At 40.9% G+C, this 72,089-nt stretch overlaps 1 protein-coding gene across 3 annotated transcripts; it reads right to left on the bottom strand.

Annotated features, from left to right (window-relative positions):
* Positions 1-31,548: 31,548 nt before the first annotated feature.
* On the bottom strand, positions 31,549-70,356 carry DUSP10 (dual specificity phosphatase 10). Of its 3 annotated transcripts, none has more exons than XM_053606968.1 (4): positions 70,163-70,356; positions 67,146-67,999; positions 37,063-37,434; positions 31,549-32,775 (listed from the first exon to the last, which is right to left on the bottom strand). In XM_053606968.1, the coding sequence occupies exons 2-4, from the start codon at positions 67,954-67,956 to the stop codon at positions 32,510-32,512; spliced, it is 1,449 nt and encodes a 482-aa protein (XP_053462943.1). In that variant the 5' UTR covers positions 67,957-67,999; positions 70,163-70,356; the 3' UTR covers positions 31,549-32,509. The 3 variants fall into 3 exon arrangements, with proteins under 3 accessions (XP_053462943.1, XP_053462944.1, XP_053462945.1); XM_053606969.1 differs by lacking the exon at positions 70,163-70,356 and adding an exon at positions 69,901-70,142; XM_053606970.1 differs by lacking the exon at positions 70,163-70,356 and adding an exon at positions 69,209-69,305.
* Positions 70,357-72,089: the final 1,733 nt, after the last annotated feature.

Below are 72,089 nucleotides of genomic sequence, written 5' to 3'. Positions count from 1 at the left end.
GTTTAAATATATCATAAAGTGTCACTATAATAGATTCCAGTCACTTCAGTCCTAGAGTAGTGCCTGGCACACAGTGGCCACTAAGTAAACATTTGTTCAATGAATGAGATTCTCAGACAATCAATAATTAAGGAGGTCAGTTTAAATGTCATTTATTATTTCAAAAGGAAGGTGAGAACACAGAAATGTTTGGAATTCAGCACTCTTTCAATATGTGTTCACATGGATGGCTTGCTAATTTTAAAATACTAATTTAGAAAATAATGCCAAATCACCTTCTCTTTTATTTCCACAACACAAATAATCAGTTGCAACCTGCCTCTGCCATCATTTTCATCTACTGAGTGGAACAACTTTTACGAAGCAGGTTGAATAAACATTCAGCTCCCAACTGGGCAGGGGTCGAGGTCTGACCTCCCCTCCCATCTCTATCCCACCTCACAACTTCAGGTTAAGCCCAAAAGAGCCAAAAAAATGCTGGAAGATTGCATTATTAATGACATCTTCCAGGATTATCAGGAAGCCCAGCCACACCCTCTCAGAGCCTATCCCAAATGCTAATTGCAGCAGCAGCCAGAAGCAGGGCAGCAGGTGTTAAGAGGAAAGCACCAAGAAATTCAGAACAAGACTATAGACCATGAACCTTTCAACTCAGCATTGTCAGCAAACACCCCTCCCTTCCACCTCTACCAGCTGCATAGCACTATGCAGGCAACTGAGTTTCCCTGGAGATTCTGCAGAGGTGTTCTAGCAGTGGGCCCTGCACTATGCCCTTTATTATGTGAAGGGATGACTAAGAGGTAGGCTTCCTTCTGGTGTAGTGGTACAGTTGCCAGTCCTCTCCCAGAACACAGTTCTCCACTGAAATATTCATTCATTCTGCTCTTCCTCAATGTCTCAAACACTTTTGATATAGTCTACATGGCACACAGTGGCATGTTTGATACGTTGAGTCTGGTTTATCCCAAAGGAATTTTATCTTAACATGTTGGATGGGAGGCAACCCAATAACAGAAGGGATACCACGATTTCCTTTCTAGACAGCCTTCTTTATACTGAAGGTGACTGTCTATTGGATATTATGAACTCAGATCCCACTTTTATGCATTTGGTCTATTAGGGAGGGATATATTCATACCTACTTCCCACCCAACCCATACATATGTTCAACCCTTTACACACATACAGATTCTAAATATTATTCAATTTCTTTGTGTTGCAGAAGGTAGCTATTTTTCATGTTTTATAGTAATATAAAAAGAATGGTAGCCCAAGTTCAATTTATAATTTGTTATACCAGTATTACATCTCTGAGAGTATTTCTAAAAGAATTTTAGTGGACACTATGGCTCTTCTCCAGGACATCAGTGATAAATGATTAGGAATTCTTCCTTTCATCCAGAAAAACACTTGAAGCTTTTAGTATTCACATAGTCTCTAATTAAACCTCTTCTTGGGGAAATAAGTTCAAAATGTACTGCTAGTTTTATGAAGGAAGCTGCCTGTAATTATGTTCAAATATATTTCTTAATCATTGAATAATGTTGCCTTATACAAGCAGTTCTCAAAGTGGCCTATTAGGTGCAAACTATGTTTGTAATGACTCTCAGACATTATTTTCCTTTTTCACTATATTGACCTTTGCACTGATGGTTGAAAAATCAAGGGTAGATGAAACTTCTGACGCTTGCTTTAGCACAAGTCAAAAAACTAACATGAGTGTATTAAAGGTCGAGTATCCCTTACCCTAAAGACTTAGGGCCGGAAACGTTTCAGATTTTGAATTTTTTCAGATTTTAGACTATTTGCATTATATTGATTCAGCATCCTTAATCTGAAAATCCCAACTCCAAAATGCTCCAAAGAGCATTTCTTTGAGCTTTGTGTTGGAGCTCAAAAGTTTCCAATCTGGATGTGAGTCCAGAAAAGATAAAAGTTCTACAGTCTGATTCTCACAGTAGGCCCATTAATTCTTGCTATAAAAATGTGAGGTGGCGGAAGATCCTTATACAACCTATTTTTTTTTCTGCTGGTTTTCAAGGAAGTTTTGCAAGTTTTCCATTTGTGACCACCAAAGTTGGGTGACATGTTCTGTATCAGAAACATTAAACCATTGCTCTGGGTGTAACTGTCCTTATATCAGGGATGTTCACAGGAGCCTGGAGGAATGTCCTCAGTGGGGACTGGCAGTCATCACACTCATGGAGCAGAGTGTGAGCGGAGAAAAAACTCAGGGTTTCTCTACCCTGTAACTCTACCTTAGAGTTACTGACTTTGGGGTCTCGCTTAATCTGTTTTCTGCTGCTGTATTAGACTACCACAGACTGGGCAATTCATAAACAATATGCTTGTTTGTCTCACGGTTCCGGAGGCTGGGAAGTCAAGGGCATTGCACTGTCATCTGACAAGGATCGTCCCGTGTCAGACGGCAAGTGAGAACCTGAGCCAGGGAAAGGAAAACAAATCCACCCTTGTTATCAGGACCCCACCCCTGTGATTGATAACTGTCCTACTCCTGTGATAACTAACCCACTCCTATAATAATGGCATTAATCCCTTCAGAAGCACTGATGCCTCACAACCTAATCACCTCTTAATACTGTTCAATTGCAATTAAGTTTCCAACATAGGAGCTTATGAGGGACCCATTCAACCATCAGCAGGGTCAGATACTTCCTTGTTATGGGGAGATGCTCTGTACCTGGTCTGATGTTCAGTGACATCTCCGGCCTTACTGACTGATAACAGCATCCCAGTGTGGTAATCAAAAATGTCCTCTGGGAGTGGAGTTGCCCTTGGTCAAGAACCACTGCTCTCATTGGTTGGTTTGATGAGCATTCCTATTTGAATATTTCTGTTGTGAGCTGTATAGGTGACCTCTTCATGGGCCTATGTTTCTGTAGCTGTATGTGTAACATAATTCTGGTCCCATATGATTTCACAGGGCTGTTGTGAAGTCCCAGTAGAGGCACAAATGAAGAAATACAGTAAAAATGTACTCTGTCCACATTGCTCAGTCCGGGGATGCCTTTCCTTGTTCATGTAAAGAGTCAGAGCTCTGAGGAAAGCACTTTGCGTAGTGACTGATGCAGAGAAATAATACCTAATAAATTACAGCGAATTTGTTGCTTCACTTTTATTGTTGACAAATTATAGAACTGTATATTCCTGTCACTTCTGAAATTTGGACTGTGGCCAAACGCATTCTCAGAAATTCTTTGAAAGAGAAATTATCTGTCTTTATCACGGGCCCTTTGGTGTACTTGGGACTGCCAGAACATTCTCACAAGCTCACCCACTAATGAAGTGAAGGCATCTTTCCACCACCTACTGCTTAATAAAAAACAGCAGAGATTCCATTAAGAAACTAATAAATAAAGTTTTCCTTCTAAAAAAAAAAAGTTTCCAATCTTGGGAGCATTTTGGATTTTCAGATTAGGAATTTTCAACCTGTAGTAGTTACTGTTTTCTTCACTGCTGCCAAACATTCCCAGTTAAGAAAAAAGTACCTGTTTCATCTAAGAATGACTTTGATGAATCGGTAAAAACTATTAATGTTATTAATCTCAGACTTTGCATATACATCTTTAGCATCTATGTGACAAATTGGAAAGTACACACAAAACAATTTTGTTGCATACCAAAATATTACGATCGTTTTAAGGAAGAACTCCAGGAAATTGTTTGAATTGTAAACTAAACTAGCCAATAATTTCATGAAACACTCTATTTACATGAATAATTAACAGACAAATTATTCAGGCTTTATTATTTGTCAGGCATCTTCACAAAAATTAAGTGAGCTTGTCATTAAAGTAACATAAGTGAAAATACTTGTCTGTTGTAAAAATTCGAGATTTCAAGTACAAATAAAAATTTCAGGAAAATTTTATTTGGGTATTAGCTTTTCATACTAACATTTAACTTGACAAATTCTCAATAGCTAAAGATTTCTCTGATGAGATTAGTGATAATGTTAATGAATGTAATTTTCAAATATTGTATAATGAAATATTTTAACATTTGGAAGGGCTTTACAACTCAATGTGGTAGGTAGAATTTTGACCCCACAACTTTTGCCCATGGTATTATGCCATGGTTTTAAAATGTTACATGATAAGAGAGCGTGTAGCCAGGCACAGTCGCTCACATCTGTAATCCTAGCACTCTGGGAGTTGGTGGATTGCCTAAGCTCACAGGTTCGAGACCAGCCTGAGCAAGAGAAAGACCCCGTCTCTAAAAATAGTAGGGTTCTGTGGCAGGGGCCTATAATCCCAGCTACTTGGGAGGCTGAGGCAAAAGAATCACTTAAGCCCAAGAATTGGAGGTTGCTGTTTACTATGACACCACAGCACTGTACTGGGGATAACAAAGTGAGACTTTGTCTCAAAAATAAATAAATAAATAAATAAATAAATAAATAAATAAATAAATAATAAAGGCTTGGCGCCCATAGCTCAGTGAGTAAGACACCAGCTACATACACTGGGGCTGGCGGGTTTCAGCCCGGCCTAGGCCTGCTGAACCACCTGGACAACTGCAACCAAAAAAAAAAAAAAATAGCCAAGCATTGTGGCTGGCGCCTGTAGTCCCAGCTACTTGGAAGGCTGAAGCAAGAGAATCACTTGAGCCCCAGAGTCTGAGGTTGCTTTGAGCTGTGATGCCACAGCACTCTACCAAGGGCTACATAATGAGACTGTGTCTCAAAAATAAATAAATAAATAAATAGAGTGTAAAGATGCAATTATGGTTCCTAACCAGTTGATTTTAAAATACAGAAATTATTTTGAATTATCTGGCTAGGTCAAATGGTAGAAATACTTAACAGGGGAGAGAGGAAACAGAAGCAAAGCAAGAGAAATGTGAAGCATGAGGACTCGATCTGCCTTAATTGGCTGGACGACAGAGGCCCCATATGAAAATGATGGGAAGGGCATGAATTCAGCTGGCATTCTCAATTAACCCGGGAGGAGATTCTTTCCCAAAGCATCTAGTAAACCACACAGCACAAATGAAACATTGATTTCAGCCTTGTAAGAAGAAGAGAATGCAATTGAGTTGTGATGTATCCAGACATTTGACACGTGGAAACTGGGAGAAATGGATATTGCCTTAAGCCACTAAATTGGTGAAAATCTGTTGCAGAAACAATAGAAAACTAATATATACATTGAACTAATATTTCCCCCAATGGCCATATGTTAAAAACACCTGCATGAAGAAAAGGACAAACTAGAATCATGAATGGAAGGCCAACTATGTAAACGTTTTATGTTACAGAGAAGTTTACTGTAGGCTAGAGGTTGTGACTTACAATGGTTGAGTATTTTTCTATTCCATTTAAAGAATATCCTAATTCTGTTACCTATTGTGCAGGAGCTAGAGTTTTGTCTAGAGCCAGACTCTCTTGCAAAATATCCATTTTCATTTCACTCCCAGTAAAACCTTGCTGCTGGGCTCATGATCTCACTTTGGTGTTGAAAACTTGCACCTTTCATCTGGTTGTAAAACTCTTTGGGCCACCTGACTTTAAATCCTACTCACTTCTTATTTCTTAATCCTTTTTATTTATTTAAAATTCATTGCTTGATTTCAAAATTGGCAAGGTATTTTTTTTAATTTACTTTAAGCCTCTTCCCATACTTCTACCCTGTTTCCCCGAAAATAAGACATCCTCTGAAAATAAGACCTATACTTACAGGAAAGATAAGATGTCCCCTGAAAATAAGACCTAGCGCATCTTTGGGAGCACACCTTAAAACAAGACACTGTCTTATTTTCGGGGAAACAGGGTATGTGTTTCAAGTAGAGGATAGATTAGTGAAGGCACTTCCAGAATTTACCCAGACCACCAACTTGAAAGGGAACTAGAATGAAGGTTCTTTGAACTTCTAAGTGCAATCATGTTTGTCAAAATGCTGGTGTGTCTCTTGGAAACTTATCATAAAAATTTAAACTCCTCAGTTTTCTCCTGAGGAGAAATAGTTAAATAATTTAGATCAATGAATTGCCTGAAACCAGGCTTAAATTGTGTGCATTATAAAAATGTATACATACATGAAAACATCACACTGTGTACCATAAATAGGTAAAATTTTTATTTGTCAATTGAATCTTAATAAATCTAGGGGGAAAACCAAATAAAATAAATAAAAATAATAGTTATTCATGGTGGAAGGAAAAATTTTATAGCCTTTTAATTTTATCCCCAACTTTACTACTAATGGAAAAGAGCATATTAATTATCAGGATATGGGCTGTGTGCAGTGGCTTCTACCTGTAATCTGAGCATTCTGGGAGGCCGAGTCAGGGGAATTGCCTGAGTTCAGGAGTTTGAGATGTGCTTGAGCAAGATCGAGACCCCGTCTCTAAAAATAGCTGGGCATTGTGGCAGGCGCCTGTAGTCTCAGCTACTTGGGAGGCTGAGGCAAGAGAATCACTTGAGCCCAAGAGTTTGAGATTGCTGTGAGCCATGAAGCCAGCGCACTCTACCCAGGGCTACAAAGTGAAACTCTGTCTCAAAAAAAAAATACTTATCAGAATTTATTCCAAACATTTTTCTTAGCATTGCCTTGGTCTAATATACCCATAAGCAAAAATATGAATTGTGAAAAAATAAAGTAAAAAATAAAATGCAACCATAGTCATAAGCCAAATTATAGAACATACTTATCTCCAAAGAGGTTTATTGTGATTTATTCAACATACTTAATTATCAAACAATGCCTTTTGTCCTCTAATTATTGTGAGGCTTCCAAGGATCATGTTCAAGACTCAGGAGGCATTTGAGAGCATAACCTTACAAATATATGTACACATGTCATAGATGGACCTCGTAGCTGCCTATCTGATGAAAATATACGTAGTATTTACTCAGCAGCGAAAATGGACACTATAGTCATCCCTCCCCCACCAATGCACAAGATTAGAAAAGAACCTTGGCTATAGTAGAATCCTGTCAAAAATGTATTTGATAAATAAATGATGCGGTGGGGAGAAGAGTATGCTCGCACTACAGTATTGATTGCTCACTGCAATTCTCAATGTAGATCTCCTCAAGTCATAGGCCGGGGGAGCCTTAGTCCTGTGCTCTATGGAGGTCTGGAATACCTACTACCTACTCTGTTTTGCTGGACTTCTAAGGCTTTATGCTATATGAGCAATCTAAAGGTTTGAAATTCCCTCAGTTCCTTGTGTAAAACCCTTAATAGGTGCAGTAAGTATTTGCTAGTCTGCAATGTATATTGTGCAGGCTTAGGAATGAATAAGCTGTCTTGGCTATGTACCTTAAGAGAGTCATGTCTTCTTTAGAGGCTTCAGTGTCCTCATCTGTAATTTTAAATTTCAGAGGCTTTGTCTAGGTGGTATTTTAAGGCCCCTTCCAGCATGAACATTCTCTGATGGGTTTGTGACCTTCTAGCCAGTAGCAGGTGATTGGGCTACATTTTCAGCGATATGGCTGTTTCCAAGTAGCAAACGGTTATTAAAAATATAAATGCCTCTCTTAGTTCATTCGTAATGAGTCTCTAAAATCAGCAAGTGATTTATTATGTCTATTTATTTTAAGCAGCCAGGGTCTATATTAGTACTAGCCTTCCTTTACAGAGAGTCCTTTATTCTAAAGTACATTATCTTCAGAATTACCCTCAAACATTCTTTCACTCAGCAATGAAATACAACTTTTCAGTAGGGCAAAAACCCCACCTATACTCATGCATGCACCTGTGTGGCTGAATGAGCACTGAAACACAAACCTGCTGTTTTGAGGGATGAATTCCTAGTAGAGGAAATGAGGCAAGGAAAGACCCTCAGAGGGGTTTAGAATCCTGAACCCCTCACCTCACTGGGCACTTTTAGCTGCGTGGTCTTATCATATCACTTCACCTCCTGTTTCTCATGAGTGAAATGGAGGGTTTCTTTAGTGATTTTCTAACCTAGGCTGTGCCACATGATTACCTATAGAGCCTTTTAAATCCAGAATCCTGGGCCCCATCTAATACAACTAAATCAATACTTCTAATCATGGGGCCCTTTAAAAATCACATCATTAAAAATCTTTCCAGTGACTCCCGGCCTCACATACACCAGTGTTTGGGGCCAAGCAGGCTTGGAATCAGGTCCCTCTCAGTCCTGATTTTCTAGTGTTCTATTAAGGCATCCTTTGAAATAATTTTTCCTACTTCATCTCCTAATGATCTGTGATAAGATCTCTATTGGCAGTGATGAGTCACTCTGAGGATTAACAACCAAACAACAAAGGAAGAAACCTTTATCTTCAGGGTTGTGGTAATCTAGTCTATCAGTGAATTTATTCAACAAATACTTATGCCGACTAAGCCACAGGAATTGAATTGAAAACCAAGAAATGAAACTAACATTTTACAACCACCTAATCTTTGATAAACCAAACAAGAACATACCTTGGGGGAAAGACTCCCTATTCAATAAATGGTGTTGGGAGAACTGGATGTCTACATGTAAAAGACTGAAACTGGACCCACACCTTTCCCCACTCACAAAAATTGATTCAAGATGGATAAAGGACTTAAACTTAAGGCATGAAACAATAAAAATCCTCCAAGAAAGCATAGGAAAAACACTGGAAGATATTGGCCTGGGGAAAGACTTCATGAAGAAGACTGCCATGGCAATTGCAACAACAACAAAAATAAACAAATGGGACTTCATTAAACTGAAAAGCTTCTGTACAGCTAAGGAGACAATAACCAAAGCAAAGAGACAACCTACACAATGGGAAAGGATATTTGCATATTTTCAATCAGACAAAAGCTTGATAACTAGGATCTATAGAGAACTCAAATTAATCCACATGAAAAAAACCAACAATCCCTTATATCAATGGGCAAGAGACATGAATTGAACTTTCTCTAAAGACGACAGACGAATGGCTAACAAACACATGAAAAAATGTTCATCATCTCTATATATTAGAGAAATGCAAATCAAAACAACCCTCAGATATCATCTAACCCCAGTGAGAATGGCCCACATCACAAAATCTCAAAACTGCAGATGCTGGCGTGGATGTGGAGAGAAGGGAACACTTTTACACTGCTGGTGGGACTGCAAACTAGTACAACCTTTCTGGAAGGAAGTATGGGGAAACCTCAAAGCACTCAAGCTAGACCTCCCATTTGATCCTGCAATCCCATTACTGGGCATCTACCCAGAAGGAAAGAAATCCTTTTATCATAAGGACACTTGTACTAGACTGTTTATTGCAGCTCAATTTACAATCGCCAAAATGTGGAAACAGCCTAAATGCCCACCAACCCAGGAATGGATTAACAAGCTGTGGTATATGTATACCATGGAATACTATTCAGCCATTAAAAAAAATGGAGACTTTACATCCTTCGTATTAACCTGGATGGACGTGGAAGACATTATTCTTAGTAAAGCATCACAAGAATGGAGAAGCATGAATCCTATGTACTCAATTTTGATATGAGGACAATTAATGACAATTATGGTTATGGGGAGGGAACAGAAAGAGGGAAGGAGGGAGGTGGGTGGGGCCTTGGTGTGTGTGAACACTTTATGGGGGCAAGACATGATTGCAAGAGGGACTTTACCTAACAATTGCAATCAGTGTAACCTGGCTTATTGTACCCTCAATGAATCCCCAACAATAAAAAAAAAAAAAAATACTTATGGACAATCTACTATGTGTAAGGAAATATAGCAGCTGCTAGGGATAAACACAAACAAAACTCACAGACCTTACATTCGTGGAGGGATATGGATACATAAAGAGGCTGTCATTAATATAAAGCAGCATAATGAGGCTATTAAAAGAAGCACAGAATGTGATGGGGAATGTTGGAGGGGCTACAATACAGATTTTGGAAGACCTGCTTTCTGGTGGAAAAGACACTTAAGCCAAAACCTGAGAGGTGACGAGAGAAGAGAGAAGAGCACTCCGAGTGGAGGGAGCATTCAGGTAAATGCAAGGAGCTCCATGCCAAGAGAGGGCAGGCACTGAAGAGAGTGGACAGAGTAGGAAAGGAGCTGGAAGTGAGCACTAGAGACAACACTGGGAGCCCGCATCACTATCCCGGTACATGTCAGAACCAGTCTGCAATGTGCCCCTGTGCACCAAGCTGATCTCACAGGTGTGACCCACAGCCTTTCCCAGGAGTACTCTCCCATCTTACAGGCAATCAGCGTATCACAGGTATGATGAGGTGACACCATCTCTTTACCTGTTCTCTTCCCCTGGACACACCATTCATCAGAGTTTTTTCTCAGGTTAGCATGAGTGTACATAAATTAGGTTACATTATTTGTATCTGTAACATCAAGTCTAAAGCCTGAGTTTCATTCGATCTGGACCTCTAGCGAAAGCTCCTGGGAGTAGAGTGGAGGGATGGGACTTCTCAGCTCAAGTTCAGACTGAAGTGGCAGGTTCAGAGTTAGCGCATTTCCTGAGCTGAGAAGAAGGCCCAAGTGAGGGTTCCCGGAGTGTGCCAAAGGGTGGGGGCCAGGGAGCCCCAATGGCAGTGCCCCCATCCTCTCCAACCGCAATTGCCATTTTGACTTGTCAGAAGACATACAGATTTCTATCCTCCATGAGGCCCCTTTATTTTTTTACTTGTATAATTTTATTATGATATAGTTTCAAATTTATAGGAAAAGATTACAAGTACTTCTACATATTCTTCACCCAGATTCATGATGTATTAAAGTTTTGCCTCTATGTGTTACTGCCCTAATTTATATATATATTTGTATGTATTATTTTCTGAACCATTTGAGAGCAGTTACATGCATCATACATCTTTACTACATTTCCATGTGTATTTCCCCAGAATAGTCACACAAAATCACAGTGCAATTATCAACATTTAAAATAATTAACATTACAACAAAACCATTCTCATCCAGAATCCATATTCAAATTTTGTCACCTGTCCTCAAAAGTGTTCTTTATTGCTATTTTTCTAATGAAAGATCTAACCCAGGATTGTATGTTATCTTTAGCTGTCATATTGCTTCACTTTGCTTTAGTTGTTAGGGGTTCTCCATGTACAATGTATTTCATGTCATCTGCCTTTTAACTGAGACTGAAAAGGAAAGCAGGGACCAAACCATGCAGAAGTGATGGAAATTTGGGACTTGCTTCCAAGAACAGTATCAAATTTGTTACTCAAGGCATCTCTGTTTTTGTCAGTCTTTAACCCATTTAGTTAAGTGACTTTGGAAAATCTGATGAAAAATATGGATACCTCAAACTGCGGTTGAGAAATGTTTAAGCACCTTGCCCAAAGTCACAGACATTCAAACCTTGATCTATTTGATTCCAAAGACTCTTTCCATGGTATTATATTGACCATAATTAAGCCATTCTATTTCTCTAACAAGAACTCTCAAGAAAGAAATTATCCAAGAAAATATCTGGTTTGTTACCCCAGATCTGTCATTTGTGAAGTGTATGATCTAGGAGTGCTCACAAACTTATGTTTTGAGCCTCACTTTCCTCTTTTTAAAATGAGAATAATACCCGTGATTGTGAACCTCACAAAATTGCTATGAGGGTCTAACACAGTGATTTTTAGGGGGGGTTTCTGGAGGTAGAGAAGTGAATTTTAGAAAACTATTTCAATTTCATTTTTTGATCTAATTGCTTATGTATATACCACATAGTTTGTCATTAACAAGACTGAAATACCAGATACTTCTTATTTCAATCTTCTTGCCTGAAAAGCTTTGAGAGAAAGAGATTACCTGACTTTTTTATTGGCCTGCAGTAATTTTCAACTGGTTTGCCAGGAGAGGATCTTAGGTATGCCATGAAAAATTTTAAAGATCATTAATTAAATTATTTTTGAAACAAGTTCAAAGCACAGTAAGTATATTCCTTTTTCTTTACTCTTTCTTGAGCAACATAATTTAAATGTGCCAAAGAAGTTTAACTATAGGTTCAAGTGTGTCGTGAAATAAAAAAACGTTGAAAAACACTGATCTAACAGAATGAGTGTGTAAAGGAAAATAATCTTTGTAAATTGTAAAGCTAGAAATGTAAATTAATGTACCAGTGGCCCATTCAATGCTAAAGGGTAAATGACTGAAGTCAGACTGTACACTAAGTAGAGACAGAAAGGACAGAGCAAAAACTAAGCAGCATAAAATATTCACACCTAAAGGAAAAGGGGAACACAAACAGGCTGAGGACATTGAAAGAGCATGTTTCAACTGCTTCCTCACTTTTCTAAACCAATCCTACCCAGACCAAAGTGGTATTCTGGATGTTTCCATATCTCGCTTCTACCGTTCTTATATATTTACTCAAGATCTCAGAATCTGCAGACCGCTCCTCACCCCCAAACACACACACACACACACACTCCTGCATCCCTGGGGAGGAGATCCTTCCCTCTCCAAATGTGTACAAAAACCAACAAGCCTAAAGCCGGCTGTGGGCTGGCTGAGATCAGGGCTATTCTGGGGCAGCCAGTTTGTGTGCTGATAGGGGAGGATTAATGAGACAGTCTCTGCACATCCATTGCAATTAGAAACAACACTGGAACTATTCCGGGGCTATTTCTATGCAGGGGACTTGAACTGCTCATCAGCTCTGCTCACTTGGAGACCTGTGGGTAATTAGGGCTGTGTTAAATATAGGAGAATCATCCCAGAGCAGCCCCGTCCGTGCTGGAGCCCTGGGCTCGGAGGATGTGTATGCCCTCAGCTACTGCTCCAACGGCATTGAAAGGCAGATTTAGCGTTAGCCTGGAAGATTGGGGTGTTGCTTAACTAAAGCTAAAAATGCCCTGCCCTTTTAGCTCCACACGGGCTGTCAGCTACAATTTAGAAGTGAAAACCATATCAGCCCCAGGAAAGCATTCTGACATTTATGGGCTCCATTTGCCAAGCCACAGGATTGCCACCAGCCATTAAAAAGGACAGTTGAGCTTAAGGTGAGAGCATGGAAGGAGTGCAGTGTCTCTGTAAACCTTACATTTGAACAAGAACAAAAAAAAAAAACACAAACAGTGGGTAAGGACAGACGCCATGGCGTGTAATTACAACATTCTTGCCTCCAAACAGTTGTGTGGACTCTGGGTCATCATGAAGCACTTTTCTGTCCTCCTGAACAGGCCCTCTTAAGTGATAAGCTCTCAGCACTCCAGGTTTCAAAATGCTTTGCAGCTATTAAGTTATTGTCTCATGATATTTCTAGGGGGTGCTGAGAAAGAACAGGGTTTATTAGCTCCACTTTACAGATTCTATCATCTCTATATTCTAGAAATAGAGTGGTATGGAGAGCCCACAATAGGTCCCAAAGAGAACCATCCTGAGTTCCTGTGGCCACTACTCTTCATAGGACTGTCCTCTGTGAAACATGGGCTCTGAAGCCTGCTACTCAAAGCAAGGTCCTTGGATTGGCAGCCTTGGGACTCCCTGAAACTGTGGTAGATTGTGGCAGAATCTCAGGCCCCATCTACTGCACCAGAACCTGCCTTTTAACAAGGTACCCAGGGATCTGGATGAACATTAAATACTCTCTAGGAAGCTTTGTATCTAGGAGGGGAGTTAAATAAAAAGCAGACTTTCCAAATATGCTTGGCTAGTTTGAGGATTCTATGAAGCCATTGTTGCAATATCCTAGCTATTTGTTGTTTGCTTATTTGTTGGTTGGTTCGTTTGGGTTTCCTAATGCCTGAGGAATAGAAAATTTGACAACTTCTCAGGCTCCCAGGATAGATGCATTTATTTGAAGGTGAAACTTCTTAAGATAAAGTTTTGGGCCAAATCTTCATCCTTAAGCATCTCCACTCCATCAAGTCTCATAAGGGATGCAGGTTCACAGGTTCCAGACTGAGAAGGCCTGTCCCCTGACTGATTGGGGATGTCCAGATGAGTTTGTAGTTGCCTGATGCTGTAGTGGCATGCCCTGCACTTATCGTAGCTCTGGGACTAACATCCTGAAGATGAAGCTGTGGCAGGTACATTCCAGGAGCTCTGCACCTTCTCTCCACTTCACACATTTTCTATTCATGCAAAGTCAAGCAGGCCCTGAAAAAAGCCTCTGGGATGGTAGCTGAGACCATTCTTAGCAGATCCATGGGAATCAAGTTTTGGTGGCAGCTTCCTCCAGATAGGAAAGAAAATTGCTGAATTTCCATATATTTGGGCGGCTGTTGGCCTGGAAGGTCATCATCAGAGTTTGAAGGCACTAGACTCAGGAGGCAGGCACTCAGACCACGGCAGACCAGCTGTAGAAATAGGCCCAGAGTCTCCAGTTCTGCAAAGTCATTCGGATTGTCTTTTTTGAGTTCTTTATATTTTTCTAACTCATGTGCTTCCATCAAACCACCCAAGTGACATCCTCTTTTAGCTACAAAGTACCTAGAGGTGGCAGACACTGCACAACCCTGGAGACACAGGCAATTTTATAATCATCCCCATCTGAAGTTGACTGACATTAACTAGCACAGGCAGCAAAGAGGGACACAGACGGTGGCATCTCTGAGAGCTCTAAGTCTACCCAGATTACCAAGAAGGATTGTTACCATAAGGTAAGAGGCTGCATTTTTCCAAACCTGGATGGTAAACATGGGCCATCTTTGCGTCTCACATGGTCACTCAAGTTCTATGGTTGTCAGGAGCTCCTAATGTCCCCACATCAAGCACTAGACCATGTATTCCACCACCAGCTGTCATGACACATGGAAGGGAGTTTCAGAAGAGGAGTGTCACACTGGCTTTACTTACTTATTCTTTAATAATTATCTTCTCACCCATGGAAGCAAAATAAGTGTCATTTTCCCGACAACCTTCTTTATTCATTTATTTCATTAACAGAGGCCCAAGGTAAGTATTGTAAATATTCTGAGTATAGCTGTAAATAGGCAGATGTGGTTCCTGCCTAAGGGAACTCTGCTTGGTGAGGGAGGTGGACATTAAACAAGCAATTAGATCATAACTTGTCATAACTGCATAATTAAAATTATGTCATATGACAAAGAAAACATGCTGAAAGCTATATATACAGTGGTGGCAAACCAGCTGACTAAAAAACAAGACCCAATTTATACCATTTGCTTTTTTCAAGATGTGAGTATGTCCATGACTGATTTCATGCTGCCAACAATTGCTGTCACCAGCTCACACAGTTCTAGAATATCCAACAGTCATCTGACATTAGCTGGTGTGAACCAACTTCAGCACACCACCAAACCACACAGAATATTACAGAGATCACCAACTTCAGCCCACCACCAGATCACACAGAATATTATAGGGAACACCAACTTCAGCACACTACCAGGTCACATATAATATTATAGAGATCACCAACTTTAGCACACCACCAAGGTCACATAAAATATTATAGAGATCACCAACTTCAGCATACCACTAGGTCACGTAAAATATTATAGACATCACAAACTTCAGCATACCACCAGGTCACATAAAATATTACAGAGATCACCAACTTCAGCACACCACCAAATCACACAGAATATTACAGAGATCACCAACTTCATCACACCACCAGGTCACATAAAATATTATAGAGATCACCATCTTCAGCACACCACCAAATCACACAGAATATTACAGAGATCACCGACTTCAGCATACCACCAGGTCACATAAAATATAGAGATCACCAACTTCAGCACACCACCAAATCACACAGAATATTACAGAGATCACCAACTTCATCACACCACCAGGTCACATAAAATATTATAGAGATCACCATCTTCAGCACACCACCAAATCACACAGAATATTATGGAGATCACCAACTTCAGCACACCACCAGGTCACATAAAATATTATAGAGATCACCATCTTCAGCACACCACCAATTCACACATAATATTATAGACAGCACCAACTTCAGCACACCACCAGGTCACACAGAATATTATAGAGATCACCAACTTCAGCACACCACCAAATCACACAGAATATTACAGAGATCACCAACTTCAGCACACCACCAGGTCACATAAAATATTATAGAGATCACCATCTTCAGCACACCACCAAATCACACAGAATATTATGGAGATCACCAACTTCAGCACACCACCAGGTCACATAAAATATTATAGAGATCACCAACTTCAGCACACCACCAGGTCACATAAAATATTACAGAGATCACCATCTTCAGCACACCACCAAATCACACAGAATATTATGGAGATCACCAACTTCAGCACACCACTAGGTCACAAAATATTATAGAGATCACCAACTTCAGCACACCACCAGGTCACATAAAATATTACAGAGATCACCATCTTCAGCACACCACCAAATCACACAGAATATTATGGAGATCACCAACTTCAGCACACCACCAGGTCACATAAAATATTATAGAGATCACCAACTTCAGCACACCACCAGGTCACAAAGAATGTTACAGAGAGTTCAAATACCTCTCTATAACATTCTATGTGAGCCGGTGGTGTGCTAAAGTTGGTTCACACCAGCTAATGAGAACTGATTGTTAGATATTTCACAATTGTGTGCACTGGTGATGGCAACTGTTGGCAGTTTGAAATCAACCATGGACATATTTACATCGCAAAAAAGGCAAATGCAAACACCGTCAACCCATGAACGTATTAACAAATTATGGTATATGTATACCATGGAATATTATTCAGCCACATGAAAAAATGGAGAATTTATATCTTTTATGTTTACCTGATAGAGTTGGAATACCTTCTTTTTAAAGTATCTGAAGAATGGGGGGAAAAAAGTATCCGATGTACACAATACTATTATGAAACCAATATATAAACACACAGTCATATGAATGACAAACCACAATTACAGTCTAGCAAGGGGAGGGGTGAAGAGGGAGAGGAGAGGGGAAATGGGAAGGCAATTGGTGGGAGGAGAGAAGGCATTAGGTGGGCTCTCACCTGATGTGCACAATGCAAGGGTATATTTCAAAATAACTAAGAGTAAATTTTAAATGTCTTACATGGCTATGTTAATTAGTTCAATTTAAGCATTCCACATTGTATATCAAATCATCACATTGTACCCCATAAATGATACAGTTATGATTTTAATTAAAAATTAATAAAAAATAATATTATAGAGAAAGACTAAACTGAATTATGAGGGACAGAGCTCTTCTGATGAAGTGAAATTTAAACTGAGCTCTACAGCATCATTAATAGTCTGTGAGGGAAAGAGTGAGAGCAGAATACTCAACAAGCGGAAGGGAAGCTTATGCAAAACCTAAGGTAGAAAGGAACACGGTGTTTGATGTAAAGGGAGAGCAATGTGGTATAGCTTAGTGCGCCTCCAGACCAGATGCGAGAGAATTATCACAATCATCCTCATTTGAGACATATGGGCACTGAGCTGCAGGCAAAGTGAATAACCAAGTAAATTTCTCAGGGTCACACAACTGCTAAGTAGCCGAATGTGTATCTGAATCTTGGCAATCTTCCCCTAGAGCAGCATTTTTCAACCTTTTTTTATCTCACAGCACACTTGACACATTAGTTAAACTTCCACTACACACTTAAATTATGTTGATCAAAAGAAGAAAAGATAAAAACAAGAATATACTTACTGTGCTTTGAACTTATTTTGGAAATAATTTAATTAAAGGTCTTAAAATTTTTGCAGCACACCCCAGGTCCTCTCATAGCACACCAGTGTGCCGCAGCAGGAAAGCTGAAAGTCACTGCCCTGGAGGATGCCGTGTCATTAATACTTCCTGCTGCCTTTCAGTTGAGACTGAAAAGGAAGGCGAGGGAAATTGGGGACTTGCTTCCAAGAGCAGTATCAAATTTGTTTCTCAAGGCATCTCTCCAGGGCTGTCGGTCTCTAACTCATTTGATTAAGTAACCTTTAAAAAATCTGATGAAAGGTATAGATACCCTCATCACAAGAAGTGTGCTCAAACACATGCGTACATTTATAGATGGATTCTGAAAAGGGCGTCTGCTCAGGGGTAAGCATACTTTCCAGAAGACGCATTTTAATCTGTTTTCTTTTAAGGAATAATAGAGTTTAACTGATAAACCTTTGTAATCTGAGCTTGAGTATGTTATGAGACTATTTATAATATTCTTAGTGATCCAAAGAAAAGGCCAAAGATTCCACAAGGGAAAAAAATCTCTGCTCTGCTTCCTGCCCTCCGCCTTGTCTCCTGCTACTCTCTGTCTTTGATACTTCTATGAATCTAGTTCGTGCTCTCTGCTTGGCATCTTATAAGAAATTTTTGAACTTCTCTTGCTATTTTAGGAACAGAAAAATCCATCTTTTACCGGAGCCCTGGAGCCATGCCATTTCTATTACCTCCAGCAAGAGTACTGGGCTATGGGCAGGGAAGGTTGATTTTCTTCCCAACTTGCGCCCTGACAACTTTATTCGATTTCCCTATCCACAATGTGGAAATCGGTTAGTGCCTACGGTTAGTGCTTTCCTTAAAGACTCATATCCTTGTACTGCTTATGTCAAAATATGCTATAAAAATATCCGTATAGATGTCAATAATTCAGTTCCTAATAAGTCTACTTTGCATGTATTGAATTACATTTTAGAGGAAAACTCTAGTATGACTATACTTTTCATAAATGTTTTTGATTTTAAAGGAAATGTTCAGAAACATGTTCCGAGACCTTTAAAAGAAAGTACCACTTAAATGCAGAGCATTAAAACCATAACAATTATTATTTTGCTGATGTTTGACTTTTCTTTGATCCTGACATTATCCCTCCCCTGACTTCCAACCAGCTATTTTCTTCCTACCACTCACAACAATGAGAGACAGCTTTAAGTTAGCTAAAGACAAAAAAATGAGATCTTTGAGGTACTGTCTGCCATGACAGCTCTAGGAAGTAGAGGATAGCTTTTTGACACCATTTCACATAAATGCAATGGTTCGTGGAAACTCACACCAGCTTATAAGGGCTGATGTGTAAATATTCTGGATTTGGGGGGCCTGACAATTGATTTAGATGGCAAAAAACAATATGATGAAAATTCTCTGATCACTCAGTAATAAAATACCGACCACTACCAAAAGCAAGACACCAAACTAGAGGCTGTAGGAAAAACAAAGAGCTTTTATTAAGAAGACTATACCCACTTTTCATACAGTCTATTCAGACTATGGATTTGCCTATATTCTATATACTACAGAATATAATATATACTATATACTACGGTCTTCTTAATAAATATGTGCCTTGGTTTGGGCCACTGAAAGATAGAAATGAAACAGATGTGTGTTGAATGAACAAATAAGTGGATAAATGTTAAGGTGCAGTACTCCCTGACACGGGAAAGAGAAAATTTCATGAGAATTTCAGGCATGTATGTCTGGATTAAGAGAAAAGAAATGTCTTTCTGATGACTGTCTTGTAGGAAGCAAGAACTAAAGGATGAATAACTATGTTTTCTTCTTAGGCCTTTTTCTCTACCTTTCTATCATCTTCCCTGACATAGTAGAGCACAACCATGTGAAATATAGCTCAGTGAATCCCCCAGTGGTTAGTAGATCAGTGAAGATTGGTATTACTGGCCAGGTGTGTTGGCTTGCACCTGTAATCCTAGCATTTTGAGATGTGAGATAGGTGGATTGCTTGCACTCAGGAGTTTGAGACCAGCCTGAGCAAGAATGAGACCCTATCTCTATTAAAAATAGAAAAATTAGCCAGCCATCGTGGCAGGTGCCTGTAGCCCCAACTACTCTGGAGGTTGAGGCAAGGAGATCACTTGAGCCCTGGAGTTTGAGTTTTCTGTGAGCTAGTCTGACACCACAGCATTCTAGTGTGGACCAACAGAGTAAGACTCTGTCACAATCAATCAATAAGTAAATAAATAAATAAATAAATAAATACATTGATATTATTTTCTCACAAAAACCCTGATCTGGAGGAGGTGACATTTATCAGCTCCTAGTTTTGTGTTCGTCACTGTGTATGCTAGGTGCTTGCCCGTGTTAGCTCATTTAATACAACCCCCACATGAAACAGGAAACTAACAGCAGAGAGGTTAATTTACTTGGTCAGTGCCACAGAGGACTTGTGCTTCCTAGCTATGTGCTTTTTACTATATAAGAGGAACCCTTAAGAAAAGAGTGTAATGTTTGCTCTTTCAGACATTTCAGTTCACATTTGTCCTAAGAAGAAAACATAATTACCCTAGAAAGAAAACAAAGATAATGAAGAAAAAGGTGCCTACCTCAAGTACTCACTTCTCCCTTTCAGATTTATCCACTCATAACATGGTACATAAGTAAATAGTTGTAATTTGAACATTTCTTAAAGTGATTGTATATTGTATATCCTTGTGTTGGGCTCAATAGCCTCATGATAAAGTTGTGATCTTATTCTGGCACCCAAGACAACAAAATTTGGGGGCATTGTATTCAACTATATGACCCCATTTACCCTTCCTGCACCAATACACCCCATCATAAAGGAGCATTGGTGTGAAGGAACAAACAAACCCAGCCAAGGACCTGAACGCTCATCTGCTGACTGAATGGCAGGTGCCAGCGCAGGGAGAGGGAAAAACTGCTGTGTCCAGAGCCTTGAGTCGTAATATGTGCAAAGCCAATCATCAGAGGATAAATATCCTTTAGAAGTACACCATGACTTAGCAAATTTAATTCTTTCTTTGTAAAAAAAAAAAAAAATTAGAAACGAGACAAGAAATGAATGATTGGGGATTCAGTTAGAAAGAAACAATGTCAATGAAAGGAACAAGACAGGAGGTAAGTAGACATTCTAGATTTTTTACCTAATGTAGGGAGATTTCCCATTCTTCTCTGAATATGTCTATTTCATTGGGACTGAGTAGGTGATCAAAAGGGCAAGAAACCCCATGGACCCATTGTTTGCTCCACCATCTGTGGATCCTGGAGCACACAAAGCCAAGTTCTTCCTTTCTGTTATTTACCATTTCCAGGACACGCTGGATGTCATGTAAGTGCTGGGAACTATGATTCTTTGCTTGAGGATTTCATTTTACCACTCTGTGTGTCCTCTAAGAAGAGTGGAAGTGTCAGCAAATTGATGCCCCTATGCTACCCAAATAGCCCTTCACTAATGACTAATGGGAGTTAATGAATCAATTACCTTAACTCCCTCACAAGCTTGGGAGGATAATTCTGAGTTTTATGTTCTACATTGAATTATGCTCCTGTTGTTCACAATGGTAACTTGTTGATAATTCATTCGTTATTTTCATCTTTCCCTACACTGTCTCATTCTCCTCTTCTTTACCAGTTTTATCATTGACTGCTTTTTTCTGATTCTCGGCTCAAAGTCTGATTCTGAGAAAACAAAGGATGGGGAGCCTTATTTCCATTATCTCACAGTTCACTACTAAGAAGTCAAGCGCTGTCTGAAAGGCATCAGTGTGGAAGATCATGCTTTCAGGGAACATATACTTCTCCAGGATGTGCACCCAGGTGGGACCTCTATTATCCAAGGGGTGGGTGGTCATTCCAAATGCCAATAGTAGGCCACCATTTTGGTTGGCGATTCTCTCCACATTGTCTAGTAGCACATAAAGATAGGATAGATCTGTGGATTATCTTTTTTCCTTTAAGAATATTCAGGTTTCTCTTTATAATATATCAAGCTAAAGGGAGAAAAGAGGTTCAGAGAATTAGTCATGAGTTATGGAGTATAAAATGCCTTTCAAATCAGTCACTTTAAATCCATTACAATGTTGAAGTGTGATCTGGTGAAATAAAATTATGTAGTACTTAGAAAACTGACACTCCTATCAGAACAATGAGTTTAAGCAATCATCAAGTAGGTTTAACTCTTCCCAGATATTCTTTGGTCTCACTCCTTAGGGCTTGGTTTCGGATGATGGAGGAAGATTCACTACTGGGGCCAGAACATAGTTCAAGTCTTATTCTTGAACTACAGCATTATTTGAAGTAATATATATATAAAAAAAATTTCATAGCTTTTTTTCCTACATAAAATGTTTTGGTTGGGAACGTATATGAAAACAATATTGCAATTCAGGGCCTGCACACAGAAAGAGGTGAACTTTGGTATTTGAATAATAAAGAGATGTTTGAGGAGTTTTATTAGAAAGAGAAATGTTTTTGTATTATTTTGAAACAAAGCTCATTGGCACTATCAAAGGTTTTTGAGAACTGGCAAGCTGTGATTGGTGACTGACAGCTGCAATTGTTGAGTGATAAGCTTGACAGGATTGTAGATCTCTCAGCTGCAACATCTAAAAGGTAGGTAAAAGTACTCTTAGAATCAGCTGCTTTTGTATAAGCAGCTACTAAGTAAAACTGGTCTTGGGTTGGGCCGTTGAGCCTGTGGCTCAACGGAGTAGGGTGCAAGCCCTACTGGGCCTGTGGCTCAAAGGAGTAGGGCACAAGCCCCATATGCCAGAGCTGGCGAATTCAAACCCAGCCCCAGCCAAAAACTGCAAAAACAAACAAACAAACAAACAAAAAAAAAAAAAAAACTGGTCTTAGGTTTACAACAGGTTATTTCAGCATCTGGACTTGTGGATAATTCTTATAGCAGGTGCTATGAGGCCTGAGTGATTTTTTTTTCCCATTGGCTCCTCACATCTACTTAGTTGGGTATGACAAAAATAATCCAATGAGGCTCAGCACCCATAGCTCAGTGGTTAGGGAACCAGCCACTTACACTGGGGCTGACAGGTTCAAACCCAGCCCAGGCCTGCTACACAACAATGAGAACTACAACAAAAAAATAGCAGGCATTATGGCAGGTAGCTGTAGTCCCAGCTACTTGGGAGGCTGAGGCAAGAGAATCCTTTAAGCCCAAGATTTTGAGGTTGCTGTGAGCTGTGATGCCATGACACTTTACCAAGGGTGTCATAGTGAGACTCTGTATCAAAAAAAAATTAATATTATTAATCAAATTAGCACAATTAATTTTCACAGGATTATGCATTGTCAACCATATGGCTATATAACCTGAGTCAGAAATAATGTGTATAGTGAAGACCTAGCCTAACCCAAAGTGATGTCAGTAGGCCAAGAAGGAAAATGAGTAATTAAGTTCATACAAAAACATGAAAATGTACAGAATGGCATTATAGTATGAATTTACTGTTCTTTAAATCAGTATCTACTACACATAGGCTCCTCCACATGCTGGGCATATTCACACATCACTACCACTCCATCTGTCCTGTAAATGCTATATTAAAAGTAGGTTTCCAGACAGATATGATCATTTTGTTGTGAGAGAGCCTTGAACAGGGACCAGGAGGTACCCCACAGAGTGAAAAGTTAACCATTCCCTAAGTGAGGTCTGGCCTTTGCCCTTAACTATTATGAGTTGTTCTCCAGTCCCTTACTGTCATCCCAACACTACTGCCTCTTGTAGATTGTTTTCCATGTATTGAGTTTGTTGTATAAAGTGAACTGTGGTGGATTAAAGATGGTCATAAGTTCTTCGCTACTCTTCCCATTGAGAGGTAAAGTCTAATTTTCCTTCCCTTGAATTTGGACTTGTGTTAGTGATTCATTTAATAAATTGAATTTGGTGAAAGTGATATGGAATTTTAGAGTTTGTGTGATTCAGAACCCTTACAGCTTTCATCCAGGCTTTTTGGAATACTTGCTTTTATAAACTAGCTGCCATGCTTTGAGAAAGACCAAGTATCCCCATGGAGAGGTTTATATGGACAAAAGCCAAGATATATACCATGGACAGCCTTGGCTGAGTTTCAAGTGAATTACAAGAAGCACATGCTGGTCATCTTGGAAATAGATACTCCAGCCTCAGTCAAGCTGTCCCTAATGACATTTCTTATCTTTATGAGTTTATCCAAGATGAGCTATCTCTACTGAACCTGCCTGAAACAGATTAATGAGCAGAACAAACGATTTTTATTATTTAATCCACTAAGCTTTATAGTAGCTTGTTATACAGCAATAAGCGACATGACAAAATAGTAAACCAAAGGAATATTGAACTCCTAAAGGACTGTGGAGATTGGTACTAACAATAGGGACTGAAAGAAAATGCAACGATAGTGATTTCTACCATATTCCCCATTTATTTTACCTATTTGCCTTATGCAGAACCTAGACGAATTTTGAAGAACGATAATGCTTTCCATTTAGATGTTGACTGCAATTACAGCTATTGTTCCAAATGTAATTTCATTGATAGAATATATCAACATGGCCCATGGCACCAGGCAAGGAGCTACTGAGTTGGCAAATACTTGTATCTCTATACTTGTTTATAAAGACCTGGAGTTAGCAAATCATAGCACTTGCGCCAAATATAGACTATTGGATTTTTGTAAATAAAGTTTTATTAGAACACTGTTAACTTCACTCATTTACATACTATCTTTGTCTGCTTTTGTAACAGCAGATTTGGGTACTTATGGAAGAGGGAATCTGTCCTTCAAAGTCTGAAATATTTACTATCTGGCTATTTATAAAAAATGTTTGCTGGGCGGCGCCTGTGGCTCAGTGAGCAGGGCACCGGCCCCATATACCGAGGGTGGCGGGTTCAAACCCAGCCCCGGCCAAACTGCAACCAAAAAATAGCCGGGCATTGTGGTGGGTGCCTATAGTCCCAGCTGCTCGGGAGGCTGAGGCAAGAGAATCACGTAAGCCCAAGAGTTAGAGGTTGCTGTGAGCCGTGTGACACCACGGCACTCTACCTGAGGGCGGTACAGTGAGACTCTGTCTCTAAAAAAAAAAAAAAAAAAAAAAAAAGTTTGCTGACCCCTGATAAATGCCATCACAAGCAATTTGATTTTAGCTGACAGAATTAGTAATATACATTCACTGAAATACCTCAGGGCTATTTCAACTTCATAACCCTATGTTACAACCTAGTACACAGGAACCATAATTGTCTATTCCACCAGACATCATGCAGGTGCACTATGTTAATGATATTTGCTGACTACATCTGGTAAGTAGGATGAAGTAACTGTTCTCAAGAGACTTGAGCACCGGAGAGTGTGAAATAAATCTTAACAAATCCAGCAGTACGTACCTGGTAAAATGTTTAGAGATCTAGTGGTTTAGAGTGTGCCAAGATAGTTTTTCATGGATATGATGACAAGCCATTGCACCTGACCTTTCCTACCACCAAGATAGAAGATCAATATCCAGTAGACATTTTTTAATTTTGAAGGGAACTTATGTCTCACTGCGCATGCCACAGCAATCCGTTTGCCAAGTAAAATGAGAGGTCATCAGTTTTGTGTAGGTTCCAGAACTAGAGACATCTCTATAATAGTTCAAGACACCCATGAAAACTACTTTTATGTTTAGATCCAGTAGATCTCACAGTGCTAAAATTGTATTAGACAGGGATCCTGAATCAGCCATTCAACTGGTAGGTGAATGATAGAGGAGGAATTTAGAATTTGGGAGCAAAACTATTACAGCTTCTTCAGAAAAATTCTTTCAATTCACAACTTATTTTCTTATAAATTTTTTTTTGAATAGAAAACTGGAAGCTTAATCGTGGGCTATCAAATTATAACACAACCTGAACTGCCCACGATGAACTAAGTGTCGTTGCTCCAGAAAGCTTCTATGCTAGGCTTGAATGACAGCATTCTTTGATCAAGTGGAAGTGGAATAAATGAGATCAGACACAAGTACATCCAATAAGCAAGTGACCCATTTATTCATGGTCTCAGCTCCTGCTACAATAGTTTCTGGAACTTGTATCTATGGCCTTGTGGGAAGTTCTGAGTGGTCAGTGAACTGAAAAATATTTGGTCTTGTTTGCAGAAAGGTTTGCTTGATATCCTGGTATCATCCAAAAATGAATAGCTACATCACTGTGGCTCATCACTGGGGTGGCCCAAGAGGGTTGTGGTGAAACAAAATTTTCCCAGTGAAAAGAACTTCCAGCAGTACATCTGGTTGTCCATTTTGCCTGAAAGGAAGGAAAGCCAGAAGTGTACACCTACCTGTCTAGATAATAAGGGACTTAGAAGAAACATGACTACAAAATTGGTGATAGGAAAATCTTGAGGAAAAGTAAAAGGCCAGACCTTTCTGAATGGGCCCATGTGAATGCCCACCAAGATCGACCTCAGTATATAAGGACTTTAAAAATGGGCAAGATGATACATTCTTCAGAGCTCTGTCAGGTCTCCCTATTCACTTCTGTCCTTTACCAACGAGTTCATGAACAAGAAGCCATGGTGGTGTATATGGAGATCACACATGCGATCAGCAGCATGGACTTCCACTCATGAGGCTGACCTGGCTACAATTACCACTAAGTACCCCACCCACCACAAGCAGAGATTAAAATTGAGCCCCTAAAATAACATCATTCTCTAGGGGAATCAGCCAGATATCTGATGCCAGGTTCATCACATTACACAACTTCTATAATGGGAAGGCAGTATTTTATTTTCACTGCATAGATCACTCTTTGTGTGAATTTATATGCATTTTCTACCTGCAGTACTACCAAAATCAGCAACTGTGAACTTCAGAGAATTTTTATGCCTGATTCACCATAATGCTTTGCTTTGGGCCAAGGAACTTACTTTGTTGCAACTGAAGTATGGGAACAGACTAATGGACTCCTTTAGTCTTACCATGTTATCCATTACTCTGAAGTCATGGAAAGGTGGAATATTTCTTTTGATAATTCATTTACTGTGCCAGATGAATACTTTGTGGGGTTAGTGTAATGTCCTGAAACATGCAGTAAATTCTCTAAATCACCAACATATGTTGCTGTTTATCCCTTATCTAGGTCTCAAAGGTCCAAGAATTAAGGTGCATGAAAATGGTCACACCACTCCCCGCTACCTCTTGTGATACACTTGCAAAATTTGTTCTACTCTCAACAACAAGCTCTGCTGGCCTACAAGTTCTAATTCCCAAGGGAGAGATGCTTCTACTAGGAGATACAATAGTAGAATTTCAACCATTAAGTTGAAAGTCAATACCCCCTGTTGTCCACGTTGGGCTCCTCATGGCAAAGAATCAACAAGCAAAGCAGAGTATAACTGTATTGGCTGGGATAACTGTGACTATGAAGGGGAAATTGGATTACTGCTAGTCTACTGGAGTAAGAAGTATGTCTGAAATTCAATGGCAACTGTTTTACTTTCAAGTCTTCAACTACCAAGGTTCAGAGCCTTCAAAAATGAAGATTGAGGTCATTCCAACAGGCAAGGAACCATAACCAGGTGATGTCCTTGCTGAGGACAGAGAGTATTTAGAACAGGTAGTGAAAGAAGGATGTCATAGATACCTGCTCTAACCACAAGATAGGTTATAGAAATTAGGATAGTAAGAGTTAGGAATATTTTTTATTTCACTACATATTTGGTTCTATATTAACAATTATTTTTTCTCCCCTATTTACCATCTAATATACAATGGAGTAAAGGTAGTTATACTTTGTATGCATTTCTTAGGGATGCTATAGCAAAGTACCAAAAACTGGGTGGCTTAAAACAACAGAATATATACTCTCACAATCTGGAAGCTAAAAGTCCAAAGTCAAGGTGTCAGCAGGGTTATTTCCTTTTTGGATGCTCTGAGGGAGAATATGTTCAATGCCTCTCTGGTAGCTTCTGGCGGTGCTGGTAATCTTTGCTGTTTCTTGGTTTGTAGACGTATCACTCCAATCTCTGTCTCTATTGTCACATGACATTCTCTGCTTTGTCTGTGGCCCAATTTCCCTTTTCTTAGAAGTATACCAGTCATTGAATTAGAGCTCACTTTAATATAATCTCTTCTCAATTATAAGAAGATCATATTTACAATGTCCAGGGTATAGGATTTCAACGTATCTTTTTGGTAGGTATAATTAAATCTATAACACCCTTATATTTCAGTATATATTTATTTTATTTTTTTGCAGATTTTGGCCAGGGCTGGGTTTGAACCCACCACCTCTGGTATATGGGGTCAGTGCCCTACTCCTTTGAGCCACAGGCGCCACCCTCATTTCAGTCTATTTAACTTATATGAAATCAATGGGAAAGAGAATCTCTGCTAGAAGAGGACTGAACATCATCTCCAAGTTGATAAAGTAACATATCGGGCTATGCATCCTCTTTTGGGATGTGTGTATGTGTGTGTGTGTTTTCATCTGTAGAAGTGATAGTTGCATCTTATTAAAGTAGAAGAAGCATGTGATTTTGCTAATGTCTCCATTTTGAAGTTGTGTTTGATTAAAAGACATGTATATCTACAGGGTGGATGCCAAGTCAGCAAGGGATATCCTGGGACAGGTTTGTTCATTATCAACTTAGTTAAATGAGGAGCATCTTCCAGAATTCTCTCACCTGTTTCATATTGGGTTAAGGTTAGCAATATAAGATTGGAAAAGCAGAATTGAAGCAGCAGCTCTTTGAAAGGGGCACTGTGAGGGCCAGCACATATTTTCACTGATCTGGTGGCTTACCTTGACTTAGTGAAGGGCTGTGATTGCAGACCCTACAGCTCTGCCTTCAGCTTTGCGAAATCCTTTCCTAGGTACATGTTCAGCTCCATGGCAAAGGGCACTAGGTACTTTTCCAGGTCACCACATCAAAGTTGGTAAAAGGCCCGATTTCTGTTTTTTTGTTCTCCCCCATGCCCAGAGTACTCGGTCCATTGTCAGAGGCAACACTCCCATTGACTTCTTCATGAGATCCACAATTGCCTGAGGTCTAATCCTGAATAAACCCCTTTTTCTGTATCTTCCTTGTTTCTGCTTCCTAGCAAACTCTGATGTATGTACCTTGCACCAAACGTTACAGAGAAGGAAATTGGGAACCACAGAGAGCAGTGATGTTTGGATTCTACCACCTCCAAAAGGCAAGAAGTCTTCTACACATAGGTATAACTCTAGACACGGTTTTCTAAATACTTTATTATTGCTCATCCTTCTGGGTACCAGCACTTAATAGTTTAATAATCATTTTCTAACACCCTATCCCCAGCCCCATCCATATACAGTGACCGGCTCCAATCAGAGCTTGAAACCAAACAACAACTCATATATACAGAGATCAAAGGTTTCATGTTTGGTTGAAAAAAAAAAAATACAAATGGAATGTATTGTGTTTTATTTACAAAGTGAAGGCCATTATTGATTGATTTGGCTTGTCAACCTTCTACCTTCACAAAATCTAGTTAGAATAATTTAGCCTGGCACCTGTAGCTCGGTGGTTAGGGCACTGGCCACATACACAGGGGTTGGCAGGTTCGAACCGGCCTGGGCCTACCAAACAACAAGGACATCTACAAACAACAACAAAAAATAATAGCTAGGCATTGTGGTGGGCACTTGTAGTCCCAGCTACTTTGGAGCCTGAGGTAAGAGAATCACTTAAGCCCAAGAGTTTGAGGTTGCTGTGAGCTGTAACACTACTACACTCTACTAATAGCCTAGTAAGACTCTGTCTCAAAAAAAAAAAAAAGAAGAAGAAGAATTTATTAGCATTGTACCTTATTCACCCTCTGGAGTATCATTCAGATACTAGTTCTTCAATCTGACGCAGGTTTCTTATTTTCTTTTTCTTTCACTCTCACCTGCCATTCTGTCCTGTTTCTCGTATTTCATCACTGTTTTGCTGCCAGGATGTCATTGCTGGGTTTTGCATATGCTTCTATTCTACCATTCTTCCTCCCCTTATACTTATTCTCCATTTGTCAGCTTCCCTGCCCAAGCTCCTGCCCTGCCCATCCATATCCTGGGCACAAGTTCTTCCATGAAATGTGAACTTTCTATCCTGGTTAATATGCATTGAACGGAAAAGTATCAATGACTGAAAGAAATAACTGTATATAGAAGAGCCAGAGCTGGTGTTCTGTTCCACTTATGATAACGATGCCTGCTAGATCTGGTTTTTAAATTAAATATATCACAGATTCATTCAATTAAGTAATTTAATTCATTCAGCATGAAACAACCCTTGCTGGATTCTGAGAATGAGGCATACACTGGTTAGAGACTCCACTTTCTTTTTCTTTCTTTTTTTTTTTTTTCCTCAGAGACTCCACTTTCTTAAGAAGACATTAAATTATTTCCTAGCTGAGCTCTAAAGCTCCCAGGGCCCTAATGAGGCCCAGAAAACTGGGAAGTCTGATTTCTGGAGCTATGGCTGGGTTAATACATACTATTTTCATGGTATAGTTAGCATTCCTTATGAAGAAATGGAGGCTAAAAGACTCGAAGTGGATGGGTAGAAAAGACTCCAGTCCCTCCCAGAATTCTTAATATTCTGGTTGGCAGAATTCCAATCTGCTCCAGGATAAAATTTCTCCTCAAATCATAAACTTCTAAAATCATAAATCATTTCCATGTAGCTAAAGAAGGGAAACTATATTGAGTTTTCTCCTTGTTTTGTTTAGAAATAAAGAAAAAGAAAAGAAGGAAGGAGGCAAGAATGGAAGGAATAAACATTACTGGCTATCAGAAATTGAATATTCAGACTTAGGATAAAGAAAAAGAAATATCTGGTAAATTACCATATATTTTAAATCACTAGTTATATATCAACCTGACTCCTTAAATAAACTCTAGCACCAAGGAAATTGTCAGGCTGAAGAGCAGAAAGCACGGCAACAGAGGTTTACTTTTCCCCTAAGTAACACTGTATTAAACTAAAATAATCTGAAACAGCTCTCAGTTAACTGCTACAGAAGGCAGTCTCACTTTTGTAACAAAAGAAGAATTTAAATGACTTTTGGTACAAAAGCTATTTAAAAAAATAAATGTCAAAAATATTTCCTTAGAACATTTGTAAGCAAACATGCCCCCCCCAAAAAAATATTTATGTCAAATTGTAATCACATAGGATTGGATATTCCAGATTCTTCAGCTCTTTTATTCATCCAGGCAAATTTCAGTTTGCTACGAATCTTCCTTATGGCCAAGTCCCTCTATACATGCATTTTAATCAAACAGAAAATGTTTGTATTATTCCCCTAACTCCACTCCAAATCAGGTATTCAAATTGGGAATCCAGCTACGTAGTAACCAAGCATTATCATGCGAAGCTATATATATGAAGTTGAGTTCAGCTTGCTGGAAAAATCATAGGCAATAGCAATTTGCTGCAATGCACTACGTGGTTAATGCCACCAAATCAACTCCCAAGCAAGTGGCAATAAGAGGGGCAGGGAACCTTCCTGACCCCTAAATGGCAGATTGTTACAAATATTTATGAAATAGCCATGAAAGAGATCACTGAACTTTAACCAATCAATCTGGTGGTGAACTTGGTCACCAAGGCTAAAAGGGCTAATGATGCCCCACACCCGCCAGTATTAATTGAGGCTTCTCCAATCTAAGAGGAATTATACTTACGGAAAAGGACGACAGGGTTGTGAGAAAAGAGGGGATCCTACTCAAGCAGATCATACTGGAGCTCTTTCTCTTCCTAGCTAATTCTCTCTGCTTCACAGTGAGAACAGAGGATAGATTGTCTTCATCTCCTTTTCCCTGCATAAAAATGTGTGCTTCATTTCTAATTACGTTACAGGTCCACGTTACCAGAGGAAACAGAGGCTGGGACCTGAGTTGAGGTAAAAGAGAAAGGATAAAAAAGACACATCCCCAAACAAGTTTCATCTATATAATGAAAATAAATTTTTACACAATCAACAGAAATAGATCAAGTTGTTTTTTCTTTTTTTTTTTTTTGCGAAAAATATTTTTAAATAAATTTTTGTCTTTTCTTTACATTCTGATATACATATGTAATAATGTTTATGGCACTGTAACCAGAATCAAATCAAAATTTTTTTAAAAAGGGAAAAGGTGGGAAGGAAAGTAATCAGTATATTGTTGAATTCCTTTCTATCTCCAAGCTGGCAAAAATGCACTATTTGTCATCATTCAGCTGCCAGCTCTTGTTTGCACACTCAAAAGAACATATTATTGCACGAGAAGCCAGTGAAGGCATATGGTAGAATGGTCAGTTCCTCGCTATTTCAAAAAAATCTCTTAAACCCAGAGAAGGGGGGAAAAAAAAATACCCAGAGCATGAAACACACAAACTCAACAATATGCTTTGTCTCTTTAATGAATGTCTGAAGGGTTCTTAGACCACTTAAACTGCCCTGATCTTCTCTTTGCACCAGTGAGCACAACAGGGCTTGGTTTGGTTGGGTGTCGGCCCAGGTGAATCCCAGGCTTTCATGATTCAGTGTCTTCTCTATTTACTTTTGGTTCTTTTTAATTGGTTTAAAGTGTAGTATCTTCGGTCTATGAACCTGCACAGACTATTTAGTCATAAACTCTACAAACAGCTTAAAAGGAAAAGGGGCAGAAACAAGTTCTATTGTCGGATTATAAAAATGCTTCTTCAGGCTCCCTGCTTTGTCAGTTTGTGGGAAGTAAATCTCAATGTCATCAAAAGTTGCAATCTTCTCACACTTGTTAAAAATGAAAAGTTTTCAAACAAGTTTGTTTCCATTCACAAACTTTACCCCTCCCCCCCAAAAGAAAAACCAGAATCCATCCTCCTTCCTGAGGGTCTCCTAACAGAGATGGGTACAACCTTCCCATCTGCACCTTCGTCACACGACCGTCTCCACTCCCATCAGCTTTGGTGTAAGGATTCGTGGCGTCACACCGTTGTTTAGGTCTTCCTCAAACTCCAGCAACTGCCCCATGAAGTTAAGATTTGGGGAAATAATTGGTCGTTTGCCTTTGACAAATTTGTAAGCGTCAGTCATGGTCATCCGAGTATGCTTCATCAAGTAAGCGATGACAATGGTGGCAGAGCGGGACACCCCGGCCTGGCAGTGGATGAGAAGCCCCTTCCCACACTGTTGAGCTTCCTCTGGAAACAGACAGACAGGCGGTGAGGGGAAGAAGAAAAAGAGATGGATGGGGGGGACTTTTTTTTTTTTTTTTTTAGCTAAACTTGATAATGCTTTATTTTACAGACAAAGAATAAATTAAAATGGTTTTAAAAACAAGTACAATCTACTAGTTAATTATGTGTGTTATGTCACAACTTCCAGAACTGGTTAAAATCAGCATTAGCATGAGTAAAAAGCTCTATGTTTATATTTATAGCAAAGACTAAATGAAGGTAATTGTTCATAGAAACGGTTTCCTTCCTGGGTGATGACTGTGGCCTGATGCTAGACCTACAACAATTACCTTTCATGTTAAGCAAGCTACTGATTAAACTACTGAATCTTTCTCTCAAATGTCACATACTCTTTCCTCTTCTTTTCTAGACTCATACTACTGACAAAAGAAAAAAAATGAAGGGAAGAAGGGAAGGAAAAAATTATATGTGGTATCCTCACACAAATATATATACATACATACTTATGTTTACATATAACTTTTCTTGTAATTTAAGAGTTTAATCCCAATCGATAGATTAAGTGACTTATCAAAACTAGTGTCATTAAGTATTTCTCCCAATTTTGATAGAGAAAAGATACATTTCTTTCCTTATACTATAGACTTGCTCTGCATAGGAACTGGCATTAAATGGACAAGAGTTTCAATCTTTCTCAGCCCTGATCAAGGATAAAGGAACAAAACTCAGCCAGAAAGTTACTATTTCAGCTTCTCACAAGAAAAGCCAATTGTTGCAAACTAAAAACTTGTAGTATAAACTTGTAGTATAACAAGCATATCCTCTTGAATATTCAACCCCTTTTGTATGTATGTATGATATTCCAACATGGCGGTGATGCAGAAGATGAAGGAATTCCAGCAATGGCTCAGAATCCAGAGCAACTAAAAGAGGAAAGACTTTCTAAATGTTTAGATGTATGCTCTAGACAATAGCTTGTCGGGGCACTGCCTGAATGAATTCTTTCTCCCTCTCCTTTCCCCTCTTCCCTTTACCCACCAAAGACAAGGTCTTGCTGTCACCTGGGCAAGAGTACATTAGCATCATTATAGCTCAGACCAATCTGAAACTCCTGGCTCAGGTGAGCCTCCAGCCTCAGCCTCCTAAATAGTAGGGACTACAGGCATATACCACCATATCCACCCAACTTTTGTGTTTTTTTTTTTTTTTTTTGTTAGAGATAAGGGCTTTCTATGGTGCTCAGGTGTATCTCAAATTTTTGGCCTCAAGTGATCCTCTTTCTCAGCCTCCCAAAGTACTACAGGTATGAGCTACTGCACAAGGCCCTGACGAGATTCTTAATGACACTTCTAAACTCAAAGGCAGCCCCAAAAAAGCTTCTCAAAGGAGTACCATTAGAAGAAAAGGCAGGGAAGGAAAAGGGGTTAGAGAGAGTAGTGATTTACCTTAAACTACTTCTATTGGCTACCCTAGAATAGAAACATGATGTAAACGTTCATTTTAAAACCTGAACAAGAGTAACATCTGGTTTCCATTAAAAAATACAAAAATTATCCAGGTATTGTGGTGGATGCCTATAGTGTCAGCTGCTTGGGCAGCTGAGGCAGAAAGATCAGTTGAGCCTAGGAGTTGGAGGAGGTTGCTGTGAGCTATGATGCCACAGCACTCTACCCAGGGCGACAGAGCAAGACTATGTCTTCAAAAAAAATCTAGAGATAAAGCTTATTTCTCGTAGTTAACAGTGTTTCAAGGAAATCAAGCATCTCCCTCTTTTAGTTTCTTCCCTACAGCTCACACCATTGACTTCCAATCAAGATCAGAAAGCCTGGTGGTCAGGGAGTGGTGAGTGAGCTGCTGTGTGCTAGGCTTGCCCACTGGTCCCACTATACCCTAGTTAAGAAACCTTATAGGAGTCACATAACTTCTCAAGGCCTCAGTCCTCCTGTGAACAATGGGGATGGCAGTGGCTAGCTGGCCTCAAGGAATACAGGAATAATGTCTCTTGATTCATGATTAAATAAATGGGCATAGTTAAAACTTAAACCTACATTCTGCCTAGTTTATTGCAGACTCTCAGTGAAAGTTGTGTCTGTAAAACCTGCTATGTTTTTCCAAATGCAGGACTATAAGATTTCAGTTTATGCAATAATATATGTAACAATGAAAATAAAATTGTGCCTGTGCAGGCTGTGATTCTGAATTGTTTTCAGGCTAAATGCTGTTTGTTATTGGGTTTGTTTTCCTCCTTAATAAAACAAAACAAAACAAAAAGGCAGGTAAACCTGAATAACCCGGAAGGAATGTGAGCTCTTTGTGTGAAATCCTCTTAGAACAAGTATATCTTATGCTACTTGCTAAATCGTAAACATTTTTCCAACTTCCCCCTATTGGAATTAAGTCAGACAGAATCTCAGTCATAACATCATGTATCAACCAAAAGTTCCTCATCGACTTGGTGACTAATATTTCTTCCTCACGGCTGAGGTTTGGCTTAGATTTTATTAGTAAAAAATCTGAGGGTTTTTTGCATCCTTGGTGTTGCCAGTTTGGAACTGATTAACGGGGTATCCTAAACACTACCCTTGTGTCTAGAAAGCCTTTAGTCCTGGGAGTCAAAAACACAAAATTCGGGCGGCGCCTGTGGCTCAGTGAGTAGGGCGCCGGCCCCATATGCCAAGGGTGGCAGGTTCAAACCCAGCCCCGGCCAAACTGCAACAAAAAAATAGCCGGGCATTGTGGCAGGCGCCTGTAGTCCCAGCTACTCGGGAGGCTGAGGCAGGAGAATCACCTAAGCCCAGGAGTTGGAGGTTGCTGTGAGCTGTGTGATGCCACGGCACTCTACCCAGGGCCATAAAGTGAGACTCTGTCTCTACAAAAAAACAAACAAACAAACAAACAAACAAAAAAAACCCACAAAATTCAGGTCCTCTCTCTGACACTAGAATCCCTGTAACCTTAGAGAAGTCATTTCTCTAAGTTCAGTAACTACTCTGAATTTCCTTCCAGACTGAATAAATATTCCATGGTCATATGCTAAAGGCACAGTTAGTAAGAAAACAGCTGAGCAAGGTGACTGGAGCTGCCAAAATCCACCAGACCCAATGGCCATTAAATAAATCTAAGGCTTTTTTTTTTTTTTTTCCCTGATACAGGAGCACCAAACACGAGTATATTCTTCCTAGAACAGTAACGAACTATTGCAATCTTTAGGAAAAGTATAGGGACACCCGTTTATGGCAAGGAAAGTTGGAGTCACTTGAAAGACATTGCTGGGTAGTTAACAATGTGTCAAGTGTTCCCAAAATGCTAACTTAAACCTCATGACAGTCTGAGGTTACAGAAGTAGCAAAAATTAAGATTAGGATTAGGTTGACAGTTGCTTTCTGAGCTTAAAGCCTGTTGTTGCTAGAATTTTCCTTCTTAGGAACTACCTAGGCTATACAACCTGACCTTTCCTACTTTAAAATAGTTTGGGGCAAACTGTCAAAAGAAAGTCTTTTCTCTTCTGCTGGGTGAATAAAGCTTAGCAAGAAAGTGTGGATGTGTTTGTAAGTCATGTTATATTCACTATTTGTAACTTCCTGCAAGGTAATGGGTAATGCTAACAGCACCAGCACTGGCTTCCAAGTCCCTATTTCCATCCATTCTTGTGGTTGTGGAGCATATTAAATGCTAACCCCTACCACTTTGTCACTGAGAACTTGAGGAATAAGATTTTTTTTTTTTTTTTTGAGACAGGTTCTTGCTTTGTTGACTAACCTAGAAAGGTAGAGTGTGGCATCATCATAGCTCACAGTGACCTGAAATTCCTAGGTGCAAGTGATCCTCCTGCCTCAGCCTCCTTGAGTAGCTGGGACTACAGGCACATGCCACTATGCCTGGCTAATTTTTGTATTTTTAGTAGAGATGGGCCCTTGCTCTTGCTCAAGCTAGTCTTGAACTCTTGCTAACTCTTTTATCTCTCATGGGATCCTCCCACCTCAGCCTTTCAGAGTGCTAAGATGACAGGCTGAGCACAGGCAACCAGCCTGAGAACTTGAGGGTTAAGGATTTCTAACTGAATGGATCCCACCCAGTGACTATTTTTCTATTTCCACTCCGATGATTCCAATACACTCAACCAACTATGACTTAGGGAAATATTTAGGCTGCATCAGGTAGCAGATCTGAAAACACTGTAGAGCAGCTTTTTTTTGCAACACGTGAATAAACCTTGAACTTGATACCAAAGCAAAAGCCAGAGGGGAAAGTAACTAGAAGGATAAGAAACTCCCCCTGGGAGACAGTTACCAATGAACTCGAAGGCCTCTTCAAAGTACTGCCGCAGGTTCTGCTTGTTGCTGTCAGTGGCCGGCAGCCGCTTGTAGTTGAACAGGCCTTTCTCGTAGTGGTAGAGGGGAAGGTGAGTGGTGACATTGATGACATAGCCGATGTTCAGCCGCTGCATGGTGTCCAGGTCCTGAGCGTCCTGCTCATTGCCAAGGAATAGGAAGGGCAAGATGGGGGTGAGCTCCGCGTTCTCGATATCGGGGGTGGTGGGGATGGACTGAGGTAGCACGCTCAAGGCCGCAGATGCGCTGCCCCCCACCTCTCGGCACTCCTGGAGCTGGAGGGAGTTGTCACAGAGGTTCTCATGGTTCTGCTTAAAACTACTAAGTCCACCTGGAGCACAAAGAGAAAGCCAGGGTGACTGAGACTTCAGAGCTGGCAGAAAATACCACCTTCCCCATAGGAATCAGTGTGCATTGTGGCTTATGTCCTTACATAGTGAAACTCTGTCTCAAAAAATTAAACAAATAAATAAATACATAAAAATACATAATTATAAAACCAAACAAAAAATGAGAGTCCCTTTGGAGACCTGAGGCAAGCTTCAGAGGGTACCACTGCATGGTGGAGCATGTTGGAAGTGTGCTCTCTATACAAATAGGGCACGTTGCCCTGGAAAACATTCCATGTGGCATCAGGAAACTTCATCAGCTGCAAATTTAATCTGCCTCAAAGAGCCATATGCTCAGTGGCCTACATAGAACCCTGCACTCTGGGAGCAGAGGAAGGCACGGACGACCTCGCTGCACTGCTGGCACGTGTGCTGTTCCTTTCCCAGCTCACCCCCTGCCGAGGGCCAAGCTTGCTCCCCAGACAGTGCAGGTGGGGGGTGTTACAATCGGGAACCTTGGAAGAGCCATATTACTATGCCTTTAACCTGAGTACTACTACTTCGCAGATCTGGGATTTGGGCAAGTTAATTTCTCTATGCCTCAGTTCCTCTATCTGTAACACAAGGGTAATGGCTTCTACATCTGAATCTGACCGTGAATCTGAGTTGAATGAATATGTGTAAAATGCCTGGCACATCTGCAGGCACGCAGTAGTGCCCAGCAAGTATCAGCCATTTTTATTAATACACAATTGCCCATAGGTGAAAGCAACAGAGAAATACTTGGAAAAGACAAGCCAGCATGGGGTGGGGTGAGCTGTCCTCAGATCTCTATTCTTTATATTTCCCTTATAGGTCCCAGACATTTGTCAACCCTGACTTCCAGTTGAAGGGAACTGAGAGCATCCCAGTCCCTTGTACTTGACCTTCCAAGGTTGTGTGCACATAAACCCATAAGGAAACCATTACCGGATCTGCAAATACACATCTTTGAGCTTAAGGCTCTGGGTTGCCCCCCGAAGAATTATGGGTCTAGTACAAAAAGCTTAAACTGTAATTGTTTCCCCATTTTTCAAATGCAAACCTTCCCCTGAACACACACAGTCTCATTATGGGAATGGATCTTAGGGAAATCTTCTAACTAAAGATATTCAATCAGATATGTGAAGACATTCACTATAACATTATCCGTTTTATGGAAAAGGCCAAGTGAAAAACAAATAAATTAAAAGAAAAAAAAAAACAAAGTTAGAAAATGTTTAATATTAAATTTAAAAGAAGCAAATTCAAAAACATTTACTAAAAGCTAAAGGACTATGAAAAAAGAACAATTGTTAAAGTTAGGGAATTTATGGGTCACGGTTTATTGTTCAAATTTTCCTTTAATATTTGTTACAAGTAATCACACACCTATGCCCACAGAGCTAAGGCTCAAGTGATACAATATACCCATAAAGGCTAGGAAGTCTGGGTTGATATTATCACTACCAACAGAGCTCTAATTCTAATCAAACAACTAGATACTCTGGCCTTCCCTTTCGAAAGAAGGGGAAGTTGAAACAGGCCTATTAGGTGACAGCCCCCAGAACATGACATCTGCCCCCAAAGAAGATGCCTCATGGCACTCTCGATAGTTCCAGGACATAAGGAAGAAAAGATAAAGTGAGAACAGGATATGATTATGTTGAAACAGGACATATGTCTATCTGTCCACTAGTTTCTGCACCTAGCAAATGTTCTCCTACATTTCAGGTCTCATATTTGGTGACCACAGCAGGAAGCCCCAGACTATAACCTGTAATTAGTCTCGTGATTGTTCACAAACAGTGGACCCACAGCCAGTCGTGTAAAAGAGAGAATATGGTAAAGATACAAAAAATATTTCATATATTATGATCACTTTCTCATCAAAAATTAGGAAAGTCAAAATCTACCTTTGCTTTCGAAAAGAAAAGCAAGAACTATATACTCATTTTAGTTGATTTCTAGAATTTAATTACACCCTTACACACAGAGCGTGTCCAAAAAATGTATACACATTTTAAGAAATGAAACAACTGTATTAAAATTATAATACTCAATACACACTGATAATGTTTGTTATCGTGAATATTGTATCCTGGATCTCTTGTGATTGCAGAAGTAAATATGACTTGAGTATTACAATTTTACTACAGACTTTTCCATTCTCACAATGTGTTAGTTTCTTCTTCTAGGAAATTATGATAATAAAATTTGGGCCCAAAGAGATATTTTCAAAAGTAGAAAGAAAAATGGAAAAGAAGAAAAACTTTACCAGTGAATATTTAAAAAATAAATAAAAGCTACCCATTGTCACCATCATAAACTCTAAAAAGGAAATCAAAGAGTTATTTTTAAAATCTGTTCAGCTTGGACTCCATAAAAATCCAAGTAAATAGTTCCACATAGATTCTGTTATGGGAACCTAATCCACTTTTTCTCAAGAAAAAAGCAGTTGTTACATTTTTCCATATGAGAGGGAGGAACAACAAAACTCAAAAGAAGTCTCTAACGGGGAAAGAAAAAACAAACTTCTCTCAGTTCTTATTTAGGGTACTCAAGCTGTAATTTGTCTTAAAAGCAGCTAGTTAAAAAAAAAAAAGCATGCCAGAAAACCCCCCACACGGAAAAAGGCAGCGCACAGCTTTTTAAAATTCTGTCTCTACACCTCCTTTCCCAATGACATCAGCCGGAGGCTCCCCACCTGCCCAGTTGCCATAGCAGTTACACAAAGACATACAATGACATCAGTTGGCGTGATATCAGCTCTTTGAGTGCAAACAATACAAGAAGAACTACTTTGTTTAAGGCCTTTGGTGCAACTGTGTTCTGGGGAGCCAGTGATGTAATGCTAACAGGTGGCATGGGCCTTCCATTTGCCTAATAGGAGGAAAAACCCACGGGGGAGCGGAGGAAGAAGGGAATTTGAGACAAACACACAGAGAATGATCCAAATCACAGGGTGTGCTTATGTGCAAAATGATGTGTGTACTGTATGTTTAAGCCATGTGGGAACTCTGCCCTTACAATACTGCGAAAGGGAGTGCAGAGAAAGGGAGATATTACAATTCAGACATGGAGATAGACAAGGAAATTCTCACAGAAGGGCCTGAAGAACTGGTCTCCTACTCAATTACTCGTCTGCTCATCAGGGTGACCATCCATTCCCGGCATCACATGTACGTACTGCAGTTAAAAACTCTGTCTCTGGTGTTTAAAGTAAAGCAAACCGGTGGAAGTTAGGGTGGTGGTGTTTGGGGCTTACATGGTTTTCTCTTCCAACTGCTTTGCACCCCCACGACTCTACCCCATCAAACTCCACCAGTGGCCAAAGTGACTGATCACTTAATGAGGAGCATCAATGATGTTGTATTTGGTATTACCATATAGGAATATTACAACATGGTAATTCACAAACAAATAAAGGAGAGGCAGTATCATTTGAAGGGTTAGAGCAGAGGTCAGAGGCAGACACACTTAGCTGCAATTATGATTCTCCTTCCTGGGAACCCATGAAGCTGTTGCAAATCACTTTCCCTCATTAAGCCTCAGTTTACTAATCTATACAGAGGATATAAGATCATCTTTCCATAGGGTTGTGGTATAGGAAACCTATGTGAAGGTTTTAATGCATACCTAGGTGTTTGATAAATAATGCTTTATTATCCACAATATCATCACCATCATCCTCAACTCCAGTTGACCTGTGCACACATGCAGTTTATGAGAACCCTAAACGTGTGCATGATTCAGAGCAAGGGCTGAATCCCAGCATTTACAAACACTAGCTGTGAGACCCTGGGCAATACCTACCTACTTCACAATACAAATGTGGGGATTAAACAAAGAACTTTGAAAGAACATCTAGCACATAGCATTTTTTGTTGTTGTTGTTACTTTGGGAACCTACTATTTTAAAGGTATAAAAAAGAATCTGTTTAGTGGAAAGACTGACTGATAAGCTAATGTTCCTGAGCTTTTACTTTTAAAATTGTATTAAAAAAAAAAAAAAAAAAAAAGAACTAGAAACCAAAATACCTGAGCAGTTTTAAAATTTGAATACTATATCTTTAACATTAAAAAGTAATAGCTCTCTAGGCTCCACACCTGTAGTTCAAGCCGCTAAGGTGCCAGTCACATAAACCGAAGCTGGCGGGTTCAAACCTAGTCCAGGCCTGCCAAACAACAATGACAACTGCAACCAAAAAATAGCCAGGCGTTGTGGTGGGCCCCTGTAGTCCCAGCTACTTGGGAGGCTGAGGCAAGAGAATCGCTTAAGCCCAAGAGTTTGAGGTTGCTGTGAGCTGTGATGCCACTGCACTCTACCCAGAGCAATAGCTTGAGACTCTGTCTCAAAAAAAAAAAAAAAAAAAAGGCAATAGCTCTCTGTCCTTCCTAAACAAATAATATCTGATTACATTTTGTTTGGCCCACCTTCCCTAGTAAAATCTGCATGTCTTTGGATTCCTGGTTTTTCTAATTGAATTTTTAAAATAAAATTGTTTTCCTCCTCTCTCTCTTTCCCCCACCTAATAATTTCTATCAAGCTGGCTGAACTCCCTATGCACACAAGAGCTTGCAGTTATCAGTGCAAATATTTTCTAGGCATGAGCAACAATGCTGGGGGGAAAATATTTTCAAACCTTATCTCAAAACTAGGTTCTCTGCCAAAATGAATATGGTCAGCATGTTGACTTCAAATGGCAACAACAAAGAACACCCAGCACCCCTAAAGAAAAAGATGTACAAATACCACCGGGTCAGTTTCTTCCAACAGGAAGCCAGCTAAGTGACAGATGCACTAAAGCAACAGATTCTAGTTTTAGTGGGAAATCTCTCTTTGCAGATGCTTCTCAGCTCCTGTTGATGTTTTGGCTTTTGCAGTCCTAGAAATAGAAGAGCCCTCTGTAATGCGATTCCAGAAGCAGTGCTCTGGGTGCTGCGTTAAAGGAACCACATCCAAATACAGAATTAAAAACAAGAGATTTCCATATTCTGAAGGTGGACAGCATTTTGCACACACAAGCTTTTTGGTTTTATGGTAAGCTGGAGAGTGAGCACTTTCTGGAAATTCATGGAAAACTCTCATGAAGAAAAGCAAAAGGAATTAATGTCCAAAGACGGAGAGTTGGGAGTGTGAGCTAAAATTGAATCTTCTGCAAGTTTGCTGCAAGCACATTGATTACCCCTGTTTGTTGCCTAATTTCTCTTACTCAGGAACTAGTTCGTGATTAAAAACACAGACTGGAGCTAGACTGCTTGAGTTAAAATTCTGGTTCCCTCACTTACCAGCTGTGTTACTTTGGGCCAGTGATTTAACCTTCCTGCCCTTCAGTTTCTACATCTATAATTTGGATATAGAAGTATCTATCTCATAGGGTTCTTATGGACAAAATGCTACCCAAGAGTTAGCTATTATTACAAGTGGGAGAGATATTAGTGTAAAATGGGTACTATTTTGTATAAGTATGTATACTAAGAATGAATGGATACTATGATACTGTGATCCTCCATGGAAACTGTATATGTCAAAGCAAATTCTCCAGACTTAATATGCACAGGGATCCTCTGGAGGAACCAAGCCTACAAGACCTGAAACCTTCAAAGATGAGGCCAGAGTCACTTTGTAATGTTTAGGGCAGAGTATCACCTACCTTTACAGGAAGAATATTTGGGGTACCATCTAGAGCTATAAAGATTATTTCTACTAATTGTTTTCTATGAAATTCTTATATTCTATACATCTGATTGGGTATTGGGAATAACTTCAAATTCAATACCAAGAAGTGTCACTTAAATTCTTTTATGGTTTTGTCCCTGGGAACTTGTATTTCTTCCCCAAGAAGACTAAAGGGAACATACATCAGAAAGATTAAGAGTGCTGTCTCATCCAATGAAAAGTTCGAAATAAGGAATAAAGAAGCATTTCTAAGAACCAGGGAAGAGAGTGATATAGGGGCTTTGAGTCAGAAAGTGGTATTCCCATGATCATGTCATTTGATTGCTTTCCTCAAACTAGTGTGGGGTGGCTTACATGTGAAATGTTCAATGTAGAAAAGACGAAAGCAAGGAGGTACCACAAAATCTATTAAAAAAAAAAAAGCCCACAGGATCTTGAATCCAATTGAGCAATACTGATTTTATGGCATGGTAGATTATTAAGTCCTAGAGGAAATTTATTTACAGATATATTAATCCCTTCCATCAGAGGTTTTTACTGTGTAGTGTCTCTGGTAGGAGATACAAGTTATCTACAGATACATCTTAAAAGCCAACTCTAGAAGGTAATCTATATAAAGCAGCAGGGAAAAGGCTTTCTCTTGGATTTAGAACAGTGGGCCTGCCACATGCCAGCTGTGTGACCTTTTCAAAGTTATTGAGTCTTCTGGGCTATCTTTTCTTAACTATAATATAAAATGGAGATACCAATACTAGTCTGTTGTAATGATTCAATAAAATGTGTGTAAGACACCTATGCTGGTATCCTTAAGAAGGCATTCCAACCTTGTAACTATCTGCATAACTGCCATGGAAGTTATGTATACCCAGAATGAATGGATACTATGAAGCTGTGATACTCCAATGCAAAGCTAACAAGCACTAGAAGTGGGCAGAAGCAGGAATACCACACACTACAGTGGTCAAAGTAGGTTTTGCTAAAGGTGAACCCTTGAAGTTGACACCCACCCCAACAATTTGGCATTCATAAAATCTAGCATTCTAGAAATAAGCTAGTCCTTGATGATGACACCATAAACTAAAAACAGTGACTTTTTGCTCCTTCCTAATCTTTGTATAATTAGCAACTTGCTTTCTTCTGAATTTTTGGTTCTCTGTACTTCTATAACTACAGGTCTTTGCAACGTTGAATTTGGGGGAATCTCTTAATTTTTCTTGCCTGCAAATACACTGTCTCTTTCTTTCTTTGAAAAATTATTGCAATACCTTCCCCAGAAATGATTTTTTTTTTAATTCTTGCCTAAAGATTGACCTCAAAAAAATGAACTGAGTCAGAAAGAGCCAGTAATTTAGGAACTGTGATTTAAGAACACTGAAAATAAAGTTTAGTTGGAGGACTTCCAAGAAATGCTGACCCTCTAATGAGTTTTTGTCCAGAGTTGAAAAGATTTTCCTTCTTCTCCCACCACATCACCCTTCCCAGCCCTGAGGTGCCTTGGTGCAGAAAAGGGCTAGGGATGAAATTTCAGCCTGGTGAAGTAGCCCAGCCCTCACAGAAGAGCCAGCCTCCCGTGAGCCCCTTACCTAACAACTTTACTGAAAGATTTTAATGAGTAACCTGGGTTTGAGAGACCAGGAATTTAATTTGTGTGTATTTGAATAACACAGGCAGATTGTTTGAGAAGACACTTCACAAGTATGTAAATACAGCCTGTTCCTTTAAATCTGTTACCTCATTTATTTACATTAGAACAGAAAGCACTGCCAGAAGCAACAGCTGATGACAGTCATGTAATTTTCCACAAAGGCAACAATTAAACAGCTTTGTGTTATTTTAATGAGCGGATGAATTTTATGTGAGCAGGAATTGGACGATTTCAGAGTTCCCAGAGTCAGGGAGCCCCTCAGGTTTTGCAGAAGTCAGGGTGCTCCAATCACAGGACCCTGGGGCTCCTTCCCACAGAGAGCTGGAGCTAGGTCTCTGTCTCTCCCCCTCCCCCTTCACTCCCCTCCCCTTCCTCATCCTCCCCTTCCTTCTCTCTTTACCTCCTCCCCCCATCTCTACCCTTCCCTTCCTTCTGCCTCCACCTTCTCAGTCTCTCTTAAACCCATCAGCAATAGATGGGAAGAAAACGAGACAAGGAGAGACTCTACCTGGAGTACATTTTAAGGCTTGAATTACCAATGAATCCACAGAATATTTGTTAAACCTATTTTTAAAGAGCTGCGGATGGGCCAGGAGAAGGGAGGGTGCCCTCCCTCCCCTACACACACACACACACACACACACACACACACAGTGGGGCCCTGTCAGGGTACTGCCACCCTCATGTTGTTTTAGCTCTAAAAGGTTTCAATCAGAACCACCTAGCGACAAGGGGTGGGTGGATAAAGCTGACTTCCCCACGTGGCTCCTTCAAGCTACTTCCTCTGCCAGAGAAGTGGGAAATGCCGTCTGCTCTCCCTTATGCCTCCTCTGGGAAGGAAGGGATGGAGCACTTGGTCCTGGTGGGTCCACTTGTACCCTCCATCCCTCCAACTCCAGCTTATGGGGTCTCATTTTCACTGGGCATTCACCTGCCTCTAGCTTGACTTCTATAAAAATGCCAATTAAAGAAAAGTAAAAGTAATTAGTTTTGTCTTTTGAAGAAGTTTTGGAATTCAGTAAAACGAATTTTTACTGGCTAAGAAGGGTGTTTGGAGGGTAGAGCAGGAGCTGACAGAAGGACAGCCAAGTTAGAGCACCCTTATTCCTGAAAACTTGCAAGTTAAGTTTTTATTTCTGGTTTCTCTAACCCTACATGTCTAAACTTCACCTAGCTACATTAGCACACACCAACCAGTTTCCAGGGAGAAGGGCACACATACCATCAACACTCAACTCAAGTATGGGTTTTCTTAACAGACCAGTGCAACATATTTTTCACTTTTATAATCTTTCGCATCTAAGAGCAATGCTCCCTAACATTTTGGAACTTTAGGAGGTAAATGACAGGCTGGTTGGAGAGGCCTCTTCCTTCCCACCCAATCTAACAATCGGGGTCCAATGGGACAAGACAGACATAAACACACATAAAGCAGGGGATCACAAAGGAGGACAAGGATCCAGGCCACAAAGCTGCTCTCTAGTTCACAGGTGCTGTCAGATGGGGCTCATGGAAGGCCTCTAAGAAGAATGAGAAAGGGTTGGTTTGGGAAGAGGGTGGAAGGGAGGGTGTTCCTTCATCCTGAGGGAGAAGGAAGCACAGCACACCGGGATAGGAGGGAACTCGGAGGGTCTGTGGGGGATTCAAGGGAACAACATGGAATGAAGAACAATGGGAGAACAAAGGGAGAGGGTGTCTAGAAGAGGTCAGAAAAGCCATGGCGGGAGGGTCCATGTGCACAGGGCCATGAAAGCAGATTTTATTCTAAGTTCAGTGTGAAGCTCCAGAACATTAACTCCACAACAGGTGCTCAATAAGCATTTGGAAAAAAGGGGGGGGGGTGTAGGGGTGTAGGGGACAGGGAGAGAATGCATTAATTTATCAGATAGTGCAATATATATAGACTCTAAATCCTGGGCCCAATTCATACTCTTTCCTGAATGCATTTTTTGTACCTGCTATGGACTAAGTGTGCCCATTCATATATTGAAGCACTAATCCCTAGTGTGAGTTTATGAGGACAAAGTTCCCATGATGGGTGTGAGCGGGGTGAGTGACCTTTATAAAAAGAGACAACAGAGAGAGTGTTGTCTTTGCCAACTGAGGACACAGCAAGAAGGCAGCCACCCGCAAGCCAAGAAGAGAGCCCTCACCATGCTGGCCCTGATCTTTAACCTCCAGAACAGGGAGAAAATAAATCTCTGTTGTTAAATCTATCTAGTCTGATATTTTGTTACAGCAACCCAAGCAAATGAATAATAGTACCATTTTCATACCCAGTATAGCTTACTTTTTACAAATATAAGTTGTAATACTTAACTTCTGAAGAATCAGATCAAAACTTTTGGGCTGCCTGAGAATGAAGCCCCTAGGAGCAAATCTCAGTTGGTACCAAACCTTCAAGTTAGGCCAGAAATAGTCTGAGGCCAGGATGGGAGTGCTATCTAAAGGACCAGCATGCTCACAAGAAGCAAGTCCATGAATCCTTCCAGAACATTTGTTCTGTGAGCTGGTTGCAGAATAGAAGTCACTCCCCTCCCAGACACATTCCTCCTCACTGGATGTACCTTTCTTGAGGATGAGCATTGGCCCATACCCGCCTTGCCTTCTCTGCTGGGCATCTTTCTGGGCCCAACAAAAATTTTTTTGTTGTTGTTGTTGTTTGTTGTTGTTGTTGTCATTGTTGTTTGGCAGGCCCAGGCTGGGTTCAAACTTACCAGCGGGCCTAAAAATATTCAACTGGAAGCTTTCTGTGTGTTTGGGAAACTATACCATGTTAGGGTTCTACTTTCTTTGCTTACTGGTTTCAAACTTAATATTGGTTAATCCATCAAGACAAATTAAAGGACGGGCAAAAATTCTTGAGATCACACGAGAGAAGAATGTCAACAGAAGGAGAGTTCTATAAAACACAAAGCCATATTTTTCCCAAGAGCTCAACCAGATACTCTGTATTATTGTTTAATTCTCTGAAGACAGGGAAAAACATTCTTGCTTTATAGTGCAGAAATTTAAATAATGAAGCATTGCTAAACAAGCAAACAGAGGAAAGCCCAGTAAAGCCATACATTAAATAAGCTCATTGCACAAAAGGAAAACTGTTGTTTAACAATCCACCTCCCTGAGGACCAACATTTATCTTAGACCTCAAATTAAACACATCACAACTTCACAGCAAAAGTATGTTTCCCAATGGGATTTAAGTAAAGTCTAATGAAACAAATCTCCAGAAATGTCAACAGCAAACCTCAAGGGAGAGCATAGTTCTATTGTGAAATATTCCCGTTAGAAATTATATTCACAAAAAGTCATTAAGAAATATCCATAACAAAAAAAGGAGGGAGCCAGGTAGGCTCCCACAAAGTGAAGCCCATCTCTAAAATCACATATGGAAGTACCCAGCCGCAACATGCTACATTAATCTTAGCTTTGAATGAAGCCTCATGTCCAAATAGACAGCTATTGCAAAGATGTGCTTTACATGCTTTATGATCTGGAGGTCAAAGGGCTGTGGTTTAGGGAATTTGGGAAGTGATAAGGGAAAGGATCAAATGTCAGCATCAAAATTTGAACTGTTTTTCTGAACTAGTGTTTCCAGTTCACAAAAGGCACAGCAAAGACTTCCTCAAGTCACTGAGCTGAATTTTGTACTTGGCAAACTGATGGCCAGAAAGAAAAGGCCTGAGCCGTCCTTGCATGCGGATTCAGTAAACAATCTTGTCCAGCAGTCAGATTACCCATGAGGGCTGAGCTTGGATGGGTCGGCCTAAAGCCAGGTGAGGTCTCCATGCACTAAGAGATATACAAAGTTTCATTGAATCAAAAGTTAGCATGTCCCTGCCTGGGACCTCCTAGGTCTATCTCCTAAAATTGAGGAGAAAATAAAATAATTATCTCTGAACAGGTGGGTTTATGTAGTGTCAATGTGAACTTGAAGCTAAGTGAGGGACCAGCCAAGTAATGGTCAGGTCAACCTAGGACATGTCAAATGGATTGCTGATCGGGGATGCACCCCATATCTGGCATCATCAGACGTCCTAGCACATCCCCTTGAAGCCATGCATGACATTGCCCAGGGTGACGGGCAATTCTCTTTTCCACACTGGGGTTATACTTGGTTCTATAGGTCTATAACTTCTGTTGCCACCTCTATTAAATCAAGACTTTGGATAATCTTTACCTTTCTCCCATTTTGAGCATTTGATAACTTCAATACAGCTTTGATAAGCCAGATAAGTTTGAACAATGGCAAGAACGGGATCAGCCACTGGATGGTGTGTCAGACCTGGGTGACCCCCCTTCAGGGTCTTTGCATTTGTTGTTTCCTCTTTCTGAAACTCCTTGAATGTAGTTTGTGTGATAGTGTAATATAATAAGAAATATGTATTTGGTCTATGTGTTCCCGGCACATAGCTCCTTCCCTAAAACCTTTGGAATCTCTGAAGTTATCAGTGTCTTTTTGTACACAATTGAGTTGACTGGTGGCTGGGAGCCCCTAGAAAGCTTCAGGATGGGTCTGGTCACCAAAAAGATCACAGTAGGATTAGAGGGTTAGGACTTTCAACCTTACCTCCTAACTTTCAGAGAAGGGAGAGGGGCTGAAGATTGAGCTAATCGCCAACAGCCAATGATGTAATCAAACATGTCTATACAATGAAGCCTCCATAAACCCCAAAAGAACAGGATTTAAAAAGCTTCCAGATGGCTACTAGGAAGAGGTGCCTACCGGAGTGTGCACCCAGAGAGGGCACAGGAACTGCATGGTCCTTGCCCATACCTTGCCCTAGCCCTGTCTTTCATCTGTCTATTCATCTGCATCCTTTGTAATATCTTTTGTACTGTGAGCTAGAAAATTAATAAAACCCAAGGAAGGGGTCTTCGAAACCCTGATTTATAACTAGTGGGTCAGATTGGCATCTGAAGTGGGAGCCGGTCTTGCCTGACAAAGTCCTGTGGAATCTGATGCTAACTTCAGGTAGACAGTGTCAGAATTGAGCTAAACTGTAGGACACTCCGTTGGTAGAACTTCTTGGTAAATAGGAAAAAGCCCCACAGAAGTGTTCTGTGTTGGGCAGCACCCACCGGCCACATATACCCAGGCTGGTCAGTTTGAACCTGACCCAAACTCGGCTCAGGCCAGCTAAACAATGACAACTCCAACAACAACAACAAAAATAGCAGGGAGTTGTGGTGGGTGCCTATAGTCCCAACTACTTGGGAGGCTGAGACAAAAGAATTGCTTAAGCCCAAGAGTTTGAGGTTGCTGTGAGCTGTGAAACCACAGCAAGAGAAAAACTGTTCCTCTTCAGACTCACAAAAGTGATTCAGATCAAAGGTGGTCTTCTCAGAAACATCTTCCCTGTCATTCAGTATACACCTACCCTCCTTTATCATGTTACAAAGTCTTAAGACTTTTGTCTTCAGAATATTTATCACTCTCTGGAATTATTTATTTCTTCCATGTTCATTGTTCTTAGAAAAAATACAACATGGGCAGCACCTGTGGCTCAGTCGGTAGGGCGCCGGCCCCATATACTGAGGGTGGCGGGTTCAAACCCGGCCCCGGCCAAACTGCAACCAAAAAATAGCCGGGCGTTGTGGTGGGCGCCTGTAGTCCCAGCTACTCAGGAGGCTGAGGCAAGAGAATTGCTTAAGCCCAGGAGTTGGAGGTTGCTGTGAGCTGTGTGATGCCACGGCACTCTACCGAGGGCCATAAAGTGAGACTCTGTCTCTACAAAAAAAAAAAAAGAAAAAATACAACATAATAAATAGTTTGGTGCATTGGGGCCAGGCTGCTCCCAACACTTCTCGGTACAATCTTGGCAAAGTTGTTTAACCTCTTGGTACCCTGGTTTCCTTATGTAGGAAATGAAGGGTAATAATAGTACCAACTAGCAACAATAATTACTATGAGAATTAAATGAGCTTCTACATGGTAGTTATTAAGAGAAAATCTGTATGTTTACTCTTTAGCATCTGAATTGTATTTTTTTATTTTTATTTTTTTTAGATTAAATGAACATTTGGGATGAGATGAGACAGGACAAGTTAATTGTAAAGCTTCTTATACGTGCTGTTCAGCATTATGTGAGGAAGTCAGGGGATTGAAGGAAAAACAGGTCCCAAAGATAAACCTAACAGGGGAAAGAAGAAGGAATGAAGGAATATTAGGGGGCATTTAGCAAAAGGACTCACAGAAGAAATGTTTTGAGAATAAACTGAAGACTGGCCTGGGTAGTGCCCTCGGGCATGGCCTGAGCAAAGCTAGTGCAGGACTAGGCAGGAGAATTAAGCACAAGGACTTAGAAATCTCAGCATTCCCTGGCTCCGAAGGAGGGGCTTCGAGGCCACAGGGGTACCAGGTCTCAGATGTGCAGAATGGGCATCAGAGCAGGGCTGAGATCCAAGACAAATTGCACTTGGTAGCCTCTAACTCCTTCTCCCCTCTCCAGGCCCCTGCTCCTTGGTCATTCTGGATGAGTGATGAGTGGTGGATATGAATGGCAAGCAGCCGTGAAAGAGAAAATAGGCTTCAAGAGGGAATACTCATCCTGAGGATGGCAGCGGGCAGTAGGAAGGTCCTCAGTTCAGTTCAACACGCATGTCTTAAGCACTCAGCATGGACTGGAGGCCCAGCAGTGCTCAGGACTGAGTGGGCAAAACTGAACAAGACCCAGTTTGGCCCTCTTAGAGTTCACTGGCCCTCCAGCTAGATGTAGTAAGTAGCAACAGATGATGCAGATAGCCCCTTTCACCACCCCAGGGTGAAAGAGCTCAGCATCATGAATCCAGAAGAATCACTATTAAGAGACTGATGTAGTGCTTGAATCTCAGGCCCTAAAGCATTCTCAAAGTTGGTTTTAAAAGATGTACATTTTAATACAAAAGCTCTGTGCCATTTACTAGTGATGTCCCACATTCAGCTTCCTCTGATCTTTCTTTTTCTTTTCTTTTTTTTTTTTTTTTGAGACAGAGTCTCACTTTGTCGCCCTCCGTAGGGTGCTGTAGCATCACAGCTCACAGCAACCTCCAGCACTTGGGCTTAGGCAATTCTCTTGCCTCAGACTCCCGAGTAGCTAGGACTACAGGAGCCCGCCATAAAGCCCGGCTACTTTTTTGTTGCAGTTTGGCCAGGGCCGGGTTCGAACCCGCCACCCTCTGTATATGGGGCCAGCACCCTACCCACTGAGCCACAGTGCCGTCTCCTCCAATCTGTCTAAGAAAGAGCTGTCAAGACACCAATACCCCAGCATTCAACCAGGTCCCTGATTCTCACTGAAGCATGGATGGAGCTGCCTAGCCACCCTCAAAGTAAGTATGGAAAGATTCACCTAATAAGGGGGCACAGATGCATTTTTATATAATACACCATATTAATTATAATAAACTTAATCTAATTCACCTATTTGATCAAGAAAGACAAACTAGTTCTCTCTCAAAGAATAAGAATTATCTTCTATTTAAAGGGCTTCTACTTCAATCTGACAAAAGGAACTGATGGGAATTACCTTCCCATTTTGATGTGTTCTTGCGCGTGTATTTGCTTAAGTGCTCAGAATTCAGCATTGCGCTGAAACTCCGGGTTTAGCATCAACCGAGGAAAGGGGTAGAAGGACACACAAACACTTACCCTCAGCACCTCAGAAAGTGTAACTTTCTGTTTTTATTATCTTTTTTGAGACACAGTCTCACTTAGTCACACTCATTAGAGTGGTGTTGTGTCATAGCTCATAACAACCTCAAACTCTTGGGCTCAAGTGATTCTCTTGCCTCAGCCTCCCAAGTGGGAGGTGCCCGCCACAAGGGTCCAGCTAGTTTTAGAGATAGGGTCTCCCACTTACTCAGGCTGGTCTCAAACCCGTGAGTTCAGGTTATTATCTCTTTCAAAGTGTTTTATCTGCAGCTGGGCATGGTGGTTCATGCTTATAATCCTAGCACTCTGGAAGGCCATGGTGGACAGATTGCTTGAGCTCACAAGTTCAAGACCAACCAGAGCAAGAGCAAGACCCATCTCTACTAAAAATAGAAAACTAGCCAGCTGTGTGACAGATACCTATAGTCCCAGCTACTCGGGACGCTGAGGCAAGAGGATGGCTTGAGCCTAAGAGTTTAAGGTTGCTGTGAGCTGTGACGCTACAGTACTTACTCTATCCAGGGCCAGAAAGTGAGACTCTATCTCAAAAACTAAAATTAAAATAAATAAAATAAAACAAAACAAAAAGTATTTTATCTACAGCATAAAAATGGAAGTGACTCATATTTATGGAACAAGGAGCTATTGTTGGCTCTGTCCTGCTAGATCATTCACTTTCACAACAGCTTCTGGGTTTGTATAGTGCTATATGGTACCTCAAAACTTCTTTACTCTGCTCACCAAGGAAGCCTGAGCTGGAGCCTGTAGCTCAGAGGCTACAGCGTCAGCCACATACACCAGAGCTGGCGGGTTCAAACCCAACCCGGGCCAGCTAAGCAACAATGACAACTGCAACAGAAAAATAGCTGGGTTCTGTGGCGGGAGCCTGTAGTCCCAGCTACTTGGGAGGCTGAGGCAAGAGAATTGCGTAATCCCAAGAGTTGAAGAGTTGTGACACCATGGCACTCTACTGAGGGCAACCTAATAAGACTCTGTCTCAAAAAAAAAAAAAAAAAAAAAGAAGATGAAATTCAAGATTTGCAAAACATGCACACATATGAAGACCTGGTCAAAGATAGAGACATCCTAAAAACTCACTATTTTAATAGGTAGTTGGATCTTGCATTTCAAAGAGAAAAGCAGAAACAAAAAAGTAAAAAGAGAATACTGCAAATGTGGAATGTAAATGTCTTAGCACAATAATTAAGAAAATGCCAGGAAGGCTATGTTCACCATTCTGATAAAAATGCGTCAAACGGTCTATGAAACTAGTGTATGATGCCCCATGATCATATCAATGTACATAGCTATGATTTAAGAAAAAATAAATAAATAAAATAAAAAGAGAATAGGAAGGGAATAAACTCAAACTCTCTGGTAAGTAGCAACCATTCCTCTAAATAGGGGGTAGTGTATGGTAGGGAGGGGGAAAAGATTCCAAATAAGGAATTCCCTCAAGAACTGACTATTATAATAGCAAAAACTTGGAAACAATCTCAATTTCCATTAAAAGGCAATCAGTTAAGGAAAATGCACTAATAAAACAGGTTATAGCACTAAAAAATAAAACCTATGATGATGATACAGGAAACAAAAGTATATGCAATATAGAAAGTGAAAATTAATTTCAGTTTCGATATGAGGAACTCTGTAAAATATGCACATATATGGGTTGAGAATAAGGAGAGTTTGTAAAAATGAAACTAGGCCAGGCAGGACATGATTAGTATCTTTCTTTTTTTGCTTTTCTAAAATTTTCTTAATATTCCAACAATAGATATGCATAAAAACTCTTTGCTAAGACTAATTTTATAAGATTTCCTTACGTGAGTTAGCCTATAAGTTTTTCAGTATGATAATGATTAAAAAAAAAATACACCCATTATGTATTATAGTTATCTACCCACCCCACTAAGAAATGCTGGGTTTTTCCAAACTTGTAAACAAAAAGATCTACTAAGCATCAAAAAGTCTCCTACTTGTATTGAACTAGTGGGTGATATCAAATCCTTTTTTTTTTTTTTTTTTGTAGAGACAGAGTCTCACTTTATGGCCCTCGGTAGAGTGCCGTGGCCTCACACAGCTCACAGCAACCTCCAACTCCTGGGCCCAAGCGATTCTCCTGCCTCAGCCTCCCGAGCAGCTGGGACCACAGGCGCCCACCACAACGCCTGGCTATTTTTTGGTTGCAGTTTGGCCAGGGCCGGGTTTGAACCCACCACCTCAGTATATGGGGTCGGCGCCTTGCTGACTGAGCCACAGGCGCCACCCGATATCAAATCCTTTTATTGAACTATATTATTCATATACTCTTTCAACGTAAGTAGATAAGGAATTATTATTATAGATAATTACTATTATGATTATGGTAAATTTATGGTAAATTTTTAACAAATATTGGTTATTATGTTAGTCACTGTTTAAAGCACTCGTCCCTATATTTCTAGTTTAATCCTCAATTGACCATTTGAGAAAAGAACCATAACTCTCCCCATTTTATTGAAAAGGAAGCTGAGGCACAGAAAAGTTAATTTGCCCAAGTTCATAATTATAGTAGGTGGCAATGTTAGAATTCATATTCAGCAGTGTGGCTTTACTCTGTGCTCTTAATCTCCAAACTACGGTTTGCAAGAAAAGATACTAACTCCTAGTAGGAAGGCTGAATGCCAATGTAATGCTCATTCAATCAACAGTCACTTAATAAATTCATAATGAAGTTAAAAACATTAGAGTGACCTGACTGAACACTCAGACCCACAAGATTTACTTATTTAATAACAACTCAAATACTAAACCAAAGGATTATATGCCTACTGGGATTTCAATAAAAAATCTATGCTGAGAGTTAGGAAACAAATCCTAGGCCAACTCTGCTACCAGCTACTTCTATCCTCTTAGGTAAGTAGTAAGTTTCCATATCTGTAAAGAGGGACAGTGGATCAAATATTCAATAAAGTGTCTTCCAATTCTGTGGTACCATGATCCATCTAAAAATTTCCTTTTTTTTTTTTTTTTTAAATTCAACATAGAGGGCAAGGGACTATGATCCCTTGGGTTGTAAATATCTTTTAAGTTATCTTGGGGTTGCTGTAGTTCAGAAAACTAACTTTATTATATAAATGTGAGGCCTTATAAACAATGAAGTTAATATCCTTGACTTTATTTAAAACTTTCTTAAAATTGATTCTACTTTTTAAACTAAAAAATGCTCTTAGTTTTAGATTTTTTTTTTTAATTCACTAATTGTACCAACTTGATCACTCATGTTGCCCTCTCCTCCCCTATCATGGAAGGACCTGGATGTTTGGAGTGACATGAGTGCTATGATTTGAATTTGTTCCCCAAAGTTCATATGTTAGAACCTAAATTGCCATATTAAGAGATGATTTTAAGAGGAGATTAGGTCATAAATGTTCCACCCCCATAAGTGAATTAAAACCATTATTGTGGAAATAGGTTATCTTGGAAATAGGTTCTTAATACAAAGGATGAGGTTGGCCCCCATGTTTGCTTGCACACTTGCTCACCATGTGAGATTTTCCACCTTGGAATGACCCTCCCCAGATGTTGGCACCTTGCTCTTGGACTTCCCAGACTCCAGAACCAGGAGTTTGGAGTTCTTTATAAACAAACTTTGGTTCTTTATAAATTTCCCAGTCTCTGGTATTCTATTATGGCAACAAAAAATGGACCAGGACAGTGACAAAATTTAATAGTTGATATTGGAGAGGAAAGTGACATATTTTCACTGTGTGAAGCTGGGTGATCTATCAGGAGATGGAATTCTGCCTGAATAAATGCTGCTTCCAATAGAAAGTTTTGAGGGGTTCATTCTGCTGTCCTTCAAAGGTACTCATGATGCTTTTTCCCCCAGCCCCCAAGTTACCTGAGCTATTTTTGTAGGATTAGACTGTAGCAGGGAAGAACAGAGAAAAACATTAACAACTATTAATACATGGTTTGATAAAATCTATGTCCACTTATCCCAGAGAAGTAACATTCCCAAAAGGTAATGACAATATACCAGTCTTTCTTCAACATACTTTGGGGAAAAAAATAGATAGTTGACATTATCTTCCACACCACTAGGATAGATAATGGATATAAAAGTAAGCACTCGGATACCTTTGGGCATGAGAGTCTTTGGGATGTATTCATAAAAACCCATCACAGATTCCTTCTTACTTATTATACTTAACTTTGTTCCTGTCTTCTTATTCATCTACTTGCCACTCTAGAATGTGAGTATATTAACATGTTCAAAAGGGGGAAAGCATCCTTAGATCTGCATGCTAAGGTTCCAGGCTTAAAATACACTGAGCAGAAGCACAAGAGCTAGGTCCAGGCTACACCATGTACCCACTGAGTGACCTTGGACATATACCTGGACAGCTCTGTCAGCCACTCCTATGCAACCTGGAGTGTTTTCATGAGATATAACACTTGCAGCAGAGTCTGATATGTAATGAACACTTCACAATGCTAGAGAGGGTGACTGAAATCTTTAAAAGTTTCTTTGATCTATTTGTTACTCCTTAAAAAACTATGATATGACCTAAACATACAGTTTCAAAAGGTTGGGATATAGTTTGGGGCAAGGTCACCAGGAAGCCTGCTCTACTCTAAGGACCCTAAGAAGGTCACTCTTCTTAGCACTGGAGTTTTTACTCAAGGATATATAAGAAAACGGGGGAAAGAAGATGGTATTATAAGGTGCCTCAGAGGCAAAACGCAGCCAAAGCAATTGTAAAGAATTAGATACATACTTTATTTATAAATAGACATATAGCCAGCCTGAAAAGAGATTTGAAATCATGAGAACTGGGTTTCAATTCTTTTTTCCCACTCATTTGTTAATAACATGGGAGAAAACATTTAGTCTGCTCCTCAGATTCCTTATCTATAAAAGTAAGGATGTAAAGACATTTCACAGAGCTGTTCTGAGAACCCAACCAGACACAGAGATGACAGCCCAGTGCCCAGCACACAGAAAGCATTCAGTAACTAGTAGTTAGGCTTTGTGCCTTTCCCAACTACCTGGAAAATAATTTTCTAATTTCAGTGATGATAGGTTGGCCAGACCCAGAGCAGTTATATGTGATTAAGTGATATTTCACTGGCAGATTAAAACTCACTTCCTAAGACCTATAAGGCCCATTCTTTTAAAATTTTAGCATAAAAATGTGGTATTTTCATAAGAATAGAAGAGACTTCCAAAAATGTCTTCCATCCTTTCAGGGGAGACCCTCTTACAAGTTTGTATCTAGTCTCATTAGTCATGACAGCAGAAACACTGAAATGACTAATGACAGTAACATACAGCCTTCAATACTGGAGCTTGGAGCTCAGGTCCTGGAGCTGGAAGATGTGTTGTTGTAACCTGAAGATGCCCTCTGCCCACACAGGCGTTTCTTTTCTCTCTTAGCCCCCTCCCCCACTCCTAAGTTGTCTTTTCTTCTATCTAGCCCATAGCAACTGAAGGTAATATTTAGAGTAATAGTAGTGGGCCTCAAGGCTGTGGTTCAAAGAATGTGAGATTATTTCTTCCACAAAATAAATATGTTATGGCTCGGCGCCTGTGGCTCAAGCGGCTAAGGCGCCAGCCACATACACCTGAGCTGGCGGGTTCGAATCCAGCCTGGGCCCGCCAAACAACAATGACAGCTGCAACCAAAAAATGGCCGGGCGTTGTGGGGGGCGCCTGTAGTCCCAGCTACTTGGGAGGCGGAGACAGGAGACTCGCTTGAACCCAGGAGTTTGAGGTTGCTGTAAGATACGATGCCACAGCATTCAACCAAGGGCAACAGCTTGAGACTCTGTCTCAAAAAATAAATAAATAAATAAATATGTTATTAACGAACTAGACAGTGATGCTCTGATGCCAAGTAGTGCATGCCTCCTCACCTCAGGATGTGAAATAAGATCAGTCGTGCTTCCAGTAGAGTGCGAGAGACTAAGCTCTTCGAAGGGAGGACAAGCCTGATGTTACTGTCCCCTCTCTCCCCACCCCCTCCAGCAGTTTCATCTATTTCCTTGCTATTAGAAATGAATAACCTATGCCAGGTGGTAGAATGGCAACGTGAGAAAGGAAATCTCTTTGTGGGAAGCTCTCAGGAAGAGTTGGGCTTTATTTTGTTTACCATGAAATTCAAGTCTGGATGCAGGGAGTGGGAAAGCCTCCACCAGGAATAAAACATTAAGGGCAATGTTTTAAGATAATTTGATGAATCCACAAGCCCTTTTCTTTCTGTGATCTTCTTCATTGCCAGAATCAGAGCATCATCTAATACAGCCTTTTATCTTATAAGAAAGTATCAGGCTGCATAGTTCATTTCTTCATCTGAAAGCTAGGCTCAAGGTCCTTTCTCTTTTAAGTTACATAAAATATGGTTGTTTAGCTGGGCATTGTGGCAGGCACCAACTACTCGGGAGGCTGAGGCAAGACAATCGCTTAAGCTCAAGAGTTTAAGGTTCCTGTGAGCTGTGACGTCACGGCACTCTACTGACAGGAACTTAATGAGACTCTGTCGCAAAAAAAAAAAAAAATATGTATATATATATATAGTTCTTGATCAGGGTAAGGGGTAGAATATATATGTGTGTATTCATATATCCATACACATATTCTCTCACTTTTAAGTAATAATAGATGATACAGATATAACTTCAAAAAAGGATATGATGATCTTGCTCTTGGATTATGGATAAAATCATCAGAGACTTCATAATTAGAAGATTATCAACTTGAATATAAAATGTATATTTTAAATATTTTATAACGAAATCAGTCTGGTTCAAACTCATTTTCTCTTTCTCTCTTTTTTTCCTCAATTAGTAGGATTAGACTGGGAGAGTAGACAGCATAAAGAAACATAATTGATGAAAATTTGCTGAAGAGGGGGTCCACATTCCTCCTGAAGGTGGTCTAGGGGAAATAACACAGGTTTTGAAGTCATAGAGACATTCCAGCCCTGTCCCTTAGAGTGGTTTCTAATTGTACTTTAAAGCTTTTTTTTTTTTTTTTTTTAAGCAGGCCAAAACATTGTTTACAAAGCTAGTTTGCTTAGTACATTCTCTTCCCACAGACAGCATGCAGGGCAAGTAAGTAGAGGCCTTGTGCTTATCAGCAACGTGTCCAAAATCAGAAGGGTCCAAATGACAACATTCCATACTACCCCTCAGAAAAGGCCTGCCAGCCCTGAGCTCTTGAGACAGAGAGAGCATATTTATTTCCTTTTCCATTAAAAAACAAGAAATTATTTTTTAGAATAACACATTGGATGGAAAGAAATTCTGTTGGCCCATGATGGACTTAGAAAAGGCCAACCTATTTCTTGAAAGAAAAAAAATAAATAAAAAGGTGAGAAAAACACAAACATGTACTTTCCAGGAGAAAAACATTTCCTAAAGATGAACCACTCCTTAAAAATAAGATTCCAGGGCGGCACCCATGGCTCAGTGAGTAGGATGCTGGCTCCATATACCAAGGGTGGTGGGTTTGAACGACCCCTGGCTAAACTGCAACAAAAAATAGCCAGACATTGTGGTGGGCGCATGTAGTTTCAGCTACTTGGGAGGCTGAGGCAAGAGAATAACCTAAGCCCAGCAGTTGGAGGTTGCTGTGAGCTGTGACTCCACCACACTCTACTGAGGGAGATAAAGTGAGACTCTGTCTCTAAAGAAAAAAAAAAAAAGAAAAGAAAGAAAGAAAAAAAAAAAAGATTTCATGGTGGAAAAGGCCAGAGAATGCAAACATACACAATCTTCAAGGTGAAAAGGATCTGGAAGACTAGTCTGAGCCATATATATAATATTCATTCTAGCATTTAGATTACAAGTGTTGTCATGGCAGATTACCCAGCCTGCAGACGAGCATCTAACACACCAAAGGCATTCAATAGTATTTACTGACGAAATGGGTGAATTTCCTCTATATACAATGCTGCATAGATCTACCAAAAAGTCACTAGAAGCCTGAGATGGCTGGGTACAGGGGTACATTTTTAATATGTACTTTTTAGCTCTTTTTTAAATTACCACGTTCCCTAGAAGATGGTATTAAAACATTAATATTTGGCATATATTTCTAGGACCCAGGCAAATATCTAAACCATGAGTTGCAAGTTTTGAAAATCCTTAGGACTTAAGTCCTTTTAGTTCTGAAATGAAATATCAAAATTAAAAAAAAAGGCATGAGTACTCAAAATTATTAATAACCTTATATGTTTTTTATTGTTGTTAGACAACAATACATACAAATACATCAATTATCAACCTGGCAAGAGCTACTTTAGTACTAAGGACCAAGGATCTAAAATTAATCATGTACATGATCTTAGACAAGTCATAAATCTCTACACTCCATTTCTGTAACATCAGGACTCAATCAATGGTTCCCAAACTTTGTTGCACATTAGAATAACCTGGGGGGCTTTTGAAACTCTGCCTGTGCAGATTGCACTCAGATCAATTTCATCACATTCTCTGGAGGTGAGAATGGAGCCTCATAGGTCAGCAATCACCCCCAGGTACCTCCCTCCCCCAAGCTAAATGTGGGGAATTCTTCATGTCAAAAAGGGTGAGGCAACCTTTCTTCGGATTGGAATTTCTACTCCTAGTACATAGTATATCTTTTTCTACCAATATGGAACAAGCACAGCAACAGAACACATTTTATGCCCAAACTGCTGTCTGGGAAATACAGAGCATAGAGACTGGCTACTGAGAACACAAGGACCAATAAAGTAGGGTCTGCTGCTGGCAAAGGCTCCCACCCAGCCCCAGAGAGTCTGCACCACAAGTCTGTGGCAGGGAGCTTTTCTGCTCCCGTGACTTTTTCAGAAGGTGGGCTTGCCTAAAAGACCAAGTAAAAAATTGTATATAGTTACCCTTCTCCCCTCTCCAATCCTGCTCAACATAGTTTGAAAACAGAATTATGCAAAGTGATTTACCTATTAGTTTTCTTCCCCAATCCTGCTTTTTATATCTAATATCATCTACACTGCCAGGAGAGGAGTTTCTCGAACTTGTCCTTGACAAGACAGGTGGCTAACATAGCTGATATGAATTGGTAAGGACCAGAATGCTCCCACAAGACTGTGCTCACAGCAATTTGCCATTCCCCCTCCATAGTAAGAAGTTCTTAAATTAGGGCATGAGAGCAAGGGCACAGGGTTTGGGGCATGATTTATTAAGAGCTGCCTGTGTATCACACACTTTATTTGTGCTGGCTGAAGTCAACCTGTGATGTTGGAATTATCCCTGTTTTACAACAGAGAAAACCTGGCTTTTGAGAGCTCACCTAAGTAGCCTAAAGATACACACAGTAGGCCAGCCAAAGAGCCAAGATAGGAACCCAGGTATAAATGAGGAACAGATGGAGCAGAGACGGAGGTTGCAGAGAGAGCTCACTATCATCTTTGCACATACATTTTAATTAGGAAGCAGGAGAATGTCCCCAAAATTCATAGGCAACTATGCAACAGTTCAGGGAAAGGGTCAGGACACACTTTTAAAAAGGAGCAGGCCATTTTCTTCACACTCTATCTTGCCCCAACCCCAGCCTTCATGGACCCAACCTGTCGCCCCGCCTTCCATCTACCCTTTTATAGTCAGACTACAACCCTTATTCCAAAAATAAATCAGCCCAGTGAGTGAAAGGCCAGAAAAAAGCAAAGCTTTAAAGTTTTATACTTTCATTATTTTGTTATGGGACATTAGTCGGACAGATTTATCATCACATTTTTACACATTTTCTTACAAATAAATAATTCTAGGATATGCCTAAATTACTCTTGCCTCTTGACCCAACATGTTTTTGCAATTACTTGGCAGTCCAAGTGTATGCTACTTAAATTAGGTAAGAGTCACCAAGTTATTTTTAGGCCATGGCACACACATACACACGCACACAGGCAGATAGATAGACACTCCACCGTACCTAAGCTTGTTATTTGTATTCCTTTGGAAGAGGAGCCAGCATTGCCTTTTAACTGGTACCATCATTGCTGTTCATGAGTAATAACACAGAGCTACATTTATGGAGTGCTTACCATATGTAAACACAGTTCTGAACACTTTACACACTTTAATTCATTTAATTCCTCCACTAGCACTGTGAAATAACCATTGCTATATCTTCCTTTGTTAATGATGAAACTACAGAACTAAGAGTGATTTTCAAGCAGTGTGCCACGACATTTTTTAAAGATTAATAAATTATTTTCAAAGAAGTTCAAAGCACAGTAGATATATATATATTTTTTTACTTTTTTTTTTTTTTTGATCAGTGTAATTTAAGTGTGCTGTGGAAGTTTCTATAGATTCAAGTATGCTGTGAGATAAAAAAGATTGAAAAACACTGAAGAGGTTACTCAACTTGTCCAGGGACACACAGCCTATAAGAGGAGAGCCAAGACTAGAATTCAGGCTGCCTAGATTCCCAATTCTACCTTAATGTCTTCACCTTTTCAACCCTGTGCTACTAGGCTAATGTTTGACCTTTAGCCTTGGATATTAACGAGAGGTTCCGAATAACAACAGCAAGTTTGTGAATGTAGGTATGTCTTTATTTCACATGCCTTAAAAATATTCTCATAAAATCCCTGAAAAGAGGAGATTTCTGTCCTCCTGCCTGCCACCCCCCAAAAAATGAAATCAGGGAGAGAAAGAACATTTTTTGCAGGGTCTGATTTCTGAGCATAGCCATTCACTTTGTCATCAGACTCTACACTACCCACAAGTGTCTATTTCAGGATCCTTTTTAAGTAAGGAAAAAATGTCCCAAATATGGTGCTCATTTCTCAGGAATTACAAAGAAAAGTTTAATAGTATAAAAGTAAGTTTAACTGCCTATGTGATCAAATCTTCTCTATGAATATCAATCCCAGAATCTATTTTCCTCCTCTCCCCTTCTGCTCCAGTAAACACCCTGGTACAGAGTAGGCCTATCAAGGACTGCAGCAGTTAGCCTTTGTCTTGTAATAGCACAGAGCAAATACAGGCATGGGCTTTGACATACCTGTGAGGACCCTAGGGAGGCATCCTTCACACTCTGAGGGAGGGAAGCTTCTCCATAAAACTAACAGTCAGTCAGTCATAGTGGGATTCTATGTTTGAAAAACACTCAAAAATGGGTACATGACTGTAAACTATTTAGAAGTGAAAATGTCCATACTAAGCTATAAAATAGTACCAGCTTCATTAAATTTAAAACATTAAGCTTAAACATTAAACGCACTTAAATACATTAAAATGTGGTCTACATTTTAAAGTTAGTTCAACCTAAAACGAACAAAAAGGAAGGGGAGGCAAATAAGAAAAATATAATTGTTTAACCTGGTTGATAGAAATATGGGTGTTCATTACATACCTTTCTACTCTAATCTTTTATAATACATTTTTAAAGGCATATACTGTTCTTAAGCTCAAAGTAGAGGGAGACTATCCTTTCCTACATAAGTAAGTGACAAATTATTTCCCTGAACCCTGCGTTGCTGAAAGAAAAGGGAGCTTTATAAACATTATAGCAAAAATAGTAATTCTCATTATGGAAGGTCTAGAATTATCTAGCCTTTTTATTCAGTTTGGCTAGAAACCACATTTCAGTTGACCAAAAAACAACTTCAGGTAAAAGAAATTTTAATTCTTTCAAAGACTTCACAAACCCCTGAGTACTTATTCATTTGGGTCATTTTCACCAGGTTAAACAAGAAGTGCGGGTCTGATGCCATTTATCCTTCAGAAGATGAGACTAAAACATGGGTTCTAACACAGGTCACAACTGGGAGGGCACTGTAAATTAGAAAAGTAACTTAATCCCAGGGGCTTCTGTGCCTCTGATCAGTTTCTTCCCAACCTCCACAGCATTACTAGAATGGCATTACTAAAAGTGGCAACCTGAGCAGCCACTTTTCTTGACAGACAGCACAAAAAATGGAGTGCATGGCTATGAAACTGGGGGACACAGAACTTGGATATGGAGGGTAGCAACCAGTGTTTACAAACAAAAGCCAGAGAATCCAATGGGCCAGCTATAAATTACCCAAGATTGTACTGAAATCTCTGAAAATAAATTAACAAGGCCTTAGAAGTTTCTACCTTACATTCTAACAACCCTACCCACACTTCTCTGCAAAAATCACTGTTTCCAAAATGGTACCACTACCACTCTTGCTGGCATGCAATTTTATCACCAAGGAAAGGGATTACTAAAATAAACCTTAGAAGAGAAGCCAGATCAGAATGGTTGCTTGATCTACTCAAGAACCTAGGAGAAGTTGCTGGCCATGCCTTTTGAGAATGCCCACCTGGTTCTTTGCTTCAGTGGTGCTATGATATTAACCTCTGGTCCACCCAGATAAAAGGATAAGGAAAGAAACTGTAATATATTGACCTATTTCCCTTCTTTACCATCTTGGCCCCAATTTTAAACCATTCTCCCCAAAGATACCAAAATTAACAATGATAATAAATAAAGCAGATTACAGACCCTTTCAATTCTGAACTACATATTTTCAACCAAGTTCCCAGATAGGTGAAGAAAAGGCCCAAAGAGCTACAAATAATCTAACCTCTACCACCAGAGTGTCTCCCAAGTCGACTGCCGCCGTGTCTCACCAACCCAAAAATGATGAGCCCTCACAGCGGCTGCCCAGGGCACCCAGTGGTGAGGTCACCAGCGTATCTGGCCCCGCCCAACTAAGGCAATCTTACTCTCTGACACTGAGGGACAGGCCTAGGCTGCCCAGAGAAGTCTCAGCTGCATCCACAAGAAATGGGGAAAGGAATCCCACTTTTAGCTACAGCACCCAGGAAATTCCCTTCTGATTAACCCTCATGCCCAACATTTACTGTGAAACAGAAGGAGGATATAGATCTTCTAATCATGCCCAAGTTCAAGTCAAGGGTCATCTTGATGTGTGTTAGCCACCTCTCTTCAGATCACACAGACCCAACAGGACTGTTTTTTATCAAGAACATCTGCTCTACATGAGGAAAAGGGAGACCATCAAGACCCTTGGGCCATCAAGACCCTCCTCTTTGTTTCTATTACAAATGAAAAATTTTTAGATGGAATTTTCTCCTCTAAAAAAAGATGGTAGGAGGGCGGTGCCTGTGGTTCAAAGAAGTATGGTGCCAGCTCCATATGCTGGAGGTGGTGGGTTCAAACCCAGCCCTGGCCAAAAACTGGAAAAAAAAAAAAGATTGTAGGAGAACAACAGCAGGGCAAACCTACTGGGAATCACTCAAAGTCAACCAAACAAGAATGCAGAAACAGTAAAATACACAGAGGACATCTGAACATATTTGTGACCCCAGAAAAACCCATACCACCATGAAATGTCTAAGAGGTTCTGGAACCCTGCATACAATTCTGTGACTTCTCCTTCCCATTAGAGCCCATCAGTCCTAAGGAAAGAGGTACCTTTGTGAAAGCTGAGTAAAAGCTTGAAGAGAGAAATGGAGGGTGGGAACAGGGAATTTTATCAAAGAAATTCAGAACCATATTTCCAACAACACTGAATAACAGAAGGCAGAATGCATCATTGGGAAGACCAGAAAGAGAAAGGTAGAGCTGTCCCATAAAGACAAAAAAGCTAACTTGCTCACCTTGACAATGGCCTATTGTCATTTAAATACACCATGTGTTCAAAGGAATCCAGTAATATCTCAGGTCAACACACTTCATGAAGCTAGCTGAAGATGTGACCCAGAAACGCTGTGCCTTGTCTCAAAACACAAGAGAAGAAAGATGATGACTGTCTTTTGCTACCAGCACCACATAGAAGATACTGAAGAGGAGAGGAGAGATATGCAGTGGCCCCAAAGCACAGTATTTGAGGGAGAAGAGACACAACTGAGATGGCACAAGTGTTGCTAGGTTAAGCAACACTGTATAGAAGGAGCCCAAAGAAGAGGGGGTAAATTATTTGTCCTGCTGGAGCTCAGTTGACTAATTTCAGAGTTATTCTTCATTCTTACTGGAATAAATGACCCATTACTTCATATTAGGTGAAGGCACCCATCGAGAGCCTTCAAATGTCAAGGTTAGTCAGGTGAGGACAGAAAGAACAAATAGATCAAGGGTAATTTGATAAAAATGTCTCTGTCCCTTTGGAGCTTTAACAGAGGAATGGATGTATTTGGTAACCTTACATTTTTCATGGGGCCTTATAATAAGAATCTCTGTCCTTACTGAAGGTCACTTCATAAACCATATATAAGACAAACTGGTCAAAGAGGTGAGAAAGAGGAAGCATTTCCCACAAAAAGAACTGGTACCTGCAGGTATACTTGTAGTTCACCAGAGTTGCTGCTTCCTCTGTTCCATCAACAGTGGTTAAATCTGAGACACAACAACTTTTCAACTAGTATTGATTGGAATAGAGAGCTACCAAACTGGGCATGACTTGAGATACCATCTGGTTGTATAAAGCCCTTTTTTAGAAAGATGAGAACAGGCTCAGAGAGGTGAAATGACTTGCACAATGCAAATTAGAAGCCGAATCAAGGCTAGGACCCAGATCTTCTTTCTGGCTTCCAGTCCAATGCTGCTGGGTTGTTCTTACTTATACTAAAATAACAAACAAAGGGCATAGAAGGCAAAACAAGAAAAAAAGTCTATTTTAGTCTTTGGTAGCCAGGGTAAGAGAATGCTGTCACTTCTAAGAGAAAACCCAAGGGTGAACCCAGCTAATCAGGACTGTGCTTGGGAAGGGGGCAGGGGCATTACCTTTCAACACCAGAGGTTCTTTGCCTTCTCTCTTCAGGGACTCGAGGACTATGTGAAGTGGCTGGGAGGGCATCACTCGGCTCGGCTCATTGGTATTCTCATCATAAACTATAATTTCTTTGGAAAAGATCCTCTTGAAAGAGTCCTTGCCTTCCCTACAGGAAATCAAGTCTAGGACTGTGATCTTGCCCTGCTGCAGTCTCCGGCGACTGATCTTATCAGCACAGTTAATGTGGACAGCCCCTTGGATATGACTCTTGTTGTACTCCATGAACGGCCTGCAGTCAATGATGACAGGGCCCTGGCTCGGCAGGTGACTCTTGCTGCATTTGGTCATCTTCTTTGCCAAGTCATTGGGGTAGATTATTTTGATGCTGGCCAGCTGTTTGGGGGTCCCTGATACAGGACTGCCTACCCCACCTGTTGGACTTAAAGAGCCTGTATTCTCATTATTGTTGACCATCTGGTTAGCAGGGCAGGTGGTGGAGGTTCCAATAGCAGTGGTGGCAGTGCCAGTGGCAATGGCTTGGGTTTGGGCCTGATTGTCCTTGTCGTAGGTTGCCACAGTACAGCAGCTGGCGCTGCTGCATCCACAATTCAGGGAGCGGGCAGAGCCGCTGGATGAGGGCATATACGTCAGATTCGCAGCCTTTAGGGACACAACCGTGGTGGCGATGACAGGAGGGTGGCCGTTGCTGCCTGAGTTGGCAGAGCCAAGGTAGCTAGAGTCTAAACAAAGGTTGAGATCCTGAGGTCGGACGGGCCTAGATAGTGCCACTACTACCCTGTCGTCTAAAGGAGACGGAGGCATGAGGAGGCTGAAAACTGGCAATTCAAGAAGAACTCAAGACTGTCTGTAAAGAAGGGGGAAGGGGGAAAGAAAGAATAAAATCATGTGACACAAAAGGCACAGTCTCATCCAATCCCCGGGAAAGGCCTTTTCACCCCTCTGAGCAAAGACATCCCAGGTGCCCATGATCATGCCACTATCAAAGTTTGAAGCTCATTTTTATGTAATCAAAGATGAAGTAAACCTGAGGACCCCCATGTATTTGATTGCTGAGTCTAAGGTTAAATTTAGGCAATGTTGTAAATATTAATGAATAACCTTCCATGGACCTACAGCAAAGTTTAGGCTGAAAGAAGGTGAAAAAGCACAAAGTATGAGAAAAGCTGAAGACAGAAAGGAAAGTTCTTAAGAAGCATCTACAGTGGATCTCATCTCCTGGGCAGAAGTATACTCCAACCATGAGAGAAAGACCTATTTGCCCATCCATGTATGTTCTCATTTCATTTCTTCAGCCCACAAAAGGCAAAGGAATGGCTAAGAACCTATCAGGGTTCACAAAAATATACAGCAGCCATATGTGTGTGTGTTTGTGTGTGTGTGTGTGTGTGTGTGTGTATAATCAGGGTAAAGGTCAACTTTGTGCATATCAGATTGAATGCATCCCCCTAAGTGAATCTCTTTAGGAACATTTCCCACTTTGTATTGTATTCTATTGGGTCCTTTGAAAAGCACAAAACATAGTCATATTAAAACCTCACATATTTTCTGTTAGCCTCTTATAAATTAATCTACATTTTCCCTTTCACTACAAACTGGTGTCCTAAAATGAAGTCCGAATCCAAGGACGCAGCTCTGGAAACCCCAACCCTCGCAGATCCATTACCCACTGCTCCCCTGCTCCCACTCCTGCCTCTAAGGAAAGGAACACTTGGGCTCTCCTCTCCTCTTCATCTCCCCCACTGGCACAGACTGTGAATCCTAGAACTTCTCTCAATGGGAGGCAGTCATTCTGTAAAAGAATCCAATCCCATACATTACCCCCTTTCCTTCAAGAGTATGGATTCCACAAAGAGGACTTCCCAGTCTGTCAGTGTTGAAAGAGGCAGTGAAGTGTGTGGCCCACGGGGTCTCCCTCTGGTCTCCTTAGAGGGCATCTGCAAAGGGACCACTCCTTCCTTCCAGTAGGCACAGGGGCACTCTACAACCCGGCTTGCTAACTCCTCTTAGGCATGCATACGGCAGAGAAACCAAACCCCAAACAAAAGCCGCTCACTTAAACCAACTTTAAGAGCCGTCTGGAAAAATGTCATCTATCCTCCATCTCCACACGACTGGCACCATTCTTGGACACAGAACCAAAGTGTCACAGGCGGAATCCACACACACGCACACACACGGCCACGCACCCATCACATCGGCAGAGCCCCACCGGCTCCAGCTTCTCTCACCCATTTTTGGATGGGAGTGAAGATCCAGCCTCTTCCCTCCCTCCTTTGCGTAGTATTATTTTGAAGAGCGAGTACTATTCCAGAAGCAGGAGCAAGCAGTGAAAGTCTAGGCTATTGTATTATCTGGCAGGGAACGTCCAGGAATAACAGTCCATTTCCTTTGAAAGGGACGCATAGCGTGTTCAGAGACACACGCTGGGATTCCCATCTCCACACGGAGTGCGAGGCTCACATACACGCACCGAGTGAAGAGAGAGATCTGCATCCCTGCAGCAGAGGGTCGGGCGTATATTGCCAGTGAAACCATCCTGCCTGGCCCAGGAAACCTCCCAGAAAAATACTAAACTATATCCCTCTCTAGTCGCCCTTCCACTACCAGGCAGGGGCTGGAGAGAAAATTAAGTGGTTAGAGATTACTCCTTCCCCACTTCTGGGACACTAAACATCCCCCCTCCGAGCCACACAGCACACTAGTATGCCCGGACATTTAAAACTGCCGCAAAGCATCCCAACAAACCTTGTTTTTTCTTCTTCGCCCCAAATCCAAGTAGACTGCAGAGAGAGTAAATGCACTGGGCAGCTGGAGCCAACAGCCGGAACCTTATAATCTTACCTGCTGTGGCTCCCCCGCCAGCATCGCATTTCTTTCTCTCTCTCTCTCCCTCCCTCTCTCACACATTCTCTCTCTCTCACACACGCAAATACACTCACACACTAGCACTGCCTTACACTTCTCCACTCCTGGGCTCTCAAGAGTAGCTGCAGTAACTTCCACTTACTTCATAAATAAGTGTAGCCCTCCACCATCTGGCGCTCCGCTTCAGCTATGGACTAGCACATTCAGCCCCCATTCACACAGCTTCATTGATCTCCAGCAGCAACATAGTTACTTTCTCTTTTGCTACACTGTAAATGTAAGGTTCTGAAGGGGGTGGGAAGATCGCTGACCGACGGCGCGTCGGGCCAATAAGAACCCGGAGAAAGCCGACCGCTACCTCACAGAGGCCCGCGACCAATGGGCGGTCGAGGGGGTGGGGCCGAAGGCGTGGCCTGACCTCTTTAAGGAGGGTTTATCCGACGCCGCTCTCTGTCCTCTGTGTTACAACACGAGCGGTGATGTCATTGGCAACCAATCAAAAACTTAAAAGAGCCAGCCGGGGCCCGCGCCGAGCAGCTGCTCTCTATTTACATGTAAACCGAGCCGGCAGGATGCAATTAACCCTTTCCAGGGCTGAATTGTCAATGGGCTAGACTCACCGCTCTGGCTAAAACCGTTTCTTCCCACTTGACGGAATCCTCTAACACTCTCCCACCCCGGGACAGACCACGCTGTCTTTATATTTCTCCTCTAACTCTGGACACAAGATTGAAAGTGTCGGAGTAACTTTTTAAAGGCCAGAGACAACCAACTATCACTCTCCATCGTCAGAAAGCTGGGTTCGAGTTCGAGTTCGAGTCGTTCTAGGTGACTTGTCACATGCTCAACCAAGATTTACGGACGTCGCCCAGTCTCCTGCGCTGGGACAAACGTGAGTGCGCCTCAAGAGTCCCGTAGGCGGCCCCTCGCCACGCGCTGAGGGCCTGAGCTCGGGCGCAGCTGGACAGTTGGCCGGCGGTCCCCAGAGTAAGGCCTTTCCAGCCTCGCCGCGGCCCTGCGGCCGCCGTCTGCCCACAGATGTCGCTGCCCCTCCGACTGCCCTTCAGCTACCCGACACCGTTGCGGCGCAGTGCCTTCCTGCTCACCTACTTCCGCGCTCCGGTCACGCCCCCGCCGTCCCCTGCCTGCCCTGAGCAACTCTACCCAGACGTCGAAAGTGACTCTTCTGAGAGCTCCTCGGAGGAGGAGACACAGGTTGACGCCAGAGGGGACCCGGAGCGGGTTCTGAGTGGCCGTGCCCGCGCCACCCACCAGGGCCGGGTGTCCGGGGACCAGCCGAGCGCCCTCCCCACCGCCTCCTTCCCTGACTGGCGAGCAGGGACCAGGTGCCTTGCCCGTTCGCAGCCCACCCGCCTCGCGTGCCTCGGCCGCCGTCCATCGGTCCCGCACGGCCCCTGGCGAGCTAAGGACCGCCAGCCCGTTGCTTCTAGAACAATCACAGCTGATGGAAAAGAGCCAGAACCGAGAGTAAATAGCCAGATTGAATGGGGCTGGAGGAGGGTCGAGGAGGCGACACCGCCCCTCCCAGTCCCCTTGACTTTCGGCAGCCGCCAGGTGGCCGGAGTCTGCCCGCGTCGGGGAACGTGGAGGGCGGGGCAAGCCGCCCAGCGCCTGGAGCGGAAAATATTCAGCAAACTACAGGAAAGTTGCCCTGGGATACAAAAAGGAGTCGAAAAGCCCAGACGAATGGTGGAGAGCCTGTTACATCCAAGAACCCTAAAGAAATAAAGCTTTTTCTTATCCTCCTCTTCCTGTCTCAAAAAGAAAGGGGCAAAAGTGAAATAAATAAAATGGAAATAATATAGTATGAACACTATGGAACGTGTGGCTATGATTTTTCTCCCTTACCTGATTGGGGATATTTGAAGTCCTCCTTCAGACTCCAGTCCTAATAGTATGTCAAGCGTCTGGGACACTTTCATGTGAAGTGTTGTTGTTAAGTCATATCTGAAATTAGAAGATGCCAACCACAGTTAACCGCCCGGTAACGGCCGGTTAAGCTCAGGAAGCTGTTTCTCAGTAAGCTGAGAAACCTCCCTGAGTACCCC

The sequence above is a fragment of the Nycticebus coucang genome, chromosome 10 (assembly GCF_027406575.1).
Source record: "Nycticebus coucang isolate mNycCou1 chromosome 10, mNycCou1.pri, whole genome shotgun sequence".
In the NCBI taxonomy this organism is placed as follows: Eukaryota; Metazoa; Chordata; class Mammalia; order Primates; family Lorisidae; genus Nycticebus; species Nycticebus coucang.
The sequence above is the reverse complement of the archived record's forward strand: the minus strand, read 5'-3'. Positions and strand labels throughout refer to the sequence as shown.

What these genes read in the sequence shown, in the direction of transcription:
- DUSP10 (XM_053606968.1), bottom strand. Translation starts at nt 67,956, where the DNA reads ATGCCTCCGTCTCCTTTAGACGACAGGGTAGTAGTGGCACTATCTAGG. An exon ending in AGAACCTCTGGTGTTGAAAG is followed by an intron (nt 37,435 to 67,145) that starts GTAATGCCCCTG and finishes TTTGTGCTCCAG; the next exon opens with GTGGACTTAGTAGTTTTAAG. An exon ending in AGAGGCCTTCGAGTTCATTG is followed by an intron (nt 32,776 to 37,062) that starts GTAACTGTCTCC and finishes GTCTGTTTCCAG; the next exon opens with AGGAAGCTCAACAGTGTGGG.